This window comes from Ostrea edulis, chromosome 6 (genome assembly GCF_947568905.1).
Source record: "Ostrea edulis chromosome 6, xbOstEdul1.1, whole genome shotgun sequence".
Lineage (NCBI taxonomy): Eukaryota > Metazoa > Mollusca > Bivalvia > Ostreida > Ostreidae > Ostrea > Ostrea edulis.
In genome coordinates, this window is record NC_079169.1 from 63,616,393 (window position 1) to 63,688,481 (window position 72,089).

A 72,089-nucleotide genomic window follows, 5' to 3' on the forward strand; every position below is an offset into this window, starting at 1 on the left:
GACCAGGTCTTCCAACAGTCGGTTGGAATTCCCATGGGCACGAATTGTGCTCCTTTGTTAGCTGACCTGTTTCTATATTCATATGGAGCAGAATTTATTCAAAAACTTCTACATGAGAAGAAAAAATCTCTCGCTGTGGCCTTCAATTCGACATTTCGAAGACGTTTTGTCTATTAACAATAATAACTTTCATTTATATGTCGATTTGATATATCCCTGTGAGCTCGAAATAAAGGACACCACAGAGTCGTCCACTTCTGCTTCATACCTAGATATTTTATTGTAAGTAGACATTAACGGCAAACTGACAACTCAACTGTATGACAAACGGGATGATTTCAGCTTCTCCATCGTCAACTTCCCATATTTGTGTAGCAATATTCCATTATCACCTGCATATGGTGCTTATATCTCTCAACTGATTCGATATGCAAGAGCTTGTTCTGCGTATAGTCAGTTTTTAAATCGAGGTAAGCTACTGACAAACAAGTTGATGGTACAGGGGTTTCAACAGTCTCGATTGAAGTCAGCATTTCGCAAATTATGGTCGTTATAACTATCCAGTTCGTCAATACAACCTATCATTGGGTCAAATGCTGTTTGACGTGTTTCATGCCGATTGTTAAGCCGTTTTTGGCACACTGATTTCGACTGCGGATAACTCCGTTTACCTGATCGGGATATAGGGCTCACGGCGGGTGTGACCGGTCGACAGGGGATGCTTACTCCTCCTAGGCACCTGATCTCACCTCTGGTGTGTCCAGAGGTCCGTGTTTGCCCAACTATCTATTTTGTATTGCTTGTAAGTGTTATGAGATTGATCACTGTTCGTTATCTTCACCTTTCATTCATTCATTGATTGAATATTGTTTAGCGCCCCTCTCGAGAATCTTTCAATCATATGGGAACGTCACCATTGCCGGTGAAGGGCAGCAAGATTTAGACCTATGCTCTGCGCTTATTGCGATTGAGCAAGAAGGGATCTTTATCGTGCCACAACTGCTGTGACACGGGGCCTCAGTTTTTGCGGTCTAGTCCGAAGGACCTTTTCATGTGTTTACTATTACCTGATAACAACGAAAATACAAATGAATGTATATAGTAAGTGTATACTGGGCATCTATTGGATCCGGAAATCCGTGTATCTAGAAGAAGAAAAGGTTAACCTAAACATCAAGTAAGATAGGTATGTGCATACCCCTTTCTAATGACTTTACAATTATCTATAATAAAGAAAATCAACTCATAATCAACTCATGCCAATCAATATGAATTTTGCAAGATAATCACATTATAGATTTTCAGAACCGTTTTTGTGTTACTGAGTATAAACTAATCATATACGACAGAGACGAGAAAAAGATAAATCATGACGAATGCAAACGTCAATGACAGTCAGTAGCCCGGTTAATTAATTATTTATCTGTATCTTTCACATAACACAATCCAGGAACTTGGGTATCGAGAAAAAATATTTAGCGATGTCTATTATTTTTATTTAGAATGAAGTGTATTGCATGCGAAGGGTCTAACTCATTATCAAGGATTCCTAGCTTTCAATTCCATTGGGACACTACAATGACTTTGGACTGACAGGAGAACATTCGGACTCGAAACCGCTCATCCACAAGAAGAAAAGTGCATAAATTTAAGTTGGCGATTATTAGAAAGGGAGAGGAATTATATCACGCAGATACGAAATACATTCCTTGCATATTTCCATGATGGATACGAACAGAATTACGATATAAATTTTATTCAAAGTTTGTCAAGTTTCCGATGCACTAGTAACTCAACTTTTTTGCAACTTATCTCAGAATCTGTTAATTATGTGTCCACCTCGCCACACTGTTCAATTCACAATATTTTTATTGATTTTTTTCCCCCTGTGTCCATTTTTTATCCGGGCTCCTTACTATCATTTACTTTTACATTCGTTTTGTTTGATCTCTTTTCTGTATATGTATGATTAGTTTACGCTCGGTACCAGAAAAGTAACACGTTTGCATATGATTAGTTTACACTCGGAACCAGTAACACGTTTACATATGATTAGTTTACACTCTGCACCAGAAAAGACCCACGTTTACATACGATTAGTTTACACTCGGTACCAGTAACACGTTTACATACGATTAGTTTACACACGGTACCAGAAAAGACCCACGTTTACAGCACTCTAGCTGCTGAACTGAAACTCTCTAGAATTTTTTTTGGATGGACCAGGGTGCTACAAATGCATCTATTATAAAGACGGGTTAAGAAGTGTTAAAAAAATGAAAATTCACAGCTTTTGTTGTTATGTTTCCAGTCCTTTGTTTACCAGGAAAACCCCAAAACACAGCCAAAAACCGTGAAACGCAGCCGAAAATCGTGAAACAAAGCCAAAAACCGCGAAACACAGCAGAAATCCCCTAAACACAGCAGAAAACTGCGAAACACAGCAGAAAACCTCGAAACACAGCACATACAACCGAACACACACACAAAAAGATGATACTTATACACTGTATATAATTTATATACCAAAAAATCGTAATATAATTTATACATAATTATACAAAAGAGATTTTTCTGTGAATAATTCAATGTATTTTGATAACATTTCGAACTTATTTTATAATAATAATTTGATAAGGTACTGAAATGTTTATGTACAGCCACCGCCGAGCACTTGTTATTCACCGCCGAACATCTGTACAGTACCGCCGAACACTTAAAAATTGAAGTAAATCTGATCTATGGACATAAAGGTGTATATTTTAATTCTTACAATAGATATCAGCATTGTTGGGAACTCCAGCGGTCCGTGTTTGCCCAACTCTTTATTTTGTATTGCCTATAGGAGTTATGAGATTGATCACTGTTCGGTATCTTCACCTTTCACACAATTATTTATGGTATGTCAGGAGTAACCTGTTCATAAGAAAACATTTGAAATGAGTACAAATGTACTGGAAATAACACCAAAATATATGACCTTTTTATTCGCTCACCCAACAATTGATATCAGAAATCAAGTCGCCTTACACGAGAAAAAAGCATGTAAACTTCCTTTTGTCCAAATTAGATCAATTTATGATTGATTGAGTGATTGTATCATGTTTAACGTCCCTCTTGAGAATTTTTAACTCACATGGAAACGTCAGCAATACCGGTGAAGGGCTTCAAATTTAGACCTATGCTCGGCGTTTACGGCCATTGAGCAGTGAGGGTTCTTTAGCGTGTCACACCTACTGTGACACGGGACATCCGTTTATAAGGTCATCTACGAGGACCTGTGACTTTCACACCTGATGCCGAGCGTTCCACGATGGAACTGTCACTACTTGTTTTAACGACTTAGGTCTATCGCGGCCGGGATTCGAACCCCGACTTTCCGTATGCGGGGCGAACACTCGACCTCTAGAGCCACCGGCAGATCAATTTATATATGGTGCTTCGATATATTTTTTTTTCAACTGCACACGTTGGATCAGCATTGCATAATTAATTGCATTGTGTACGAATTCAGAATGATTTAGATATTGTATTGGTTACAATACATACATTTCAGAGAACTATTGATAAACGTGAATCAATATACATGTATACAAAACACCAACAATAACATGTTCAATACTATTTCAACTACTTTTTTTCTTTTCTTGTGCTCTCTCTCTCTCTCCAAACAATACTAAGTTACAGACGCATGTAGAATTCATGACATCACTAACATAGAACAATTGATTAAAAGTTACATATAAAGAAGTATAAATAGCAAGGGTCAAATAACCAAAGTCATCGTCGCACGCTCGTTCTCTCGTCATTTCTCTGGACGGGTTTTGGGCCTTGGATTTAGCTTTATTGATAACTGAATATTGTCCATTTGATGATGTCACCATTTGAGCCTTTCTTTTTTACGTTGGTCTTTCATGAATTTGACGAAGATCCTTACATCTCCAAATCTGATCTGAAACAAAGAAATATCTATCAGATGGCGAAAGGCAATAATCTCCGTAGCCGCGGAGACTACCTCTCAAACGAAGAGATTGTCACACAGTTATGTAGCTTGTTTTCAATTAAATCTGACGTGAATTGTGGCTTCCAGTTCACGACTACTTTCAACACATGATTTATACTTTTGGTGTTGTTGTTTATCCATAATTTTTGTTCCATTTCGATTTCAAACGCGGTTTCACTTGTTTATCGAAGTATTTTGCCAGGGTCGTCTTTTAATGTTCTTGTAACCCATGTAGGTTGGACTATAACTCTTGGGTTGGTTTGTTGATATTTGCATATTTAAATATAAATCTAAACCTGCAACATACATACACATTTGAATATAACATTTACCCTAAGTGTAATTCACTAAGTACAATATCATAACTTTACAGCATAACATCTAAAGTATAATATTACTAATACTTAAATTCACGCATAATTAATATACGTAAAAATATGCTTACCAGTCTATAGTCAATGTAATAAATCTGATGGATATATAATGTATTACTTTATACTGTTTGCACCTTGACGGTCGAGCAGAGAATGACTGGATATTATAGAATAGCATCCGTGTGCGATTTAGTGAATACAGCTCACTCTCTATCTCTCTCATACATCTCTCTCTCTCTCTCTCTCAATCACCTGACATACAAACCAGAAACTAAGATAGACATTACCAAACAAAATAAGATCCTGGTCACATACTTGCCTTTTCTTCAAAGGGAATGGTGTTTTTCTAAAAATAAAATAATTATCGTTTATTTTTAATCGTGCGTTTCGGACTCGATATTTCATCAGAAGTCGCACGTGGTGATGTCACAATAAGGATAACTTTAATATATACACAGACACTTGAGGCATGATGGATCATGCAACACAACCCCCTAACCTTCTACACACCTTTTTAACTTATGCATTGTAAATATAATATTCATGAACTATACATGTATAACCTTAAGATGTAATAAATCACGTTTTCAGCGATTGTAAGAAGAAATATCATCACTGATAACGAGATTTGCTAAACTTTTAGCGATTTTTCGCATTTGAGAAGCAATAGATTATGTTTGACGGTTGATTATAGCCGATAAATGGACTGTATTTCCAGTTCACCATGACGATGAGAGAGGTAAGACCTTGACAGTTGCTTCTAAACGGTAGCGGTCTAATTATCCTAATATATCCAACTTTTCGCTGAAATTTTCAAGCGATGCAGCTGGTAAAAAAGAAAACCAAGATGGCGGCGTGATATATCTTGTGTTTACAGGAAGACAATGTTTTTTATCATAGATATTTAAAACGTCGAGTGCCTGTGAAAAATCATAATTTTCTTAACAAAATATAACATAGCAAGTAGATTTTGTCTTTATACATGCATTAATTAATATCACTGCATATTAATTTATATCAATAAAAATATTATGTTATTCAATTTTTTTACACAATCTATTAAAATTTCCTGTGCCACAACACTAATAATATAGAGTGCATACATTCAGCAATTAGCGCATTCTATATAATTCGAAACTTTTCAAACAGAAAGCATTGTGAACATCAAATACACTGTATTAAAAAAATAAATTACAATTAAACGCATACGGTGAAAAAACTACACTAACCAGTATGTCTACGTTTTAATGAGGAATTTCTAGCACGTATATAAGATAATACTTGATCACGGATATTCTCCACATCATGCTTATATCTGTCTTCAGTAAAGAATGGAGGTCTAGGTAGTTAAACCCTGAACTGTCCTCGTTTCAAAGGACAGCCGACACGTTTTAAAAGGACACTGCCATCAAGGGGCAAAAGGATGCTTATCTTTTCGGTCTTCATAAAAGTTCGCGATCAGAGAAAGCTGATAATAATCTAGTCAAAATGGATGAATAGAAATGACAAATGCAGCGAAGTTGTATGATTTTTTAAAAGACAAACTTGAAACATTGTGTTGTGTTCTACACGATTATATACTTTTAAAGAAAGTTTTCCTGATTATATATTTTTAAAGAAAGTTTTCCTGATTTGATATCTAGCATTCTAATTTTTGAAAGAAATATAACGATATATGATGCAGTGACCAGTCGGTATTCATTGAACAAAATTTCCAAATTACTCACAGCACTCAATTACTAGTATTAAATGTCACTAGTCCGTTAACGGATCAAATAATTTTTTATTTTTTTTGTTTCTTACTTTTGTTCTTTTCTTTTTCAAGGAGGGTGGGTAGGGTGAAAAACTCATTATGTATGTAGCTGCTCGCTAATACCTCAGTCAACGCTGAGTTGCAAGACTATTGTAAACCGTTCATTAAATCCTTAAAAGGCCACCAATGATATTTTACACAAAATTAATGGGGATTTAAAATAATATATGCAGCTAAGATTTTTCTGAAAATCGGGCAAATACATTAATTTCATCAAAATCAAAATTTCGAGAATTAATTTACAAGCTCTTCTTAAAATATTCTGCACCATAAATTGATTAAGTTTATGCTGCGTTCACATGGATGCGCATCAAAATTTCCGTGTTCACGATTTAATTCGCATTAACTTACGTTTAATTAAATTCTTCGTGTGAACGAGGCAGTAGGTAAATTAGTTTGTATAAACGTTAGAAAGTGTTTTACAAGGATATTGTAATTGCGACACTATGACAACAATATCTATGGGCAGAGAATGGAACGAGTAAATTATCAAATGGCGATCACATTTGCACAAGAAAAGGGAGAGAGCAGAAACAATAGCTGAAGAACAGAAAAAGAGGTTGCCATTGTAACTTTATCTTTTCAATGTTGTTTCCAGGGGGATGAAAACCTCCTATTAATTGGATAGGCTTGTAAAATAATTTCTAATGGTGAATACCAGAGAAGAAATAATAGGATTTGAAAGGTTATTTCTTTTTCACTATTTCATTTTGTCATTTTTCAATTTTCTTTATATTTGTGAAACAACATACTGTCACAATTGGTGGGAGAGGGGGTGTCAGAAAATGACAACTCCTGGAAAAGGGGTAGTATACACAAGCGCTTGCTTAAATAGTACGTTTTTACGATTTTAAAATACGTACATGCCTACACCATGTACATGTACAGTGTAAGTATATATGTATAACTTATGAAGTATATGAAACGGTGGAACATAAGGATGACTTCCCGTTTTCAATAAAAATTTCTGCTGCCCTCATTCATAATACAATAAGTCTTTTGAATTTACAAAATGCCGATCATCCCCATAATGTCAACTAAGCATACAGTATTGTATGTTCCGTTCCATTCTACGTTTTAGCAACACCCGATGATTGTTTACAAACTTCCAAACCACGCGATCTCTTTCAACCCACGCGGATTACATATCATACGCTACGCGTTTCAAAACGTGTCACAAAACATTTGTTTGCTATTGCAGCACAAGATTATTGTAAGTATTTTACATTCAGATATATCGGCGATGTATTATCTATTAACAATAATAATTTTCATTCATATGTCGATTCAATATATCCCAGTGAACTTGAAATAAAAGACACCACAGAGTCGTCCACTTCTGCTTCATAATTAGATATTTTATTAAAAGTAGATATTAATGGCAAACTAACAACTTAACTTTATGACAAACGGGATGATTTCAACTTCTCCATCGTCAACTTCCAATATCTATGTAGCAATATTCCATTATCACCTGCATATGGTGTTTACATCTCTCAACTGATTCGATTCGCAAGAGCTTGTTCTGCGTATGGTCAGTTTTTAAATCGAGGCAGGCTACTAACAAACAAGTTGATGGTGCAGGGGTTCCAACAGTCGCGTTTAAAATCAGCATTTCGCAAATTCCATGGTCGTTATAACGATCTCGTTTGCCAATAAAACCTATCATTGGGTCAAATGCTGTCTGACGTGTTTCATGCCCATTGTTAAGCCGTTCTTGGCACACTGATTTTGACTATGGATAACTCCGTTTAAATGATTAAGATGTAGGGCTCACGGCGAGTGTGATCGGTCGACAGGGGATGTTTACTCCTCCTTGGCACCTGATCCCACCTCTGGTATATCCAGGGGTCCGTGTTTGCCCAACTCTCTGTTTTGTATTGCTTATTGGAGTTATGAGAATGCTCACTGTTCGTTATCTTCGCCTTTCATATGATACTGAGTCGGTATTTTGATAGAAGTGCAATACGGGACTTTCGAGATACGGATACACTCTGACTTTTATCGCGCGTTGAATGTAATTTGTAGGGCATGTCACTTCCGGGTTACAATAACAACCATGTAAACAAGTATGGAATACTTCAATTGCTATCAAATTACTGTATTAAAAGACAATTTTTCAAAGAAAGGAATCATTACAACCATTTATAAGAAAATGCATTTGATTAAATTATGTGTGTTGGCGATGAAAACAAAATCTAGGGAATATCTTGAGGATATCAGTAAAACTTCAAGTCTACCACCCAAGGATACGCTTTTAAATGCGCCTTTTTCCTTCAACCTAATTTACAACCAGTTACTAAGTACCAATAGTGACTTGAATAGTCATCGTGGGACTGCGCATACATGTAGCTCTTTACGAACCGTCTGCTAGCGATACACCAGTTATATCGATGTCAACTTTGCCCTATAATTGCTTAATACATGTATCACATGACCGCGTTGTATAAACGTCAAGTCTAATAGGTCGTTCCGGCACATCCCGAAAGTTCCGTATTGTATGAGAAGGACATTTTTAATGTCTACCCAGAGTTATTGTTCCTTACACTATATGTTTTGAATACTTTATAAATTTGCCGATAGGTGTCGTTGATTGGAAGACGTTTGAGTACCCTCCTAATAATCGCTGGCGCATGCGCGCTCTGCGATTAAAATTTCATTTCCAATTTTTATGGGCTGGCCAAGCAAGTACATGTAATTTCTAGCTGAGATTCCGATGATATTTTGTCGAACATATATTACAATCTGATGGTTTCGATATTTATTTTGTTGTGTTGTCAGGATTTTAAAATAAATGTCATAGAAATGCTTTGTTTTACTTGTAGTCTAGGTAAGGTATTTGCGGAATCGTAACTTTTTTTTTTATTGCGAACGTAATATCAATTGGCGGAAAGGCCTTTATGGAAAATTTGATCACCTACCAACCCGCATTTATATCCCGATATATATTTTTAAATGATACCTTATTACTTATATTTACATTTTTGACTGAAAACCATTGCTGAATTGTGTTGACAATATGTTTCCATAGATTTCACATTGTTGACCTGCATAACGCTTCTTTGGAAATGACGATTGATTGAATAGATATTGCTTGACGTCCCTCTAGAGAATATATCATTCATATGGAGACGTCACCACTGCCGGTGAAGGGCTGCTAAATTTAGGCCTATGCTCGGCGCTTACGGCCTTTGAGCAGGGAGGGATCTGTATTGTGATGTAAACCTGCTGTGGGGACTCGGTTTTTGAGGTCTCACAAAGTTCCATCAAATGAAGAACTGTTTTAATTATTAAGACGTTGAAAAACAAGTACATGTATATCAACAAGGACATAATAATACATTAACTCAGGAGTATATAATTGAAAGTTCTTCCTTATGTCTAAATTGATAATTTTGGGAAAATTGGGGGAAAACGTACTGCAAAAGGGAGAGGGGTGCGCAACGATACAGTTTTGATACGCCCTTTCACTTTTGAAAGTTGAAGACGCAGTTGTTGAAGACCGTCTTTGAAAGATATTCTGTAGACATTATGGAGTTAACAGATCACTGAGGTGGAGGAACATGAAGAACAGGGCGGTAGTCGTTAGATGTAGGCAATTCATTTATAGACAGGACAGAGGACGCAGATGAATCTCCGGAAAGAACTGACATCACAGAGAATGTGGAAGTGCACGAAAGTAAGGGACGGTTTTGATTGGTATTTGTAATTGTTGACAAATATGAGCTCACTGAACGCTTCTGTTGACTCGATAAATCTGTAATAGGTTTTCAATGACGCCTCGCTTCGATGCCCCGACATAAACATGATTTTGGCGTGCTTGGAGTATCATCACCTCATGGCTGATGTGGCACGGAGGTAGTGCGGTGTGTAAGTCTTCATGCACTTTGACGACTTACAAATATCGGCCATAAATCCTGTGAGTGACCTTTTTGCTAAAATTTAATTTCATCGCCTAGCAGTAGGTACAATTCCGCATCACCAATGACCAGCAGATGAGATTTTAGACATACAATAGTAAGACATTGTTTTACAGAAATGTTTTTATTATTGATGGAAGTCCACTGCTTGGAATAATAATAAAATCATAAATACATTTTGTGATGTTGATTTCATCTAGTGATAGACTTCTGTAGTAAGCGAGAGCGATTGCTAGGGGTGTATTGACTTAGTAAAAGTAGTACCTGTAACCTACTTTTTTAGTAAATGTTCATACGCACAGCCGTGACCTCGTAAAGGTATTTATACAGTGATAAAAACGTATTGTTCGCAATCGTGTTATATAGGAGAAAACAGTTGAAAATGTAAATATTATTCGTATAAAGATTTGTATGGCATCTAAGTTATATATATGGGTTTGACGCAGGGTCTGGATCGATAATCGAACCCGGGCATCTCGGTTGTGAAGCGAACACCCTAATTATCTACTAGGTTACCGAGACAGAAAAGCTAGCTAGTGTTTGATATACAGTATCAATTGTGTACTAAGACTTCTTGTAAATTCCCTCCTTTGCGATGACGAAATTGGTAAAACAACAACAAACACAGGTCGCCCACTCTTTCGTGTCGCCGTGTGTACTTTATAAGGTGGCTCACTACACCCAGAAATAGTGTTCTCTATACGACTCTTGAGAAAAAATAGGAAATTAACTTGAAAACTTTTTAATCCGATGGAATTAAATAACTTCTATAGCTTGATAAAAAGCACAATCATGATATTATGCCTCCATTAATATCCAATATTAATACACCTTTAGAATATTGGATGGTATACGAGACAAATAGTCACATCAATGTAGTGTATAGAACGGAAAACCAAGCAAAAATGTTAATTTCTAGAGTTTGTGAATCGAGGTTTATTAATGACTCATCATGATCGTGCGTATACATGCTTCGTCTATAAATGTCGTACATTCTAGATGAATTAGAGGGCAGTGGCTAGGGCCCAATGCAATGCATATAATTTGCTTCAAATTGCTCCAAGCAATATCGATATCCAATTAATGTGGTGGAATTAACTGACTTTTTTCAGGAGAGAACCTGATGTAACAGAATGGACTTCTTTAGGGGAAACAACCACTGTCTTGAAGACACAGTTTGCGAAGAAGAGATTTAAATCTATTTTATAAAAATATTATGAATCATCGTATAAATATAGGATCTCCCATGATTTGTGGTTTGACATGATTTATATTCAACGAGTTGTGGGTTTTCTATCTCCGAGATCCCGTGGGGATCCGAATTAGAATAGGTCTATCAGTACTCCCTTGCTTGTTGTAAGAGGCGACTAAATGGGGAGGTCCTTCGGAGAAGACCGCAAAAACCGAGGTCCCGTGTCACAGCAGGTGTGACATGATAAAGATCCCTCCCTGCTCAATGGCCATAAGCGCCGAGGATAGGCCTACATTTTGCAGCCCTTCACTGGCAATGGTGACGTCTCCATGTGAGTGAAATATTTTCGAGAGGGACGTTAAACAATATTCAAAGGCTCGGGGATAGAAAACACACAACAGTTGGATAATAATCATATCAACCATAAACCATGGGAGTTCCTTTTTAATCACATGTTAACCCCCCCCCCCCCCCCCCTTCCTGTTATTCATATGCCTTACTGTATTGTTGGGAACTTTGCTTCCTGACATTTTGTAAACAAACTACGTAAACTGACGTTTGTTTGTGACGTCACAAACGGCGTAGGAAAACGTAGTGTAATGATTTTTTAAAGAGACACTACAGCTCATTTTGCGCAAAAATTCTAAAATGACAATTTTCCCAGTGCTTTCTCAATTTTTGTTACATTGGTGAATGTATGAACTTTGCGAAAATAACTTATCTAAAGTTTAAAATTCTAGTTTTAACGTAAAAATTAATACTTTTTGATGACCTATACAAAAATATCGAGTCTCCTTCTCTCGGTCGTCATACGCATGCGCATAGAGGTAAACAAAGCAGCATGTCGTCCAATCAAAGAAAATGTAGTGGATAGATCAAGAAGTTCGACAGATTCTGCGAGAAAAGAGGTAAAACTAGAATGGGATAAAACTCATACGTGAACTGAAATTTACTTAGGGATCAGTATGACCGGTGTACGTTGGAAAACGAAGAGCTACATGTAGGAGAAACGCACGTAGGACTCATTGGCGAATCTAAGGTTTCCGAAGGAGGGATGTGAAAGTCAAATATTAGCCAAAGTATTCAGTCATTTTGGGTGCCAAATCTGGAGTTTTACTCCCAATTTGTCGCGAAAAAAGGGAAGGGGGTGTTGGTTCCCTCTAAATCTAGCCGCGAAGACACTGCTTCAAACTGCCTGTCAAAAGTAAGTGCTATTGTTAACTGAAGACGACACGTGTTAGTTGTAAACATCGGTCAATAGGAACATGGAAGGGTTTCTGTTAAAATTATGATTTGTAATTACTTAACTATAAGAAGCAGGGAGTAATTTCATACTTGAAAGGTGAGAGTGAACCCCCTTTAGTGGTATTTAAATAATTTTTTACACAACACCTTTGCTGTCATTCAAAACCACGTGATGTAAATAAGCATTCAAAAGTCCGAGTCGGCATGAAGAAACCTTTGAATTCCGGATGATCATAATGCATCCAAATTGTTCAAAATTGTCAGTATCGATATGAATTTTTTCAATATGTGTTTTAAAAAACACTTCATTAAAATGTGGAAAATGAGCTATAGTGTCTCTTTAAACAATTATGTAATGGATGATATCCACTGGATAAAGAAAGGAGTAAACTAATCAAGGTTGAGATTCGGCTCGGCTGAATATTTGGACTGACGCCATCACCGAATCTCGGAGCAGTCCTTCATAATTCATGTCTGGATTTACTTTCAGCTTCAGCCGTTTCTAGCAATTAATGTGCACTTAGGTGACACTGCTGTTCGCTTCAAATGTTAATAAAACTAACTCTATATCACTATTAATGCTATATTACTTACCGTCTAAATATGTAAATTCCATAAAATAAACCATCACTATTTTTTCCGTTCAAATGAAGGCTTCTATAGCGCAATATTTTATCTCCCAAAATTGAAGAGTTCCTATACTTTGTTTTTTGAATTAGCGAAATGCAAGTAGGTGTGTAGAGATACGATGTATCAGTAACTAGATAAAGCAGACAATAGGAACTCTTCAATTCCAGGAGATAAAATATTGTGCCATGGAAATCTTCATTTGAACGGAAAATGTAGTGCCTGTTTTCATTTAGGGATTTTTATACCTAAACGGTAAGTAATACAGCATTGATAGTGATAAAGAGTTAGTTTAACTGTCAAATTACTTATTTGAAGCGAACAGCAGTGTCACCTAAGTGCACTTTAATTGCTAGAACTGGTCGAAGCTGAAAGTAAATTTCCAGACATGAATTATGAAGGACTACTCCGAGATTCGGTTAAGGCGTCAGTCCAAATATTCAGCCAAGCCGAAACTCAGTCGGGATTAGGAGTAAACATGTGATAATAAAGTATATTTCTAAACTAAATTTGATTTAAATTGAATTTATCTAAATTAAGTAAAATTAGACCAGAAATCTATTGTTTTTATATTGAAAAAAAAAATATGATTTTTTTTTTAATATAGAACAGCGATATTTTTTCGGAAGATTCTGCAAGTTTCGTGTTGCTTTTGTTTCACGAAATATTGTCCCTGTCTCAAACACGTGCACGTCAGGCATTGTTAATTTGCATATCAAAAGTAAACCTTATGAATAGCCGCAAGTGTGCATTAAAACATGGCGTGTGTTTCCTTAAAAGATAACCATGTAAGATAGTATCTTAAATCCATTTACATAAATCTACACTGCAAAAGTAAATTCCTTGATTTTGAATATGGAAATGAATAGACCTTGAAGGTAAAACTAAAGTTTTGCTATATTAGAGATGAACAACAATAGAATCTCAAATTACAAGATTATCTTCCGAGACGAATCCCGAGCTTTGAAATGTGGTACGGTAAATTCTGGTGGACATACAGCGCCTTACGTAAGTCAAGTATTTATAATCACCCTGTGGTTCCGTTGATTTATTTCGTTATATCCGTAGTTTGGTATATCCTAATCACGATTTATATTTTACAATTTAAAACGAAGGGCAGCTTACGGAAAAATCTCTGTTTATCAAATAAGATTGATCGAACTATATAAATATCACGAATGCTAAATTTTAGTTTTGAGGCCGCAAAGTGACAGAAACCGCGAAAGCTTCCAGCTTTGTAATACAGGTCGGGTCGACTTTAAGTTACCAAATACTTTTTCTATCAATAGTAAAGAACTGAAAACCTACATATGTACGTGTTAACATTAGATACATGATTGATTGAAATAAATAGTGGTTTTATGTTCCACATTTGAAACTTGCTTAGGAGACGTTGCTTTGTTTTTGCATGAGGCAGGCAAACCCCCACACCAACTGAATTGACATATATATAGGGTCAAGAGAATAACAAATATTGGACACATCAGTTTTGTATCATATATTATGCAAGCTGACGCCCTATTCCCGGAAGATATGAAAGACTAATAATGATAATCAAGGCATGTTACTTCGTGCGTATATATTTATTGAATAGATACATTATACCACCGACAGACTAACAACTCAACTTTATGAGAAACGGATGATTTTAGCTTCTCCATTATCAACTTCCGATATTTATTTAGCAATACTCCATTATCACCTGTATATGGTGTTTATATCTCTTAACTGAATCAATACGCAAGGGCATGTTTTGCGTATAATCAGTTTTTTAAATCGAGACAGGCTACTGACAAACAAGTAAATGTTACAGAGGCTTCAACAGTCTCGTTTAAAGTCAGCATATCGCAATTCTATGGTCGTTAAAACGATCTAATTTGCCAATGCAACCTGTCATTTGGTCAAATGCTGTCTGACATGTTTCATACCCATTGTTAGGCTGTTATTGGCACACTGATTCTGACTACGGATTGCTCCGTTTGCCTGATTAAGATGTAGGGCTCACGGCGAGTGTGAACGGTCGAAAGTGGAAGCTTACGTCTCCTATGCATCTGATCCCACCTCTGATGTATCCAGGGATCCGTGTTGGCCCATCTCTCTATTTTGTATTCCTTAGAGAAATTATGAGATTGATCACTGTTTGTTTTATTTACCTTTTTCATGTAAAATGCCACATAAATAGTTGTCTACCCTGAAATAGAATTGGGTATCCTTTTGGTTTGAAATATTCCCAGTTCGGGGTTTCCTGTTTCTATGTCCATTTCCCTGTAGCACATCAAGCTGACACTTGATATTTCCATGTGGGTAACACTAGATTATGTTTTTATTTTGATCGATTTCGACCTTTCCAACAAGAGTTTTGCCCCTCTAATTTAAAATTGATGTGATATGGATGATACAGTACCCGCAACGTTATTCTTGACATTCCTATCGTGCGTGTATCCTACCCTATCGTGTATCAGGTTTTCCGTTTTCTATCGTGTTTTGCGTTTATCAGGTATATCGTGTTTTGCGTGTATCAGGTTTTCCGTTTATCGTGTAGCTTCGGAAACTATCGGGATCGTATATTAAATCTAATGAAAAAGTACGATACTTTCCGAAAGCTTTATTCGTTTTGTTAAAGAAGCTATTTTTAGGAATCGAGGAAAGACAGTATGTTTGAAGGAGAACATAAAGCTGTCGATTTTAAGGCAGAAAAAGAGCTATATGTCTGTCCAGAGAGGGTGAAAATTTATCACAATTTCATTCTAAGTAGTCTGGAAAGTAGGCAGTGGTTTGCTGAGCAAACCGAGGACAGTAAAACTGAAAATTCCTTCATCTGGAGTTCATAAACATTTCCTTGTCTAAAAACAATTATTTGTAATTAACACTGACAGAGAAATAGGAAGTTCCGATCTGAAAGGAAAAATCAGTAAATTACATTGTTTATTACATATATTTTAATAATGGTTCTTTTTCTTCCGATTTTTTTCACCTGTATTCAACTCATATACCAACTACTGAACTTGTGCGCGTTCTTATCTATCTGATTTTGTGTATCACCCGTGTTTTGACAGTAAACATTCTCAGGGACATTGTATTTCACACATTTAGAAGATTAAATTTTAAAAGAGTGCAAGGGTATTACATCTCCCAAAATTCTGCTCATTTGGGCACGATTCAGCTGTCATCGTTGGCTTTTTTTATTTGTACATGTGCACATGTACCAATCAATAGTCGTACGTGTAGATACTGGAAATTTATGCTGATTTTGATGATTATTTGAATTTTTTACATGCTAAACACAAACATTTTAAAGCGTTTCTAAATTGCGAATTTAAATCAAGCCGGGTTTCGTATATGTTTTTTAATAGTTTATTTATTTTTTGTTAACAATTAAATATCAATTCATATAAATATGTTCCAATTACTTATGACTATCAATTATCACTCAAAGTGTAGAAATATCTGACATGTGAGCATATGGTGTAGTGCAGTGGATTGTTTTTAAAGCGGTCATTATGAAAATAATTGTAGTTGTTGAATGAGCGGTGAACTCAGAGCTTGATGCAAAATAACCCCCCTCCTCGCTACACACAAAATATTACTTGGTTTTATTTGATATCCAAGATAATAGACATTAGAATAAGAGAGCTATTGAAGCATGTTATCACTACATTATATTACATTTTGTTAATTCCCTGTTTAATTGCTAAACGCTCGGCATCAAGTGTGAATGTCACAGGTCCTCGGAGATGATCTTAAAAACAGACGTCCCGTGTCACAGTAGGTGTGGCACGTTAAAAAAACCTCACTGCTCAATGGCCGTAATTGCCGAGCATAGGCCCAAATTTCATATATTAAACATTAGGTGACAATATACGTTTAAGAATCATTGGCTGAGAAAATTCATATAGATATCAAATAATGAATTCAATACCGTATATAGTTTAGTTTTCGGATTTTAGCTGTAATGACGTTAAAAAAAACATAAATAGAATTAAAAAAAATTAAAAAATAAACGTACAACCGTGGATAAATAAATTATACGTTTTAGGTATATATTGAATATTGAAATCCTTCAATATTATTATCAACATAATGTAATTATTTTGTACGTATCAAACTTTCGTTCTGTCTAAATTGTTTCTAAATTTACAACATTTCTATCAGGTTTTCCGTTTATCGTGAAGATCGTTTATCGTGTTTTGCGTTTATCAGGTCTATCGTGAAGATCGTTTATCAGGTTTTGCGTTTATCAGGTTTACCGTGTATCCTATCGTATCGTGCGTGTATCCTATCCTATCGTGCGTGTATCCTATCCTATCGTGTTCTATCGTTTATCATGTTAAGAATAACGTTGCGGGTACTGTACATAATTTGTACGTCTAACCCCCTTACAATTTTGAAGTGAGGACCTTGTCACACAGAGTGTTTGTATGGGTACTGGAAATGTGCACGTGGCAAGGATTTTGATTTTCTTCTATTTATGGGGACAATACACATTGCTGAACTTAGTCAGTTTTGAGGAAATTTAGTAAATCAGAAGTGATAAAAGAATTAGATAGGTTACATGAGGAATATGTTTTGGTTCCAGCTGACAAAGCTAGTAACAACATTGTCTTTGTTTGTAAGGCTCATTATTACAACTGTATTTTAAACGAACTTGGCATTAATTCCACTTTTGGTAATCATACTTATACTCCAACTGCCCTTTCAAAAGATGAAATTCTTCAAAACCATGCTTCAGTTTTAGAAACATTTAATATTCCAGTCAATGGGTCGAATGAATATGAGTTACCGTATCTATACTGGATTCCTAAACTACATAAAAACCCTTTCAAACAAAGATACATAGCTGGATCCAGTAAGTGCTCTACCAAGCCCCTATCTTTGCTTCTCACGAAAATGTTAACAGCTGTGAAGGAGAAACTTCAAACTTACTGTGCGACTACATATGCCAGAAGTGGTGTTAATCAAATGTGGATTCTAAGAAATTCTAAAGAACTTTTAGTAAACTTGAAATCGCAGAATTTTCCCCAAATCAATAACATTAAAGCTGTATGACCCGATGTTCATGTATTATTTTTGTACATAATTACTTTAAAGCAGATTAATTACTTTATAAAGTTATTAACTTCCCCTTAATTACATGCTTGAAAACATCTGCATGTAAAAGAAAACAGTGCGAAAATTATTTAGAAAGTAAATATAGTGGCTACATATATAAATCATCCCATAATAGACGTCTATAAATAGACCCACGCGCGTCAGGGGAATCCCAACATGATGTATTAACTCATACGCAAATGTTTAGTTTTAAGGCTGAAAGAGCGTAAAACAACGAATTACTAAGAGGTATTTGAAATTTTTATTTCTATTAAACTTATGGTACGGTACTGTTATAACAAAATACACAGCTTTACACATATAAGACCACCGATGATCTGAAAGTTTGAACTGGTCACGTGACTGTCACTTGAAATGGCAGAGTGACACGGTTATTTGTAAACATCGATTTAAAATCAAATTATTTGGGTTAAAACAGGTGAAATAATTCATGATATGTCGTACAGTCTCATAACTACATACGTGCGATGATTTAATAGCGTTTTTACGAGATGGAAAAAAATATTGTAATTCGGACCATACAGCTTTAAAACCTATGACTTTTCAACACTATACACGACCATTCCTCACGATAAATTAAAGACTAGACTTTTTGACATCATAGACAGTTGCTTCTTCAACAAAAACGGAAATATTCATATCTAGTGATCAGTCATTCAAAAAACATACTTTGTTAAATACCACTCTGATTCCACGCACAAGTACTCTGAAGTTGAAATAAAAAATATGCTAGAGTTCCTCATTGACAATATCTTCGTGGTCTTTGGTGATCAGGTCTTCCAATAGTCTGTTGGAATTCCCATGGGCACGAATTGTGCTCCTTTGTTAGCTGATCTGTTTTTATATTTATATTAAGCAGAATTTATTCAAAAACTTCTACGTGAGAAGAAAAAATTTCTCGCTGTGGCCTTCAATTCGACTTTCAGATATATAGATGACGTTTGGTCTATTAACAATGATAGCTTTCATTCACATGTCGATTTGATATATCCCTGTGAGCTCGAAATAAAGGACACCACAGAGTCGTCCACTTCTGCTTCATACTTAGATATTTTATTGATAGTAGACATTAACGGCAAACTGACAACTCAACTGTATGACAAACGGGATGATTTCAGCTTCTCCATCGTCAACTTCCCATATTTATGTAGCAATATTCCATTATCACCTGCATATGGTGTTTACATATTTCAACTGATTCGATATGCAAGAGCTTGTTCTGCGTATAGTCAGTTTTTTAATCGAGGTAAGCTACTGACAAACAAGTTGATGGTACATGGATTTAAACAGTCTCGATTGAAGTCAGCATTTTGCAAATTCTATGGTCGTTATAACGATCTACTTCGTCAGTACAACCTCACATTGGGTGAAATGCTGTCTGACGTGTTTCATACCGATTGTTAAGCCGTTCTTGGCACACTGATTTTGACTGCGGATAACTCCGTTTACCTGATCAGGATATAGGGCTCACGGCGGGTGTGACCGGTCAACAGGGGATGCTTACTCCTCCTAGGCACCTGATCCCACCTCTGGTGTGTCCAGGGGTCCGTGTTTGCCCAACTATCTATTTTGTATTGCTTATATGAGTTATGAGATTGATCACTGTTCGTTATCTTCACTTTGCATAAAGCGAGTGCATGGTTTGTCATTTAATTCCACTCACAATTTCAAAGCTAGGGCCTTTGTAAACAACTTGAAAATGTACGTATTGGAAGGATGTTGATTCTTAGCAATTTTCTTTAATATTTGAAATATCTATATATTGTTGATTGTTAAATGTTCACAGAAATGTGTCTCGTGATAACTTTAAAGAATATAAAAGTTATCCATGCATCTCTGAACCTAAAAATATCCTTTCTTCGAACTCAAATTACTGAATTTATGTGTGCCAAAGAACGAACGTTTATAAACTCTGTGTAATTTTCGTGAATGTTTACAGAAACGGTCAACCCGTGTTCCATTCAAGTTCTGTATCTATACAATGAAACATATTGTCGGATGGTCAGTTCATTGAATTTAAAAGTGAAGTGATTTTAAAGCATTACGAAAAAGTTTGACAATGTACTTACCGCCTTGCCTCGTCCCGACACACAGTAATCACTACTACATCACCGGAAGTCATAGCAGTGATCGCAGTTCCATTATTACTTAATCGACAGTAATCATTTCCCCGCCTGGGCTTGTCAGGGGTGTAATATGCTGTGTCATATTTTCAAACAGGTCTAATATTCCCGGACGTGTGTTATAAAAACGATGAAGTAGGATGTTACAACAAAGAAGAACCGTTTGCCCATTTTGATATTCTACCAAATTCCCCCGGACCTTTGGGAATGGACGTGAAGTTCAAACTGTACACACGAGTAAACGACAAGGTTCCGGAACTGCTGAACAACGTCCTTTTGGATGCTAAATGGATTCCAAAGAATTATAATCCAATAAAGAAAACAGCATTTCTTATCCACGGTTTTAATGATAACGGGAACAATCCTTGGATGTTAGAAATGAAGGATAGCATTTTACAAAAGGTATGGCATCGATATGTTTTAGCATCAAAAGATTATCGAACAATATGACGTCATTTAATAGACGAGATAGAAAAGAATGACATAGGTTATAATGAGGAATATGTTTGGGTTCAAGCTGACAAACCTTGTAATAACATTCCCATTGTTTTATAAGGCTCATTATCACACTGTATCTCAAATGAATTTGGCATTAATTCCACATTTGGTAATCGTACTTATAATCCAACTGCCCTTTCAAAAGATAAATGAAACGTTCTTCTTTCCCTCTTGAACGGTGAACGAACACAGAACGCGAACAGAGCGCAAAGTGAACTGTGAGCGCAAGATGATCTACTTATTTGGAATGTTTCGATTTTTTCCCTTGAATTGTACTTATTTCATAATCAGATGATTAATGCACGCAGCAATCATACAGAAACAAAAGCAAATTACCTATATACATTATGTACAGTTTTCCATGTACAGATACATGTATACATATGTAAACAATGCATTTTTAGGTCAGTTGAGTAAACTCAGGTGACCTATTGCAATTCGCTGTCGTCTGTCGTGCGTTAACAATTGAACATTTTTATGCTCCCCCCTTTTTCAAAGAAGAGGGGTAATCTTATGAAAACCAGATCATAAGATCCGCTCACTATTGTAGAGATCTAAGTGAGCGGATCTTAGGATCTGGTTTTAATCAGATTGAGAAGAGGGCATATTGCTTCGCACCTGTCGGTCCGTAGACCAGATGTAGGCTCAATATCTTAAGAACCATTCACTTCATCGTAATGATATTTCATATGTGGGTTGGTTACGAGTAGAAGAGAATCCCTATTGATTTTCAGGTCAAACGGTCAAGGTTCAATCTACTCAAGACAGGAAGACTGTCTGCTCAATATCTTGAGAACCCTTTGCTTGACAGACATCAAACTTGGTACACTGGTACATTGTATATCTCAAGGAGTAGATGACCCCTATTGATTTTGAGGTCACATAATCAAAGGCCAAGGGTCAAACTGGACATAGGAATATACTGACCACTCAATGTCTGGAGAACCATTTGTTTGACACACATAGAACTTGGTACGATGTTAAATCTTCAGGAGAAAATGACCCTTCTTGATTTTGAGGTCACATGGTCAAAGCGAACATAGGAATACACTGTCCGCTCAATATCTTGAGAACCCTTTGCTTGACAGAAATCAAACTTGGTACACTGGTATATCTTATAGAGTAGATGACCCTTATTGATTTTGATTGATTGGATATTGTTTAACGTCCCTCTCGAGAATCTTTCACCCATGGAGACGTCTATTGATTTTGAAGTCACCAGGTCGAAGGTTAAGGGTTAAACCGGCCATAGGAAGATATTGTCTCTTGTAATTTAAGAATCATTTGCTTGATTGACACCAAACTTTGTACACTGGTTCAGCATAATGAGTATTGTATATAGTATTAACGTCCCTCTCGAGAATATTTCACTTATATGGAGACGTCACCATTGCCGGTGAAAGGCTGCAAAATGTAGGTCTATGCTCGATGCTTACGGCCTTTGAGCAGGGAGGGATCTTTATCGTGCCACACCTGCTGTGACACGGGACCTCGGTTTATGCAGTCTCATCCGAACAGAGGTGGAATCAGGTGCCAAGGAGTAAGCATCCTCTGTCGTTAAATCCGTAGTCAGATTTAGTTTGCGAAGAACGGCCTAACAATTGGTATGAAACACGTCAGACAGCAGGCTGTAGTCAGTAGGCTGTCCCGATTTGAAAACTGATCAAACGCAGAACAAGCTCTTGTGTATCGAATCAGTTGAGAGATATGAACACCATATGCAGGTTATAATGGAATATTCCTCAATAAATATGGGAAGTTGGCGATGGAGAAGCAGACATCATCCCGTTTGTCATTAAGTTGAGTCGTTAATTTGCCGTTAATATTCATTTAATAAAATATCTAAGTACGAAGTAGATGTGACGGATTCTGTTGTCTTTTATCTGACTTCAGACAAGGCAATAACCACTATAATAATTTTGGGTCCACCTTGAAACCAAACCTTTTCTCCCTTCTAAATATCCATTAGTTTCAATTTAGTATCAATAGTATTAAAGCTGTTTTTAAACACATAAGTTTGGCCCTGCCCTGGAGCAGAACCTCTAATCCAGGGATCATGAAATTCATAGGTATGGTAGCTATTGAAGCATTTCTTTTCTACATCACTATGCATTTAGTTTATTGCAATCGGTTGTCGTCCGTCGTGCGTTAACAATTGAACATTTTACTACCAGTCCAATTCTTTTCAAAATTTGTATGAAGCATCGTTGGGACAAGGGGGACCTAAATTGTAAATTTCAGGTCTCCAGCACCTCTGGGGCCTTAGGGGTGGGGCAAATACTGCCCAATATAGACAAATTTTCAAAATTCTTCTCACGAACCGCACATGTGTAAGAAAAACTAAATGCATGGTGATGGAGAACAGGAAGGCCTCTACCAAAATTGTAAATTTCATAATCCCCGGGGTAGGGGTTCTGACCCCAGGGCGGGGCCAAACTTGGTATATAGTGTTTAAGTGTAAAACACTTAAATAACATCTTCTTTAGTGCTGTTGATACTATATTGAAACTAAATAGATATTTAGAAAGAGCAGGTAGTCCTTTACCAAACTTGTAAATTTGATGATGCCAGGGGTAGGGGTTTTGGTATCAGGGTGGGGCCAAAATGGTCAGTTATTAAATGTGTTAACAATAGACATTTTTAACTTCATCATTCCAATTCTTTTCATGTTTGGTATGAAGCATCTTTGGAACAAGGGGGACATAAATTGTGAATTTTAAGATTCCAGCACTCCTGGGGCCTTAGGGGCGGGGCAAAAACTACCCAATATAGACCAATTTTCAAAAATCTTCTTCTCAAGAACCACACACGTGTAAGAAAAACTAAATGCATGGTGATGGAGAGCAGGAAGGACTCAGACTACCAAAATTGTAAGATTCATGATCCCCGGGGTAGAGGTTCTGACCCCAGGGCGGGGCCAAACTTGTTATGTAGTGTTTATGTGTAAAACGCTTAAATAACATTTTCTTTAGTGGTATTGATACTAAACTGAAACTAAATGGATAGAGCAGGTAGTCTTTTACCACAATTGTAAATTTGATGATCCCCAGAGTAAGGGTTCTGACCCCAGGGTGGGGCCAAACTTAGTATATAGTATTTATGTGTAACTTTGCTGATACTTTAATCTAAATGCAAACGTGGTGTTTTAATGTTAATACACCTATTATTTAAAGCTTTTCATCAGTGTATGCACTTTTGAGGGCAGTGAAGTTTTAAGTGACACTTTTTCACTAGTATTCAGGTGACCGATAAGGCCTGTGGGCCTCTTGTTTAATAAATGTCCTAACTATGAGCGAGTCGAAACCTAAAATATTGTTTGGGTAATGATTTTTGTGTATTGTGCCAATAGCCATTGAGAATTGGGGGGGGGGGGTATGAGGTGTTTGAATGGTTTACTATGTTATAAGTGTTCAGTTTCGAGCGCACGTTCTAACTGAGCAAGTCAAATTCGCACGGTGGACGCTAAGCTGATGGAATTAAAAATCAAACTATCTCGGAGGAAGTAGAAATGGCTGTTTCCAGCTGACAACAGTCGGGTCTGTTGAATAATTTACAAACTATGATAGACTTAAAAATTTCCAATAAAATATTCAACAAATTTCGAGTTCCCAAATTAACAGAATTGAGGAGAATCTCAACGAACACTACGTTTTCCGCAGAAAGAGCAAGAAAAATCAGTACAAGCACAAGGCGTCTGTTCTATCGAAGCTAAATGAAGGAAACGAGCACTTGAACTCAGTCACCGAAAAAAACATCGAGTCGGCCAAGACGAAATCATCCCAGAAGGTATAGATTTATTTAAAAACAGGCAGAAAGTTATAAAACTGGCGGATCATCCCATTCAGTTAGAATGGAAAGTGGTTAAGGAATATGAAACAACCCCAATCGCGGATAATTCAAATGACGAAAAGATATTTATGCCAGCCTGCCCTCATACAAATACGCAACTCATAATAAAGGTAAAATTGGTCATTTATTATTTGAATAAATGACAAAAGGCAAATGCAACATATATACAATATATAAACATGTAGAACAAAATTGCTCCAAATGTAAAATGACGAAAAGATATATCGAGCGCAAATGAGACCAGAGAGGAGGGCCAAAGAAAACCGGCATTTCAAGAGAAGAAATAGCAGATTCCCTCCGTACTTCACGAAGCCAGTGCCAGAAACAGTTTCTCGCATGGAGACATGAGAAAACGGCGGCAACCAGATCGGCCAGATGTTATGCCAAGGGGCATTGGAGTCATGACTGCACAAGGAAAGATTAATAATAAGATAAGTCAGAATATTACCATACTGTAAGTCCTAGAATATTTGAATGCATATGAAAGAAATTCAAATGGTGTAAATTTTTTTTTTTTTGGTTGTTCCTAGTCCACTTGGTCATTTAAGGTCACAAGTGAATGAATGGGAAAAAATGGACGGAATCTGATAATTCACGTAATTTTTTAAATATAATAATAGATAAAATTTATTAGCGCCTTACATGTATATAAAACAATTTACTCTAAGGCGCTTTACAAGGGTAGTGGTGAGGAATGCAACAATAAAAAATAAAACACACACAGAATTAAATGAAATTGAATGATAGTATGACATAAAATCTTACATCTATAAAATCATCAAAATAAAACATTATTATTAAGATCGATAGTTAAAGGTTTTTTTTTAAAGTACTCTAAAATGTTACGTTAAATGCTAAAATACTATTGGCATAAATGTTCTAGGGAAAAAGTAATAAATACACATAAAAACAGAATTACAGATTACACATTAAAAGCAAGACGAGATAGGTAGGTCTTTAAATTTCTTTTAAAACGGTCGAGTTTCTGTACATTTCTAAGTCCACATGGCAGACCGTTCCAGAGTGTCGCTGCCGCCATGCCAAACCCCCTCTCTCCATAAATATAAGTTTTCTAAGTCCAAGGGCAATAACTTAGTAGAAAATCAGCGGTCGGATACGAAACTTGATCCGTAACAAACATGCTATGGCAAAGCAATATACCAAATATCAAATGAATATCTGCAAAAACAGAAGGGGAAAAGTGTGTAAAACTGATAATTCAGTCTATTTTTCTAAGTCCAAGGGTCATAACTTAGTGAAATATCAACAGACGAAAACCAAATTCGAACTTGATCTGTAACTTGTTATGGCAAAGCAATGTACCAAATGTCAAATAAATATCCGCAAAAACAGAGAGAGAAAAGTGCGGAAAACTGATTTGCAGGACTTACGGACAGACAGACGGACGGAGTGCAAACATAAAGCCCCCTCCCACTTCGTCCGTAGGGGGACTAATAAGAGATGCGTTACACAAGTAAAACATAAGACAAAAAATAATCAATCCTTTAACGATAGCCCGAAACAGAAATGGTAAGCCACGCCTACCTAGTCCTCGTCTGTAGACACATAATTCCACATTGCACACATTTATTTTTAGGTATGAGGACGCTTCTATTGCAAAAGAAATGCTGAGAAAGAGGGATTTAATTTTCACTATTCGGTTTAAATCTACTTACCATCATATTGAAATTTTCAAGATCACAGACATTTTCTTGGTTTTGCATGGGAAATTGAAGGTAAACTTCATTATTGCGTTTTTAACACTTTACCTTTCGGTATATCTACCGCTGGTTACACATCTACAAAAACTCTAGAGAACCTATAAAGTTTTTAAGAGTAAATGGTATCAAATTCATCACCTTTCTGGATGACGGTATTTTAGATAATCCAAAATGGGTACTAAGCATTTACATTCAACAACATTTCCAAAAACTTGGATGATTGATTGCAGATAACGAATGTGAATGGTTTCCCACTCAAAAGACAATATACAGTGTAGGACAACTCAACATTATGACAAACGGGGTGATTTCAGCTTCTCTATTGTCAACTTCCAATATTTATTTGTAGGAATATCCCATTATCACCTGCATATGATGATTCGATACGCAAGAGCTTGTTCTGCATATGATCAGTTTTTAAATCAAGGCAGGCTACTGACAAACAAGTTGAGGTTACAGGGGATTCATTAGTCTCGTTTAAACTCAGCATTTCGTAAATTCCATGGTCGTTATAATGATCTCGTTTGCCAATATAACCTATCATTGGATCAATTGCTGTCTGACGTGTTTCATACCGACTGTTAGGCCGTTCAAGGCACACTGATTCTGACTACGGATTACTCCGTTTACCTGGTCAAGACATAGGGGTCAAGGCGGATGTGACCTGTCGACAGTGGATGCTTACTTCTCCTTGGTACCTGATCCTACCTCTGGTATATCCAGGAGTCCGTGTTTTGTCTTATGAGATTGATCACTGTTCATCTTCACCTTTCATGGATAGGGTTATATATTATTAGGGGATATGAAAAGGGGGAAATCTATATCACAGAAGACGGGATTTAAAACTTCTTTTAACATTTTTCATGCTAAAGGTCCGAAAACAAAAACTATTACATGTATTTACTTTCATGTTAAGGTATATTGATCCTCATGTGATGTCATACATTTTTGTAAACATCTTTATCAAATCAAACTTTGGGCATGATAGAAATATGTCTTTTAGAAGAATTTTTTTCAACCGGATAAACTAAAAAATTTAGTAAACTGTTGATAGAGAAAGAGATTATATTTTCCATAGATAATCCATTACATATACATTGTGATTTTAAAAATGTTGTCAAGGGCAATAACTCCTATGCTGGTATTTCCTCTATTGTATGTTTGCTATACAATAATTTCCCTAATATCCAGAATGAATTTATACATATTCATAATTAGCAGTTTTTGAAAATACTGTTAGATCAAATACAAGGTACATATATGATTGTATGATGAACAAAGCTGGTTGAAATTCAAAAGTAAAGGTTTCTGTGAATACTTTGTAAGAAATCGAATTTTGGCTGGAAAACAGTAAGTTTTTAAACAAAGCTGTTTATTTTATTGACAATTGTTTTGGCATCAGATGTACATGTATGCACTTTGCATTTATTCTGTGATACCTCTGATGTAGGCTATGAGAGTTTTATTGAATGTTTGACAGAGGATGACGAGAAATTTTGCATCGGAAGTGTGTTTGGTAATTGGACAAAACACGAAAGTCAACAGGGTTCAACATGGCGAGAGTTAGAAGCCGTTTGCAGGGTTAAGAATACATGCAGCAATATTGTACATATAAGCTATGAAACATTAAAATAATTTCAAACAAAAATGTAGTAGAAAACCTCGTTTGCAAAACACTTAGATCAGTCCTATTTGGAAATAAAAAAGCTGATCGTTTGAGTCGTTTACCAGATATGAATGATTGGTTGATAGACGATGAACTTATGGAGTTTATACACTATTGACAGATGTGCTATGCATTACAACACAACTGTATTAGCATTTAAAATTGTATTTTGAAAATTATTAATGTTCGCTTTGAAATATGATATTTAAAAGCACAGGTGTCATGAGCAACCAAACTGATTTTACACGTGTTTTTAATTTAAGGATTAAATTTCTAGTCGCATGTACACAGGACAGTGGTGTTCCGTTGAATATCAGCTTTGGAAGTCTCAGTGTACACATGTCAAAATAGCGTCTGCATTCCAAGAGTGAAAATAGTAATAAAACCTATTCCAACAGCTTTCAGCGTTGGATGATATTCATCTTCGACCATGGACATAGTGAGCTTCCGGCAAAAACAAAGCATGTTGCGTTATATATAACCCACTTATTGGATCGGTGCGTCTTATTCTACAATCTAATCTACGATTAAATGGATGCATAACATATGTGGCTTAGAAGACCCTTTTGTGAAATAATTCCAAGATTCTGCTAAAAGATTAACTGCAAAACTGGTTTGTAGATTGATTGATTGATTTCATATTGTTTAACGTCTCTCTTGAGATTTTATCACCCATATGGAGACGTCACTATTGCCGGTGAAGAGCTGCAAAATTTAGGCCTATGCTCGTCGCTTACGGCTTTGAGTAGGGATGGATCTTCATCGTGTCATACCTGCTGTGACACGGGACCTCGGGTTTAGCGGTCTCATCCGAAGGACTGCCCCATTTAGTCGCCTCTTACGACAAGCAAGGGGTACTGAAAACCTACTCTAACCCGACCCCCACGGGAACCGGTTTGTAGAAAGTACCCAGTTGACAGGGAGATGCTGCAGAGTATATGTGCAGTACATAATGATTTTATTAATATTAGCAGAGGTGAGTAAGATCATTGAAATGTAAAATTATTTTAATGGAAGATGAATATTTTTAAATGATAGTTGAACAGAGTGAAAACGACCAGCTAAGAGAAGGACACGAAGTGTTGATAGCTAGACTTTGGTAATTAAATATGAAAAACAAAATTTGGATGAAAATCGTGAATAAGCCCCTCTAAGGTATATTGTTCCTCGTTTAAATCTGGGTATTCAGTCACTCGGGTCAGACGGAGCTCATGAAAGATGTATACAAAGGCATAGTCGTTAGAAGTACATGTATATCAAAGATTCAATTGTTAAAAAGGCTTCAAATATCTAAGAAATTAGGTTTATAAAACATTTTCTTCATATACTACTAATCAGTGAAGTGTGAGCTTTTAATTGCTTACGACAGTATAGCGAGAAATAGTTACGTGTAAACTAAATACATGACTCGAAATCTAAAGTATTGTTTAGGGTAATGATCCCACCTCTGATATATCCAGGGGTCCGTGTTTGCCCAACTCTCTATTTTATATTGCTTATAGGAGTTGTGAGATTGATCACTGTTCGTTATCTTTGCCTTTCATTGCTGTGATCTGGGTAATTGTCATTAAAAATGTGTTTTGGGGTTATGACGTGTTTGAATGGTTTACTATGTTTCAAGTGATCAGTTTCTAGCGCACGTTCTAACCGAGCAAGTCAAATTTTTGCATATATTTTAATTACTGGCAATTTCACATATTACCAATAGGATTGGTGAAAATGAGTCCGCCATTCTACTTGTTTACTTCACATTGCTGCGGAATTACAGTTTCCATAGTTATTCATCACGCAAAACAAACCGTAGTTTCCATGGGCGGCGAGGAAAAAGTAGTTATTTTCACACTGCATTGTACTGCTTTTATTTACTTTGACAGTCAAATAAAGTCTAGCGTCATCCTACAATGCGCTGAAATGCAAACATTGTTTTGTTATTATATAATCAGTGAAGTGAAGTGTGGACTAATCATTTCCATCTCTATATCAATTCGATATATCACAGTGAACTCGAAATTAAAGACACCACAGAGTCTTCCATATCTACTTCTTACTTAGATATTTTATTGATTATAATATGCTAACGGCAAACTAAAACTCAACATTATGACAAACGGTAGGATTTCAGCTTCTCCATCATCAATTTCCTGTACTTATGTAGCAATATTCCATTATCACCTATATATGGTGTTTATAAAGTATGTACACAAGAGCTTGTTCTGCGTATGATCAGTTTTTTTAAATCGAGGTAATCTACTGACAAACAAGTTGATGTTACATGGGATTTCAACAGTTTTTTACATTTTCGACATCTTCTCCAGAACCACCGTTCCAATTATAGCCAAACTTGGCCAAAACATCCTTAGGTGAAGGGCTTTCAAGTTAGTTCAAATGAAGGGTCATGCCCCCTTCAAAGGGGAGATAATCATATCAAGAGGCCCACAGGCCTTATCGGTCACCTGAATACTAGTGAAAAAGCATCACTACTTCCATGGGCTATGACATCCAGAAAAATATTCCTGTTCTGAATATCTAAGCTAAATTCTAATGTTCAGCAACAGTATAAAACAAGATGTGTTCTTAAAACTTCACTGCCCTCAAAAGTGCATACACTGATGAAAGGCTTTAAATAATAAGTGTATTAACATTAAAACACCAAAAGATATGACTAATTTGGACTAATCCTAAAGTCATAACCCTGGGTTGTGAAATTCACCATTTTATGTACATCCTTTTCTGCTACCCCTAAGTATGCGTTTATATTCTATACAGCATCCGCAAACTTACACATAAATACTATATACTAAGTTTGGCCCCACCCTGGGGTCAAAACCCTTACTCTGGGGGAAATCAAATTTTCAAGTTTGGTAAAAGACTACATGCTCTATCCATTTAGTTTCAATTTAGTATCAAAAGCACTAAAGAAAATGTTATTTAAGTGTTTTACACATAAACACTATATAACAAATTTGGCCCTGCCTGGGTTCAGAACCCCTACACCGGGGATCATGAAATTTACAATTTTGGTAGAGGCTTTCCTGCTCTACATTACTATGCATTTAGTTTTTCTTACCTGTGTGTGGTTCTTGAGAAGAAGATTTTTGAAAATTAGTCATTTTGGGGCAGTTTTTGCCCTGCCCCTAAGGCCCCAGGAGTGCAGGAATCCTCAAATTTACAATTTATGTTCCCTTTGTTCCAAATATGTTTCATACCAAATTTGAAAAGAATTGGAATGATAGTTATCAAGAAGAAGTTAAAAATGTCTATTATTCACACACTTAATAACTCACCATTTTGGCCCCACCCCGATATCAAAACCCCTACCCCCGGAATAATCAAATTTACAATTTTGGTTAAGGACTATCTGTTCTTTCTAAATATCTATTTACTTTCAATTTAGTATTAATAGCATTAAAGAAGATGTTATTTAAGTGTTTTACACATAAACACTATATAACAAGTTTGGCCCCGCCCTGGGGTCAGAACCCCCACCCCGGAGATCATGAAATTTATAATTTTGGTAGAGGCCTTCCTGTTCTACATCACTATGCATTTAGTTTTTCTTACATGTGTGTGGTTCTTGAGAAGAATAATTTTGAAAGTTGGTCAATTTTGGGCAGTTTTCGCCCCACCCTTAGGACCCCAGAGGTGTTGGAGTCCTGAAATTTACAACTGATGTCCCCCTTGTCCCAATGATGCTTCATACCAAATCTGAAGAGAATTGGACTGGTAGTTATTAAGAAGTTAAAAATGTTCAATTGTTAACGCACGACTGACGACGGACGAAAACCAATTGCAATAGGTCACCTGAGTTTACTCAGGTGACCTAAAAATGCAAAAATAGGGTGGGGTCATTTAAAAATCTCCTTCTTAAGAACCACTGGGTCAGAAGAGCTGAAATACATGAAAGCTGCCTGACATATTGCAGATTCAAGTTTGTTCAAACCATGGCCCCCGGGAGTTGGATGGGGCCACAATAGGGGATCACAGTTTAACATAGAAATATATAGGGGACATCGTCTCAAGAACCACTGAGCCAGAAAAGCTGAGATTTACAAGAAAGCTTCCTGACATAGTGCAGATTCAAGTTTGTTCAAATCATGGCCCCTGGGGTAGGATGGGGCCACAATAGGGAATCAAAGTTTTACATACAAAAACATATGTATATAGGGAAAATCTTCTCAAGAACCACTAAGCCAGAAAAGCTGATATTTACTGACATAGTGCAGATTCAAGTTTGTTAAAATCATGGCCCCAGGGGTAGAATTGGGCCACAATAGGGGAACAAAGTTTTACATTCAAATATATAGGGAAGATCTTCTCAAAAACTACTGGGCCAGGAAAGTGGAAATTTACATGAAAGCTTCCTGACATAGTGCAGATTCAAGTTTGTTAAACTCAGGACCCCTGGGGTTAAGATATGGCGACAATAGAGGATCAATGTTTTACATAATGAATAAATAGGGAACAAAATTTAAAAATTCTCCTGAAGAACCATTAGTCAAAGAAGGTTAAATTTGCACGAAAATTTGGTAAAATAACAAAAATTTACATACAAATATGTAAGGAAAATCATTAAAAATCTTCTGAAAAATCACTGGACCAGAAACGTTTACATTTACATGAAAGCTTCCCGACATAGTCCAGATTCAATTTCGAAAAAAAAATCATGGCCCCGGGAGTAGGTTGGGGCCACAATGGGGATCTACATTCGAATATATAGGAAAAATCTTTAAATATGAGTCAAGGTGACTCAGGTGAGTGATGTGGCCCATGGGCCTCTTGTTTTATATTATAAAATATTTTGCTATTAATTTTTGATATTGGTTTTCACACAGGAGGATATCAACGTAGTGATCGTTGACTGGGGAATTGGGGCCAAGAGCATAAACTATATGATTCCTGCCTCTAACACACGGACGGTAGGAACCTACTTAGGTCGCCTGGTGTCTATACTAGTACCTGATTTATCTATGGTCCATATCATCGGACACAGTCTTGGGGCACATGTAGCGGGATTTGCCGGGGCTTGGACCGAAGGGAAAATAATGCGCATTACGGGTAAAGCTTTAGTTTGTTGTTTAGAATGCTACCGAGTACGTTCTAATTGTCCTTGATTTTTTTTATATGGTATGCTTTCATACAGATTGGTCGCTTGGCTCAATGGTTAAACAGGGGCGGAACCAGGAATTGCAGTTACGGGGGGGGGGCGCCACTTTATGAGGCAAGGGATCTGGGGGCCGCTTGAGGCCCCCAGTGGGTCCCGGGCAAAACCCTGGTGGGGGCCCAGGGGGCGAAGCTCCTGGATTTTATAAGGCTTAAAATATGTCTCCTATTTAGTCATTTGCACTGTTTTCTATCATTTTTAATAAGGTGAAATTAATAACGCAAATTTTAAGGGTGTTTAAAAAAATTAAGTTCTCCCAATAAAGTAATTCAAGAAATCAAAAGATTTTGCCATTCTTTCTTCAGGAGTGGAAGAAATTATTGCTTTCTTTTTTTTATCGTTTAGTACATTTTTCTGAACAAGACACCACAATTTACCTTAAATTTGAAATTCTTAAGGGGGCGCCCCCCTTAAATCCGCCACTGTTAAAGTGTTAGCTTCGCGAGCGGGATGTCATGGATTCGAGACTAGCTCATACATTGTCCGCGTCTAATCTAAAAACGTAAACACGTATACAAAAAAAAGAAAAAGAAGTAGTGTCTACACCTTTGGCAAACCCTTCAAGTTGGTATTCGAAATGAGTCATGGATCTTTCGCAATGAGACTCTAAAATTGGCACGATGAATAGTTCCTCACTGCTAGGACCTCCCGAGTGTCGGGTGTATTGAGGCATTTCACATACAGCTGAGGACGTCTCAGTGCGAGTGAAATCCTCGTAGAGACGTCAAACAAACATAATGCTTTTCCATACAAGTTGTCTCTAACATATTGCTTTCCAGATGCAAGGTGAAGATACGAACAGTGATTAATAGATAGTTGGGCAGACACAGACCCCTGGACACACCAGAGGTGGGATATATATGAAAAGTGAAAATAACGATTAATTGATCGATTGTTTTGCTGTTTTCTGCCACACTCAGCAATTTTTCAGTTATCTTGTGGTGCCCAGTTTTTTATTGGTGGAAGAGAACCCAGATAAAATGGGAAGAGACCACCGACCTTCAGAAAGTAAACTGGGAAACTTTCTCACTTACCGGCGCGAGCGGGATTCGAACCTGCGCCGACCAGAGGTGAGAGGTCGTGTGATTTTGAGCGCGATACTCTAACCAAGCTGATAACTCATATAAGCCATATAAAATAGAGAGTTTGGCAAACACGGACCCCTAGATATACCAGAGGTGGGATCAGGCGTCTAGGAGGAGTAAGTATTCCCTGTCGACCGATCAGACCCGCCGTGAGGTAAACGGAGTTATCCGTAGTCAAAATAAGCGTGCCAAGAACGGCATAACAATCGGTCAACAGCGTCAGACAGCATTGTACCTAATGAAAGGTTGTATTGGCAAACTATATCGTTATAACAACCATATAATTTGCGAAATGTTCACTTTAAATGAGACCCCTGCACCATCAACTAGACTCGACTTTACTCTGATTCCGCGCACAAGTACTCTGCATTTGAAATATAAAAAAAAATATGCTGGACTTCCTCACTGACAATATCTTCATAGTCTTTGGTGATCGGGTCTTCCAACTGTCTGTTGGAATTCCAATGGACATGAATTGTGATCCTTTGTTAGCTGACCTGTTTTTATATTCATATGAAGCAGAAATAATTCAAAAACTTCTACGTGAGATGAAATAATCTCTTGCCGTAGCCTTCAATTTGACATTTAGATATATCGACGACGTATTGTCTATTAACAATAATGATTTTCATTCATATGTTGATTCAATATATCCCTGGGAATTCGAAATAAAAGACACCACAGAGTCGTCCACTTCTGCTTCATACTTAAATAATTTATTGAAAGTAGATATTAATGACAAACTCACAAGTCATTGACAACTTGATGTTAAACAGTATGATTGCAGTTTCTCCATCAACTTCCCATATTTATGTAGCAATATTCCATTATCTCTCAACTGATTCGATTCGCAAGAGCTTGATCTGCATATGGTCAATTTTTAAATTGAGGCAGCATACTGATTGATTGATTGAATCTTGCTTAACGTCTCGCTCGAGAATATTTCACCCATATGGAGACGTCACCAAAACGGGTCATCCGTTTTTAAGGTCATCTCCGAGGACCCGTGACATTCACACCAGATGCCGAGCGTTTGGCGCTGGAACTGCCACTACCTGTTTTAACGACTTAGGTCTGTCGCGGCCGGGATTCAAACCCGGCCTTCCGCATGCGTGGCGAACGCTCTAACCTCTCGGCGACAAACAAGTCGATCGATAGTGCAGGGGTTTCAACAGTATCGTTTAAATTCAGCATTTCGCAAATTCTATGGTCGTTATAACAATCTAGGTTGTCATTACAACCTATCATTGGGTCAAAGGCTGTTTGATGTGTTACATACCGATTGTTAGACCCTTTTTGGCACACTAATTTTGACTACGGATAACTCCGTTTACCTGATCAAGATTTAGGGCTCACGGCGGGTGTGACCGGTCGACAGGGGATGCTTACTCCACCTAGGTACCTGATCCCACCTCTGGTATCTCCAGGGGTTCATGTTTGCCCAACTCTATATTTTGTATTGTTTATAGTAAAACCATAATCAATGAATCAATCATGAAACGATATACTGCCACAATCTGGAGTAGAGAGAGAGAGAAGAAAAATGACAAAGCCGGGGAAAAGGATGATACCCACAGGCGCTTGCTTGATATTTTTATTTAGACTTACTATGCAAAATATTAAGCAAGCGCCTGTTGGTACATTCATCCCCAAAATCCACCGTTTTAACATACATATGCAAGGTGAAGATAACGAACAGTGATCAATCTCATAACTCCTATGCATTAGTATGAGGTATTGATATGAAATGGTGGATCCTGAGGATGACTTCCTGTCTCTCTGTAATTTCTGCTTCCCTTGTTCACAATAAGCCTTTTGATTTTACAAAATCCTGACCTCATAACATTATTGCATAAACTATTTTCCGTTCCGTGTTTTGTTCCGCGTTTTAGGAACGCCCTATCACACCTGCCGTGACACGAGGCTTCGGTTTTTGGCAGTCTCGTCCGAAGGACTGCCCCATTTAGTCGCCTCTTACGACAAGCAAGTGGTACTGAGGACCTACTTTAACCCGGATACCCGAAGCGCCATCTGTATTTTGCACATTTTCATCAATATTAAATGAATCATACCACACTCCATACTGAATGCTAAATATATGTATTATAACGTTCATGAACAATGCAAGTACATTTGGTATACACTGTATTATGTGTAAATATATGTGCACGTTAAAGACGTTTTGCCACGAGAGGAGGGACCTAAACCCTGAGTGTTCTTTCCATTCTGCTCGCTTACACTTCTCTCAAGCCATAAATTGGCTGAAATATTGCCAAAACGGTGTAAAACCTTAATCAATCAATCAACCTCTCTCAATGGTGTCAATGCTGATGCTTGTAAAACGCCTTGAAAACTTTTATACAAACATTCAATCTGATGTCGCGACATGGCCATTAGAGGAGCGGATTGAAGATCTGGTTTTAATCAGATTGACAAACATTCAACTTATCCTAATCCATTTAGGGAGCAAAATTTTAAAATAAAATTGTTTTACCACTCAAACAAATTTCTCAAAGTTTTATTTCAATCAAAATAAAGCACATTTGTCATATTTTTTGTGTTACTTTTACTTCATTAATCAAGCTAATTCACGCATTTCCGTTCTGCTTTTTAGCAACACCCCACATAAAGTACATATAACAAACTGTCTCTGGACGATATCCTTATTTTGTGATTTAGGACTGAAACTTGGCAAGAATAGATTTTTCTCTATTTTGTATTGCTTACAGGAGTTATGAGATTGATCACTGTTTGTTATCTTCGCCTTTCATTAGTGTACGGAAAAATGTGTTCCCTTTTCAACGGTACAAACCAAATAACTTGAAGCGTGGTCCATAAATTGTTTCAGTGATTCAATTATACATGTACACGTATGTATATACATGACAAGTTTAGCTTTTGAAAAAAGCTTAGAGAGTCAGCCACTGGATTTTTATCCCTGATGGAATGTATTTCAGAATTAGCAAACGTTATTATTTTTTTTATGCTTTTAAATCTAGAATACACCAATTTTTCGCTGCAAATGTACATATGAACGTAAAGATAAAACTAATATTACTCAACGAAATAGTTTCAGGGGCCAAGCATCATATACAGGGATCTTATTTACATTTATATGCTTCGCTGCGTAAAACACAGGCAAGAACTGCGAACCAGTAAAAATTGACCAGTTTACTTAAGAACCTACAACACTGCCAGTTTACGTTGAAGGTTTCTATACAATTACTTTTCCATTTAGTAAAATGTTCTTATTTCTTCTGATATAACAGATATGATTATGGTGTAAAGAATAAATTTTAATCGTAAAATCAATAAAACGGAATTCTTTAATTTGTAACGAAGTTCTTAGGAATGACGTACTTAAAGATTACCTTCAAAGTGGGAACCAGTTTTTAATTTAAACCAGTTTTGTTTTTTATTGAGCGAGGAAAGTAATGTGTCCGTTTTGTAAGACTTTCTTATTTTAACTGAAAATACTGATATCTGTTGTAGACAAAATATTTTATATTTGCAAATCAATGCACACAGATCACAGAATTCTTTTTTACTGTTACGAAGTGATCAAGAATGACCTACTTCAAGATCACCTCAATGCCCACAATTCCAAAGAGCGCAAGCGCATTTGAAGTTCTTCGTATGATAACTAGTCATCCCGAGGGCTGACTAATTATTGTACCACTGATAGATAGTGTTAACAAAAAGAGGTGCGTTTTACAAAAGAACATACGACCAACTTTACATACAGAATTTTTTTTATTTATTGTAAGATCATTCACTTCAATGTAAAAATAGTTTTTTAGATATGAAGCTGAAAAGTACGTCTCAGGAACGTTTTAATTCATTCATACATACTAATAACTGTGTGAATACAATTTAAGTCTTGCTACTTTGTCGTAAGTTGTTTTGTAAAATGGGCCTCGACACCATTGGAGATTAACAAGGTAATTTTGTGGAGGAGCAGATCTATTAGATATATGATTAATACTTGTAATGAAAAAAAGACTCATAATGAAGTTATTAGACGTAGTCCAGTAGATCATATAAGGTCATTGGCTTCATCAACGGTAATTCATGAGAAACATACAACCGGGAAAGTCCGCTGATTAAGTATCCATGTAAATCAATAGGGTCTGTTCACATCATGATATTTGTTTTTAATTAACATCAAATCACACCAACTTTTCTTAAAAGAAAAGTCTCACGAAGATTCACAAAATGGTTTCAATGTTGATGAGTGAATGCTTTTAACAGGTCTAGATCCTGCTGGACCACTGTTCGATAAATACGACCCCTTGGCTCGACTGGATGCTGATGACGCTGTGTTTGTTGACGTCGTTCACACCGACACAGAAGGAGTGTTCAATTTGGGTACGTTTAGGTGGAAGAAAAGTATTCTAATGTCCGCAATTTTACTGTTTTCTAGCATTTTACGATATTTGTACATAGCATTTTCTATAATGAGGACATGGAATCGATAATGGAGCTCAAGCAGATTCATGGTTTGTAAGACGGGAGTCATAACCGGCCAGACTTACAGAAGATGATGTACTGTTTGATTTGATGTTATAAATTACAAGGACAGCATGCTATCAAGACAAGAAATAGGGTTTATTGAGAGTCTTTCCAATAAGACAACAGCCAACTTTATGTGAACAGTATTGATGTAATCATCAAATATGTTCATTTCGTCAAATGCATCAGCTTCAATCACATTATCTTAATAAAAGTTGTTATGGGCCAAATCACTCCAATGCTGAAGGAATCTATAACAAACAAATATCTTTACACTTTAGAGAATAGAAATAGACAATTAAATGTAATGATTTCTCGAAAAATATTATCATACGAAAATACGTTCTTATATAATTGATCTTGAAATAAAGAAATTTGTAAACCATTTCACATCAAGTGAATGTAGTTTTTTTTTTTATTACAATGTTCTTTATGACTAATGTTTTTATGATTCCGATCGGGCTTGATTCAAATTAGAGAAATCGTAATATTTCTGAATTTTGACCATTTCATTTCAATTTCTTTTTAAAATATATTTCTCTGATTTGTCTTTTCTAATTGACATGTTGTTTGAAGAATTTATTTGTAGATTTAAAAAATATTAGCAAATAACGTTTTCAATTTTACCAAATATTTTTTTTATTTTAAAAAAAAATCGAACGTCTATCTGAGTCGTTTAGGCATATTTTCTTAGATATTCATAGTATGCATCAATTCACAGGGAAATTTAATTTGGACTGTAGAATAAATAGGGGTGCCGGTAGGAACAATATTGCTTTTGGAATACTCTCATAATGCTTATTTTTAAAGGTTTTCCCATCACGTCGATCTTGCATTGAATTGGAAAACCCACTAAAACACTGCTGCATATAAGACACATGTAGGACACCACAAAGACCCGGCGATTTGCTTCTTTTTTGTAAGAGTGATATTGAGAAAAATCAAAATGCATACGGTAGGATTTTCCATAGCTCAAGATCGAGTCCACACATAATTGTACTTCAAAAATATCAGCCTCTAATGGCAAAACTCTTGTAGGAGAATAGTAAGAATTTTTAATACTATGCAAACCCCATCATTATTCCATGGAAGAAAAACAAACTAGGATTATTTATTCCTTTAAATGATTCCTTGTTTGATATAGAATAATATTTACATTCCACTGTGTTCCCTTTGATGTTGTAATAATAGCCATTTCCTCATGAACGCGTTGCAGTTGTAACCAATGTGTACATGAACCATAATAAATCTAGTATGTCTATTTCACCGGCTGGGAAGTTCGACAGAAATAAAGTAGAATGTAAATTATAAGAAATATATTTCATTTTTAAAAATACATATGGGTATGAAATTTATTTAAAAAATAAATCACTATTAAGCAAAGGACATTGGTTTGGTAGTATAAATTGAATGTATACAATCTCTAATTACAACCTAGCAGATGATTATGGTACATAATAAGACAATCAAAATGTTAATTAGAAATATTCATGATGGGTTAATATCTCCATAGAATGGTGATTAGGGGGGTTAATTTCCAGTTTGCTTACATCATAGATACCCCCCGCCCCACAAATAATTTAATTATATAACAATGAGAAACATATTCTTTTACTCGTAACATAATGATATTTACATTTATTAAGGATATAACACTGGTGTAAATTAAGAATAATGATAAGAATATAACCGATATCTGCTTTTAGTAAGAAGGCAGGGATAAACATAAGACGAAAAAGGATAATGTTGAAATAGAAAAAAAAAATCATAATCATTATGCATTTACACCTTACTGTGCAAAAACCAATTTACATTATTTCGTTTATTATTCATCTGCCAGTCAAAGCCTTTACAACCTTAAAACGGTTCAAAAAGGCTGCATTCTATAGCCCACGACATTCGACTTCACGAAACAGTCTTCCTACTTAACCTTTGCGTTGCGTTACGAGATCTTGCGCAAATATACATTTCTGGTTCTCCTCCCAAGCAGTCAAAGATAGATACAAAATCGTTACCAAAATCTGCTGCAAGTCAGTTATATTCATGGAGTCCCTAATGGTAGAGATTACGCCCAAACTGGAAAGTATTATGGCATAGTCTGAGATATTGTATAGTTAAGCATGATGATGGTTATTTTGTCCCGTGTCTGAGGACAGGCAGAGATTGACCAATCAGATTCTAACAATTAAAATTCCGGCCATGCGGTGCGTCACTCTGCCTCTTCTCCCACCTACAGCTTTGGAGGACGGACGTTTTTTCAAGTTTGTGAGTTACCTCCTTCCGCCCCTCCTCCGCCAATTTTTGTTGTTATTTGAAATTTGTAAAGCGTTTTCAGACCCATTTTCATAATTTTTCGGTTAAGTCTAAGTTTTAATTACTGGAAATTTGGATTATCTCCCTTTACAAAATTGGTTTATTTTTCATATTTACATTTTGTGTCTGTTAAAATTATATGACATTGTTAATAATACTTTTGAGAATTTCAAACAAATTATTAAACGTCACAAAGGTGGCAACACACGACAAACTGTTCTTCAGGCTTTTTATTCATTAGAGGAGGATAAGATATGGTGATTTTATTGATGAGAGGATTTTGGAAAGAAAGAAGCAAATTAATGAGTTACTGGGCAATAAAAAGACTTATTGCATTAATATAAAGTATTTTAGCGTAAATTCTCCAAACAATTTTGACAGTGGACCAACTGGATCAGTAAACGTTGACCTTGAAAGATCAGGTTCATTACAAATGACAGAATTTGGCAAAACCTTATGACACGTAGAAGCATGAAACCTTCACTAATGAATTCACAGTTGATAGATATTTGTTTTAACGAAAAGTATTCTAGGAGTCCCTGGAACAGTTATTCCATCTGAAAATCTGGAGTGCCTGTGTTTAAATTAATATTTTAGTTGCGTAACACCATATTTAGTTAGTTGGGTGCAGCGTTTTATTAAGTGAGGATTTTTTTTAAAGTGTTCGCTAACAATTAGCTTACTAGTTACTGTTGAAATTTGTTGTGTACTGTTTTATGAATAGGTCTTGGGATGAACAAACGCTGTGGTGATATCGACTTTTTCCCCAATGGCGGAGAGATACAGCCTGGGTGTAATCAGTCTGTCTTGAAAATCGCCGATAGCATTGCGAGATTGCAGGTAGAAGGTATGTCAATACACCACAATGACATACAACAGTCCCTCATTTACATACATATATATGCATGCATGTACACTAAGGAAAATTGTATACCACTGGCGCATACATAAAGGAAGAAATGAAGAGAATGCTGCCCAGACTAATGTCAATATGTATTTACATTTCTATTTTTTTTATTTATTTTTTTTGCAGTTGTGAACAATGCGCGTTAGAATCCATATACATGTAGTAGTTCGTCAATTTTCACAGCTGGGAACTCCGACAGAATTGAATGTAGAATGATTATATAAGAAATTAATTGAGATGTTTCACGCCAGCATATTTTTCATGCAGCACGTTTACAAGCGTTTCATGACGTACATGTATACCGTCCCCTCATGCATTTTCAAAATGAAGCTTATTTCTTAAATGACTACAAATTAATTGTAAATTAATATGCCCATACTTTTATTTCGGGTTGAATATTGTTTGTAAAAGAAACAAACCTCAATATTTCGGAAACATGGCGTCGAAACATATGTTGAAAGATTAAAAACCTCCATGAAACTTTCAGTATGATTATCATATATATGTACATGTATCTTAAATGCACTTCGGAATCATGATGACGAATCTGGTTCATTTGAAGTAAATTCTTACACCGCGATTTTTATCTCTTATTTGTATCTATTTGAGTTTGTCCACCCCGTTTGTCTGTCTGTAACGCTGGGGTTTCAGAATTCAACTTCATACGAAGAATTTCTTTAATACCACCTGCAATTGTTGGGTCAAATGCTGTATGTTTCATACCAATTAAGGCCGTTCTTTACACACTGATTTTGACTACTGATTAGTCCGTTTATCCGATCTAGATATAGGGTTCACGGCGGATATGACCGGTCGACAGAGGATGCTTACTCCTAGGCACATGATGCCACCTCTGGTTTCTTTATAGGAGTCATGAGCTTGATCACTGTTCGTTAGCTTCACATTCTAATTGAACATGCATCAAGATGTTTGCATATGAATACTATGATTATCAAATATTATCTTTACAAGTCAAGGGTTATTGATTCGTTATCAATTACCCTTGACTTGTGAAGATGATTTATAGCTAGATTTTATTTCATTTGGATTTTGAGAGCTGATTTGAAAGACAGGTTTTCTTCAACTGTTTCTTTTTTTATATATAGTGTAAATCAAATAAATAGAATTTTAAGCGGGTGGCATAAAGAAACTTATCTCGCTTGTTTACTCAAATTTCAGTTATTTCAAATATTTGGCCAACAAACAATACATGTATCTTTATATTTTTTCAGAATTACATAAACTCTTTCCCTGCAGTCACGAACGTTCCATTCAACTCTACACTGAATCAATTTTATCCGATTGTAAGTTTTTATTCTGTTCGTGCAAAAAGAAGGCGTTCCTCAAAGACCGTTGCAGCAAAGATAACTGTACTGGTATGGGATATGATGTCGACACAATGTTTCATGGAGAGTTTTACGGATATACCCATTCGCAGACTCCGTACTGTATCACAGAATCCATGGAAACAACACCATCTACACCAACATTGGAGGTTATGTACAACACAACTGCAGAACAAGAACCAACGGAAATGCAGTTCAACGCGACACTATCTCTTAATGGGAACGTCACTGAAAACACTTTCACTGAACGCAATACAACATTTGGAAGTAATCTAACAATTACAAATAACTAATTATAATTTTGGACTCTCTTTTTACTTCATTATTTTTTGTTCAATGGATGGAAAAAAAATTCCATGAATCACAAAATATTAAAAACATTTCGAGTTGTTTCAGAATATGAGATTATATAAATGTATACTATTTGAATACATGGGTCACTGAGTTACAAGTATCATCAAGGTTGGTTTTTTACGTTTCGTCGAAAAAATTTCACTCGTATTGAGACGTCACCAGAAGGTGACGTACCACAAATTTAGACCTATGCTTAGCACTTCGGGTCGTAGCAAGGAGGGTTCTTTAACGTGCTAACTCCTGCCGCGACAACATGACCTCCGTTTTTAAGGCCATACAAGACCCGTGATTCTCACTTCTAAACGCTCGTTTGGCGAAGGAGCAATCACTACCTATTTTTAAGTCTTAGGTTTGACCTGACCATGGCATGAGTCGGGCTCCAATTCACGACCTCGCGTTTACGAAGCGAACGCTTAACCACTGAACCGGTAGTAAACCTGTCGTAAGAGCGTACGTTCTGTAATCGTGCGGTTTTGATTTTGAGCTCCGCTAGTACATCGCGTGCATCAAACTTAGGATATAAATCACTGACTGCTCCCTAGCGAAAAGAAGTGAGTTGCGGGTATTTCATTTGAAATCTTCAAAATTGAGGTTCCGTATCACGACAGGTGTTGGATATCCAACTCTATTATGTATTCCTTTTGGGAGTTCTGGGGTTGACGCTTCATGTTTTCATACAGAATAATATTATAAATGTTGGTACCTTTCCTTACTGCATATATGTACTTCAATTGCACTATCTACATGTAGATTGATTGATTGATTGCATCTTTTTTAACGAGATTCGAACCCCGACCTTCCGCATGCGGGGCGAACGCTCTTCCTCTAGACCACCACGGCGTTCACCGTGTACAATGCCACATGCGGGACCGTGATCGGTGTAGCGCGGGGATGTGAATTTTTTCAGTATCACATCTCGGTAAGAAAAAGTGGAAACAAAATAGGGCTAACTAAACACGGTAGAAGGCCTGTAGTTGCCAAAAGAACCATAAGCACAAAGAAGGTTCTTTATTGCATATTCTTCTCATGTGATGGTATAGCCGTACAAGTTACAGCATGCGGAAGGTCGGGGTTCGAATCTCGTTAAACAAGATGCAATCGATCAATCTACATGTAGATAGTGCAATTGAAGTACATGTATGCAATAAGGAAAGGTGCCAACATTTATAATATTATTCTGTATGAAAACATGAAGCGTCAACCCCAGAACTCCCAAAAGGAATACATACTGACCTGTAACTTGTACGGCTATACCATCACATGAGAAGAATATGCAATAAAGAACCTTCTTTGTGCTTATGGTCCTTTTGGCAACTACAGGCCTTCTACCGTGTTTAGTTAGCCCTATTTTGTTTCCACTTTTTCTTACTGGTTCGAGATAGTGAACCCATGTTTCGTCACCAGTAACAATTGTCTTTGATTGAATTTGGGAAACATTTTGAGCAATTGCTTGGCGGTTTACAAGTACTCATACCCGTTTTTGGTCATCTGTCAATATATGCGGTATCCATCTGGCAGAAATCTTTCGTACTTTCAAAATATGCTTCAAAATGATATGAACCCGCGATAGCGATATGCCAACAGCTTTGGCAATATTACGAATCGTGTATCTGATATCACTTTCAATTATTTCCTTGACTTTTGAGACATTTGCTTTGCCTGTCACAGTCACAGGTCGGTCAGATTTTGCTGGATCTTTGACGGACTCTGTGCCAGTCAGAAATTTCTTTCTCCACCTACGAACTGTCTCATAAGATACCTTATCAGACCCATAAACTTCCCCCAATTCAGTAAAAATCCGCATTACCGAATGACTGAGTTTTGTGCGAACTTTTATATTAGCTCTAATTTCTTCAATATTCTCAACCCGTTTCTCAACCATTTTTACAACAGTGGCCAACAACTGACTCTATTGAAATGACTATAAGTTTTAAATTATATTCAAGAGTAGCATCATCCACGAAATCGTGAAAGCGTTATCACGCTGTGGTACAATACACATTACATATCGAACAGCCCTCGTAACATGGTGTCTAAATGGAAAAAAAACATACTGCAGCAATAACTGTAATTTTATTGTAAATCTGTAATTCAACTTTTAAGATATCTTCTGAAGAAATGATTAAAAACTTTTTTTTTCTCTCACCTCTGTCGACGCGGGTTCGAATCCCACTCGCGCCGGTAAGTGAGAAAGTTTCCCAGATTACTTTCGGAAGGTCGGTGGTCTCTTCCCAGGTACATTGTATCTGGGTTCTCTCTTCCACCAATAAAAACTGGGCGCCACCAGATAACTGAAAAATTGTTGAGTGTGGCGGAAAACATCAATCAATCAATATTGCAAACCTTGCAGTCAGCTTGAAGAATTTCAGACACCGTTACTTTCATACTTTTCAGCTTTGATTTATTCCACAAAATTATGACAGATATCACTAGAGAAACAGTCACTCTCTTTACCTTCATAAGAAGACATCTTTACCGCTATGACTTTGTTACTTTAAGATAGCAGTACGATTCTTGTGAAATAGTCATAGCAAAACTATCATGGTATGGATGTAACGCAGACACAATTCTCAGTGGAAAGAAAAACATTTATTTCAATGCAACAACAATACAAAATTTAGATTGTATGAGTGAGTGTGAATGTTTTAAAATTCAAATAACTGTCTTCTCGAGGTATTGGCAAAAGTCAATGTATGCTACCATACGGCTCTCAAGAGAAGTCATCCACAGAGGGCCAAAAAAAATTTGTCTCCTTTCCACTGCATAAATTGGAGAAGGTATTCACCCCACAACCTTCCTTGATCTGAAAAGGAGAGATCATCTATGAAACAACTCTCAATGTGAAAAATAACATCTTTGATAATGATAAAAGGTGTTTTCAATTCAAGCTTTCAATAGAAAAGTATATAAGTACAAAAAATGAAAGAATGAACATGTTAATTTTAGCAAATTAAAAAAAAAAATCTATAAGGGAAACTGCATACAAATTAAAAGACAAAATTAGTCAAAATAAACATAACAATTTTTTTCTTAGTAACTCCATGAAAAATTCAGACTCAAACTGTATATCTTGTATACCTCGGCAACATATAACCGCTTCCTCCGTTTGTCAGAGGCCAAGTGAACATCAACAAAGTGACCCTGCCTTTTTAAGAGAAAAAAGTTTTTACAGCTTGAGAAGATTGAGAGACAACACTTTTCCTGTCACTAAATTTCAAAAACAAATTGGTGTGAAGTGGAAGGCAATTGCATTCCGGTATTTATAAAGACTTTTTCGCATCAGGTAGCTTGTTTCAAACACAAATTTGCCATCGCATCTCATACGAATGTACCTGTATTCTGTTTGCTGACCAGAATGAATTATGAGCTCTGTATCGAAACTTTGTGGAGATGATGCTTGTCCCATGCCCTCAGCAACTAAAACATCCATTTTGTCATCAAACTCTGCAAGAGCTTGTTCTGCGTATAGTCAGTTTTTAAATCGAGGTAAGCTACTGACAAACAAGTTGATGGTACAGGGATTTCAACAGTCTCGATTGAAGTCAGCATTTCGCAAATTCTATGGTCGTTATAACGATCTGGTTTGTCAATACAACCTATCATTGGGTCAAATGCTGTCTGACGTGTTTCATACCGATTGTTAAGCCGTTCTTGACACAATGATTTTGACTACGGATAACTCCGTTTGCCTGATCAGGATATAGTGCTCACGGCGGGTGTGACCGGTCGACAGGGGATGTTTGCTCCTCCTGGGCACCTGATCCCACCTCTGGTGTCCAGGGATCCGTGTTTGCCCAACTATCTATTTTGTATTGTAGCAGGAGTTATGAGATTGATCACTGTTCGTTTATCTTTACATTTCATTTGTTATATAAATTATTTTAGAAAACAATTGAAACAGTTATACAATGGATAAATTATATGTATGAAATGACAAAACTGAAAATCTTGGATTTGTAGGCAAAAAATAGAATTCATATGTTTATCAGGTTTTTATAATTGATAAGTGAATGCATTATTTTACATTAACATACCAAGAATGCCACTCAGATCACTATTAATAACAGGTTCTATGTCTGGATTCAGTCTATCAACTTAAATAAAAAGTCAATAATTAAGTAATGTCCAACCTCACCAGTTGCTCGCCTACTAGTTCAATCACATGAAAGATCTTTCAAATATGAATGAATTTCGTCCAGGAAAATTTCTACAACTGATATTTTAAAAAATATATGTACCGTGTACACTAATGTATACATCTGCAATGGTGTATTGATCAATTTGTTTATCAGAATTGATAAGGAATTTGCTTTGGTTGAAATTATTATTTCTGTATTTAATCAACTCTTCCGCATTTCACAATTGGTTTACTATGTAACACATGAAGTAAAATAACAAATAGGTATCACTTTGTTTTATAGATCTCACCTATGATATCACTTAGGTCACTGGTGTTAACTGAACTCTCAAGGTCATACACCATCTGACCAACTGTGTTATCCTTATGCTGACTAACTGTAAAGAGCAGTGTGAATTATGTTACATGTAAAAATACACCATACAAGATCATGAAATGACACTTATAAGCACTTATGGACAAAGTATCCTACTGGACGTCAAGTAACATATAGTTAAATGTTTGGTTTTGAAGACATTACCACTATAAAGAGTGAATGAGTAATTTTGAATTGTAATATTTTGTCCTGCAGTTTACCTTGTAAACTCTCTGTGTTGTCATGCTTATCTGTGACGTCATCTCGATTTACATTGACCATGACATTATCCCCCTTTTCACACTCTATATTTTCACCCACATTTGTGATTTTAGCCTCATTTTGACCATCTGTAATGTCACCATCTTCAGTTCCAACATCTTCATTCTCTGCTTCTAAAATCAATTATAAACAATATGCATGCTTTACATACACCTACATGTATAAAATAGTTTTATTTTACAGTTCACATATACTTAATGATATGATATAGTTGCTGCAATACATGTTGATTAGTGTGATTTCAAAAAGTAAATACATTGTATATTCAGGGAAAATTCGTTTCACAAACATACCTGTTACAGTTCTATTTGCACCATCCTGTCGAGTCCGTCTTATAAAGGAAATATTTTGAACAACCCAATTTCCTGTCAGCAATTCATTGCTGCATTTCTCCTCACATATACCATTGATACATCTACACACATCATAGAAACAGCTCCTTTCCTTTCATGTTATGACATATGGAGCTACAGGTCTAAGACAATGGGTCATTCATGTGTCCTTCACTGCCTAAATCCTAAGAAATGCTTCTTAAAGTGAAATCCTAACTCTTCTTGGCACAAACCAATGTCTACAAAGTTTATCTTATTTTTGTATTGTGTTGGTGCTCCATCAGAAAACTGTGTGTTTCAATGGCAAGCCCGCGTGACAACAGAAGCTCATTCACCAACTTCGTAAAGTGGTGAACGGCATGATAGTCATGTTTATGATCCTCAGAAACGAAAACGAATGATTCGTGCATTGGTTCTTCACATTCCTGACAACGATAGCAGGCTACAGTCTGCTGTAAGGTGGCTTGATCATAACTCCAATGACCACTTTGAGTTTCTTCCTGTTGTCTGCATATGTACTTTTCGCTAAATTCTTAGCACAGCAACACCCATTTATGTGGAATACTGACTTTTAATGCTTCAAATTGTCTTGATTGCCACTATGCATTGAAGAGGTGCTTAGAAAATTCCTTCATAGAATGAGGCATTGGCTCCGGTTATATAACCATTAGAGGGCGCCACAGTCAAACACGGCCCTGTATCGGAATATCCTCGCGCTTTATCTGTAGTTACCAATCGAAGAAAACGTTAACAATCTGCTGTCAAACATATGCTTGTGAAACATGCCCGGAACGTTCCTTGCTGTTGTGTGCTAAATTGTTGTAATAAGGGTGGTCATGTATTTCCATCAGACTTGTTAAGAAGAAAAACCTGGATTCACGCAATTAAACGTGGTGAAACTCGTTTTCAATGCTGGACTCCGTCAACTTATGTTGTAGTTTGCAGAGCACATTTTAAATCGGACGACTATTTGACTAAATCGCAACATGGCAACTATTACTTATCTTGATTTTTTTGGGTAATATATATGTACAAAATAATGTTGATATATAGTATTTTGTTTAGTAATTATATCATATTTACTGAGAGAGAGAAACGCTAATGGGATCGGCAATTTACTACACTTGCCAAACACTGTCACTTATAGAATCCCCACTGACACTTGCAATTACTGGTCATTTATTACTACTCATTATCCCTTAACACCATAATGAAAAAGTGAAGATAAAGAACAGTGATCAATTTTATAACTCCTATATAGTTAACTTCCCATATTTTAATATGTAGCAATATTCCATTTTCACCTGCATATGGTGTTTATATTGCTCAACTGATTAGATACGCAAATTGTTCTGCTTAAGGTCAGTTTTTTAATCGAAGCAGGCTACTGACAAACAAGTTGATGGTGCAGGGGTTCCAACAGTCTCGTTTAAAGCAGGGCTCGAAATTAACGTAAGTCCGTCAGTCTGTGACTTGTTGATTTCCTGGCGGACTGACTGATATTTGTCCCGATCAGTCCGACCGGACTGGTGATATATTTTTAACTTCATTTGGGAAAACCCACTTTTTTAATTTTAAATGCACGCCTGAGACTCCTCGGTAGTTATCAGGGGATCCTGAAAACTAAATATAGATTTCACATACCTTTTAATGATCTTATCCGAGGTATATCGAATTAGAATCTCATTGAGCCCATTCGGCTAGCCTTGGCTGATTACGATACCCTACATCAAAGTTAGATGTAATAGGCCGAGGTGTGTCGAGTGCGCCGAGCAAGACAAGAAGAATTTAAAATGGCGTCACAATGCACGTTGTGGGAGTTTGTAAGAAGTGAGAAAACAGAAAAAAGAAAAACTTCAAGAGAAAAAAAAGATAGAGATCGTGAGTATGAAAAGAAACGCGCCCGTTCCTTTCAGCCACACTGGAAGGCGGGCAGGGGCTGGTTATTGTATGAAAATGAAGCCATGTTCTGTGCCCTTTGCAGAAAATACTCGCATACCAATTCGGACAAAAACAGTTCTTTTGTGGTAGGGTGCGACAACTTTCGTTTAGAAGCTGTGAAATATCACGAATCTTGTGCATTGCACAAACTTAGTGTGTAAGCAGATAAGGAAAGAAACAAAGCTGGATCATCTCAGGCTCAAAAGACAGTGGAGAAAATGAACGAATCTGTGGTGAACCGCTTAACTATTTTATTCCGAAACGTCCATGCCCTCGTGAAAATGAGACGCCCGTTCACTGATTTTGAATGGATGCTAGAGTTAGACGAACAAAAAGAACTGGATGTTGGCAAAACCTACAGGAATGACAAACAAGCCCAGATATTTTCAGAATTCATCGCCAAACATTCCAGATCAAAAATTGGTGCCTATCTACAGAAGGCACCCTTTTTATCTATCATAACTGACGAACGAGCGTCTCGGGATTCAAGACATGGTTTGCAGGTAAACTGGCAATTGATTTACATTACTTTTCATGAGATAATAATCACATTTGATTTTTGTATTTATAACTTAATTGTAATTTTATTTTACTTAGGCATCACAACTGTAGAAAAGGCAGATGCTGATGGTATACTCGGAACCATAAACAAAGTTTTAGAGTTACTGGATTTATCTGATTACTAAAAAAAACTGGTTGGATTTGGGTCAGATGGTGCTTCCGTTAATACAGGTAAGATCTACTATAACTTGTTTACCGGGCAACAATTTACTTATATTATTTTGTTATATGCAGTGTACTTCCCATTGCTAATTGAATGGCAGTGATATAAATTAACATTTGGTTTATTTTGTCTAGGAAAGAAAAATGGTGTTGTTGCCAAACTTACTACCCAGCAGCCAGCTCTTATTGGAATACACTGTCATGCTCATCGGTTGGAGTTGGCATACAAAGAAGCACTATCAAAGTATCCCATTCATGTAAAAATTGAAGAACTCTTGTCAGATCTCTATTACTTCTTAGTACTACAAAAATAGTCCTTTGAATAGAGCAGACTTGAAAAGATCATGTGATGTTCTGCAGACTAAGCAGATAATTCCTACAAGAATAGGAGTTAACAGGCCCCCATTGGCTCCGGGCCCTTAACAACCTATGGAATGTTTATCCTGCCATAGTCAGTAACTTACAAACAGTTATGTATTATTTTTTAATCTATGAAACCTTGCATATGATTGAATAGAAACAATTTTGTCATTATTTTATTTATTGAATTTATGTCTTATGATGTTTCATAATGATGCTAAATTTAAATTTAAAGCTCACAAACACAACACAAACTATTACAAGGAAAAATGAAGCAGTAGGAAAAGCAGGTGGTCTTCTGAAGATGTTACTTGACTACAACTTGCAGCATTTTGCTCACTTCATCACTGACGTACAAATGTAATAGAGGTCCTGTCCAAGTTGTCTCTATTCTTACAAGAGGAGCAAGTTACTTTCATTCATATGTCGATTCGATATATCCCTGTGAACTCTAAATAAAAGACACCACCGAGTCGTCCACTTCTGCTTCATACTTAGATATTTTATTGAAAGTAGATATTTAACGGCAAACTAACAACTCAACTTTATGATAAATGGGATGATTTCAGTTTCTCCATCGTCAACTTCTCATATTTATGTAGGAATATCCCATTATCACCTGCATATGGTGTTTATATCTCTTAACTGATACGATACGTAAGAGCTTGTTCTGCGTATGATCAGTTTTTAAACCGAGGCAAGCTACTGACAAACAAGTTGAAGGTACAGGCGTTTCAACAGTCTCGTTTAAAGTCAGGATTTCGCAAATTCTATGGTCGTTATAACAATATAGTTTGCCAATACAACCTAGCATTGAGTCAAATACTGTCTGACTTGTTTCATACTGATTGTTAGGCCGTTCTTGGCCCACTAATTTTGACTATGGATAATTCCGTTTACCTGATCAAGATATAGGGCTGACAGCGGCTGTGACTGGTCAACAGGGGATGCTTACTCCTCCTAGGCACCTGATCCCACCTCTGGTATATCCAGGGATCCGTGTTTGCCCAACTCTCTTTGTATTGCGTACAGGAGTTATGTTCATTATCTTCACCTTTCTTGTAGCTTCACACGGTATGTATAAAAACAGGATGTGTGCAACATGAGTTTCACCGACATTTTATGAGTACGCATGTAATGACGAAAATATTAATACAGCTACAACATCCCTGTACTCCACAACTGACCAATATAACGCTTCTCATCAAATTTAACCATGGTATCTACATTATAATCTGACATATTTGACAATATATCAAATAAAATGCAAATGACATACAAGCTACTTAATCATAATCTTCACAGGAAATAAAGCTTGTATCCTATTCAATAAAATGATCGATATGTACACGTACTGCTCAATTGATATAAATTCATGCATGCCACAAAACAAAACTTACAAATGATTTTAAAAAAATTATATTTCACATATATACATGTTTCAATGATCACAACCCCCTTGGCGCGCAGAAGATCGTTTCCCTGATTTTCGAAAAAGAGTAGACTCACTGTGGTCTGTCAGGGAAACCAAACATATTTCAATTAGTTAACCGCCTTAGAATGGCTGAAATATTGCCAAAACGGCGTAAAACCGTAATCAATTAATCATACGAAAACTCCTTCCAAAAACAAGTACGTGTATTGTCATCAGCATATTTGTATAAGACTTATTTCGCGATAAAAAGAAAAATGTCATATACAAATATATTAGAAACCAATAGTCATGAAATTGAGGTAAATCCTCTTGAGTTACATGTAGCTCCATCCTCATGTGTCTTGTCAATGTCAATGGTTCAAAATAGTCGTAGATTGCGATAAACGGGTGCAGGTATATGTTTATGTTTACATTCTGTTGTATATAACACTATCAAGTAAACAATAGGTTTATGATTTCATGAATATGTAGTGAAACTGGGTATCTAAATTGTAATGGGCGAATTGCCAGGGCGTCCTCTCCCTTTTCACCGGAAGCAGGAACCTCGAATCTCTCTTCGAATAGACAAGGTCGTGTTTTGGCTGCCCAGAGCATTTTTGTCATTATCACTGTGTTTCTTTCGTGTTTTATAATATATTCGTTTATTCCTTAAGTGAGCAGGTTCATAATGTTGTTTTTCGACCAGAGGATCACTTTAAATCACTTCTTGCTGGCCACTGTGACGTCACACAAGCTAGTTTTCGGTTTCGGTCGTAGGTTAGTCATATTTTACCATTAAAATTGTATGGTCCGAATTGAGACATTTTTTTTCACCTTGTAAAACCGCTGTTAAATCATCGCACGTACGTATTTATGAGGTTGTACGACATGTTGTACATTATTTCACCAGTTTTAACCAGGAATACTTAATTTCAAATTGGTGTTTACTAACACCCATGACTCGGCTATTTCAAGTGACAGTCACATGTGCAGTTTAAATGTGCAGAACATCGGTGTTTTGTTACAACAGTACCGTGCCCTAAATTTAAGAGAAATATAAATATCAAATACCTCTTCGTTGTTTTACGCTCTTTTAGTCTTAAAATTAGACAGCTGCGTCTGAGTTGATACATCATGTTGGCATTCCCCTGAAGGGAGTGGGGTTATTTATAGACTCCTAACAATGTATAAATTATGCGTACCACACTATATTTACTTTTTTGATAATCTTCTCGCTGTTTTCTTTTACATGCAAATGTTTTCAAACATGTAATTAAGGGAAAGTTAATAACTTTAAACACTAATTAATCTGCTTTAAAAGAATTATGTACAAATATAATACATGAACATCCGATCATACAGCTTTAATCGATAAAGAATTATTCATAAGACATACAAAAATTTATGAGGTAATGTAAATATAAGTAATAACTTTCTAGTTTGAGAGGGAATCGAGTTGATAAAGCGATTGGCCCACATGGAATTTATATGCATAAATGCCTTCATCAGCGTTTATGCCAATTACCATGTGATCCAAACACTTAAACTCATAACCCATCCAAACACGAGTCATTCCTTATATGTACCGTGATACATTACGTTTATTTTGTGTGTGGTTTATCGGTATAACATTTCACCCTTAGTAAATACTAAATCTCACTTTGAGTGTGCTTCTTGTTCCACACTGAAAGTACTCAACAAGACACGGACAACATGCAGACTTTATAACTTTATAGGCAATGTAGAAGGGGATTGCTAATATTAGTGTAATTACTGGAAGTCTTCACCAGATACTGAGATAAAGTTTTATATATTTGAATATTTAGATGTCTTCTATTTCACCTGTGAATCGTGGTTCGTCAACCAAAACCCTAGGCACATTTTCGGTACTTGGTGGCTGCATTAAAACGTCTAACGCATTTCTGCTAGGCCTAGTTTCAACTTGAACTGCTGGTGACAAGTCCGTTACAGTGGCGTTTAATTTCAAATTTTAGTCAAAGTCCGTGAAGACACTTTCATCTTACGGACAAACATGATCTTATGTAACTGTTGCTATATTAACGCATGATGAATCACATAAAAAGTGTATTTATACAAAACAACTTACAGAAAAAGATACAAAATTTGGTCTACACAGACATACCAATTCATAAATATATATATAATGATCATAGCTTTAGTGCACCCACCAAGTAATCTAACTGTATATTTGAACAAAATCAACAATGCTTAGTGGATCCATCAAAATATTCATCCATCATTATATAACATTTTCATAAGTTTGGTGCATCCACTAAATTGATACAAACTATTCATGGCTTTATACAAACAAAATTCACCACACTAGGTGGATCCACCAATTCATCAAAATCCATTTTTAACATGTAATATTTCCATAGCTTTGGTGTTCTCACCAATTTTAAACACAGAAAATTCAATTGTATGCATAAACAAAAACTACAAAACTTGGTTGACCCACCAATAAATAAAAGATCCATCCTTCAATATATGAATTATCAGTAGCTTTGGTGTGTCCACCAATTTTATACAAATCATTTATCTGTAGATATCAACAAAATTCTAAATACTTGGTGAACCCACTAATTTTGTAAAACTTCATTCTTAGATATGCATGTATAACATTTTCACAGTTTTGGTACTCACCAAGATTTAAAAGAATCAAAACTCTAAGAAAGTGCAGGGTATGGTGGATCCACGAAAAATTGTAAAAAGTTGAATTTGTGATTAATGAAAGGTGAAGATAACGAACAGTGATAAATTTCATACCACCTATAAGCATTACAAAATAGATTTAAAACCTGACTATACGCAGAACAAACTCTTGCGTATCGAATCAGTTGAGATATAAACATCATATGCAGGTGATAATGGAATATTACTTCAAGAATATGGGAAGTTGACGGTGGAGAAGCTGAAATAATTCCGTTTACCATAAAGTTGAATTGTTAGTTTGCCGTTAATATTTATTTTCAATAAAATATTTAAATATGAATACCTAAACGTTGTATTGAAGGCCACAGCACTCTTTTCTTTCGAAAGCTTCTATCATTTTTCTCATAAGTCTTTTCCTCATTTCTAACAAATCCTTGTTCGTTGCTTCTTTTGTTTGTTGTCAGCTTTCCAGTACCGCGACGTATGCTCCTAATCTGAATACTTTTTTCACCTGATTTATGTATCCACCTTAATTAATTCAATTAATGGCCTCTCCTTTCCGGCATTTTGTTGCGGAATCGTCTGTTGGATTCCCTCATTTCTTTGTCTTTATTATAACTACTTTCACCGTCTGTTGTTTCTCGATGATCTTTTGTTTCTATCTTTTCCCGGAAGGACTAGAGGGATTGGGTGTGACTTCTACGGTTTGATGCGACTTTTTGTGATACAAAAACGATCCATTCTATTAGCAATTTAATTTTCCCGGGTTTTGTTTGGTTTGGTTTTTATGCAGGGTTCACGGCGGATGTGACAGGTCGATAGGGGATGCTTACTCCTCCTAGGCACCTGATCCCCCAACCTCTGGTGTGTCCAGGGGTCCGTGTTTGCCCAACTATCTATTTTGTATTGGTTATAGGAGTTATGAGATTGATCACTGTTCGTTATCTTTACTTTTCATACGATAGGTACTGTTTTCCTGTTATCGTGAATATTAGTTTGTGTGCTATATTTTCGTTTATATATTATATATTTATATATCTCTATCTCTCTCTCACACACTATCTCTCTCACACACACTCGTGTGAGAAAGGGACAGTGAGAGAGAGAGAGAGAGAGAGAGTCAGTGTGTGTATGAGAGATTGAGTGAGAGTGTGTTTGTGAGATAGAGAAATAGAGTTAATGTGTGTGTGAGTGAGAGAAAGAGTGAGTGAGAGTAAGAGAGAGAGTTAATGAGAGAGTGTGTGTGTGTGTGTGTGTGTGAATGAGAGAAAGAAAAGAGAGCAAGTCAGTGTGAGGGAGAGAGACAGAGTGAGAGGTGGAGTGTGTGTGTGAGAGAGAGAGAGGGAGGAGTAGAGTGAGTGAGAGTAATAGGGAGAGTTAGTGAAAGAGTGAGTGAGAGTAATAAGGAGAGTTAGTGAAAGAGTGAGTGAGAGTAATAAGGAGAGTTAGTGAAAGAGCGAGTGAGAGTAATAGGGAGAGTTAGTGAAAGAGTGAGTGAGAGTAATAGGGAGAGTTAGTGAAAGAGTGAGTGAGAGTAATAGGGAGAGTTAGTGAAAGAGTGAGTGAGAGGGTACCGGTGTGTGAGAGGTGAAGAGTGAATGAAAGGGAGTTAGAGAGAATGAGTGGGGAAGAGCGTCCTATGTACATGTAACGTTTCGTCCGTCAATGACTTGGGTTACAATAATTTTATGCGTGGGTCTCCTGTTTCTGAGATCTACCTTGAATCATTTAAAACCAAACACGAGATGGGCTTAATTAATATAGATAAATTTAATGAAATAATAAATTATGATAATATATATAAAACATCAAATGTGGGAAACCCGAATATTATATAAAGTTAACCGGGTTCAATGGGATACCCGGGTAGATGCAACAGTACAGCCGGATCAAAGACTAATAATCACAAAAGGGTGGCACCAAATCCTAGCCGGGTAATACACTACAATAGTGATAATTGATTAATTACCATCCTCTTGGGCTCTTCAGGCTCCATTCTATAGTGAGAAGTGTATCTTAAGTCTCTCTCTTCTCTTCTGTTCTCTTGGTCTCAAATGCCTGGCTTTTATAGCAAACGGTTGAAGAGGGCCGAATTACAGCACGAGCGACTCTCGTGGTACCGCATGTTTTAGCGCCATATTTGGAGAGATGGGAGATTTATTCAGTTTGGGAATAAGTTGTGTTATGGATATATCATGGGGTATAGGATGGTACAAATGTAAAGGAAACACTTAGGAAATGATGCCAGTGTTATGCCAGGTAAGGATGCCGAGTAAAATCTCTTATTTATTAAGGACTGTTGTTGCCATGTACTTCGCATCGAGGAAATTCGGGTTCCCGTATATAAATCATTACGATATGGATGTACAAAGATTCTTTACATATTTAAGTTGATCAAATGATGATTAAGTTCATCAATACATATCTTATTATTGATAGTTGTACACAATATAATTTTGGACTAGCCGTTACATAGCCCCCTTCTGTGAAAACATTCGTCCCGAATGTTAAGTTATATTGGAACTCTGGGTTTTCAACTTGTAATGGGAAATCACCATTTAAAGAAAACTTACGTCAGTTATGAGTTCAACAATACTTTACTCTGGGGGTAACAATATTTAACAATCTATATGATATCAACTATAACAATTCGATTATAACAAAGTATAATACATACCAATACTGTATCACAGTACAGCTATTAATGGATATAAAAATCAAATTAACAAATTTTCAAATCTGTACAATATCTACAATAACAATTCAAACATAACAAAGCATAATGAAAACTACAATGTATCACAGTCCAGCTATTAACGAATTTACAAATATTACACCTGGTTCCATCGTATACAGTTGGTTCAATGTTACTCACAAAAAGCAGAGTTTTGTCTTGATGTGTTGTTCTACTTGCTTGGCGAGGTCGTCTAGTTCCAAAAAGATGCATTCGCTATGTAACTCCTGTAATGCAGGGATTTCTCTGGGAATGGATGATGCGTCAAGGTTACAGTTATTCCTAAGGTAGTTGACAATAGTGTTGTATTGGTTTGGTGATCGGTCCAAGAAGTACTGAAAGGATCCTTGAAGGGCGTTGATATTTGTATCTGTTACTAATGCTGCTAAAATGGATGAAGGGTCAGCTCTGAGAGTGAGTTTCGAAGTCGTAAAAAATGTGCCACCGACATTTAAAGTGATGATTTCTTCCTGTTGCAAAGCAATATTTTTAAGTTTTAGTTGTTTCTTGCATGTGGGAACGTAAAGGAGTTCGCGGTCTGGTATGGAATATTCCTTTGGAGGCTCCGGTTCTTGGTCGATTATTCCTTCAGTGAGGACCGAGACTACATCTTCCATCTTTTCCGAAACAATTGTCGTCTTGTCGTAGATTGATTTAGAAGATGACGATAGAGCTAAGTCATTTCGTAATGTTTCCTGTAGTGAGTCTGGAACATCCTTTGGGTCTGTTTCTCTGCTGAGGTGAGTTGTAGGTACCAGTTTCGGATTTGTAAGAGAGGCAGGAGTCTCAAGTTGTACTTCTTCAGGTCTTTCTTTACTTTTTGCTGGACTTTGGTGTGATAAGGAGGGTTGTATTTGAGGTTGATCCTGATTGTTTGCATAATTTGGTACTTGGACATTTATATCCATTAGAGAAGGTATTGAATGTAGGTTGTTAGATTTCTGGTACGTAGTGTATCTTTGTCTTTTCTTTGGGATATGGTGGGGGTTGATCAGGATGGTTCTTTTCGCTGATGTTTGGATTCTAGGGTTTGGGATGATTGGCTTCAGTACTGGGATGCAAAATTTGGTTCTGGATTTTTGGAAGTTTTCAAATTCGGATGCTTCCTCACCTGTGAAGGTCTGGGTTGCTCTTTTAACAATACTCATCGAGTAGTCCCGACATCCGTGCTTGGCGTCTCTTCTGTTGAAGACCATCCCACAGGATGAACATTTGTGTCCAAAACCCGAATGGGCAGCTGTCATGTGACGCTCGCAATGGCAAGGTAAGCTAAACTCCGCATCGCATATACCACATTTATATCTCTGCATCTGTAATCAGGAATTGTTTTCTTTAAGATTTGAGGGAGTACAAATCTTATTGATTCGATAAAACAATTAATAGGTAATGAAATGCAATCATCAATCAGCAGTAGGGGAGGGAGTTTGGAATTAGGTTTTAGTAAGTTGTGGTGAACTACTCTGGATTTTTGTTTTGGGGTTTTCTGTATTTTATAAATAACATCATTAATTCTTTTAATGATGTTGTAGGGACCTGTCCAGGGTCTACATAGCTTTTTACCATGTTTTTCGTACTTAGGTGAATAGAACCACACAGCATTTCCTGGTTCATATCAATTTTGGTAAACCTTTTTACTGTATTCCTTAATCATATGATTGGATGATAATTGCAATTTCTTTCTTGCAAAATTATGAATAGTTTCTAATTTATTGACTAAATGATAGGAATATTCTGCTTTGATCATTTGGGTTTCTATTATAGGTTTTGGAGATCCAAGAACAAGATCAATGGGTAGGTTTATGGGTCTGCCAAACACCATTTCACAGGGACTAACTCCTGTAGACTCATGAACAGAGGATCTATATGGCATCATGAGTAAAGGTAAGTATTCATCCCAATCTTGTTGGGTTTCTCCATTTACAAATGCTGATAGCATATTCTCTATTGTGCGGTTGGCACGTTCAATCATTCCATCCGATTGCGGTCTGTATGGGGTAGTCTTACTTTTTTCAATGCCTAGAATTTTGCATAATTCTTGGAAAATGTTAGATTCGAATGACCTTCCTTGATCGGAATGTATTTCCATTGGGACGCCAAAAATGGCAATTATTCTTTCGATTAGTACCTGGGCTATTGTTTTGGCCTTCTGGTTTTTGATAGGAAAAGCATCTACCCACTTAGTGAAATAGTCACCCACTACTAAGATATAAGAATTCTTTTTCTTTGTAAGGGGAAGTGGCCCCATTATATCTAAAGCCATTTTTTCCATGGGTGCTCCTACAATGTATTTTTGAAGGGGGGCATTAGGTAATTTGTGGGGTGGTTTTCTCGACTTACAAATATCACATTGCTTACAGAAGTGTTTTTTTTACATCTTCTGACATGTGATGCCAAAAGTATCGGTCTCTGATTTTGGATAGAGTCTTTCAAATACCTAGATGACCACCAGCTATGCCGTCATGGAGTTGGGAGAAAACTAGTGGCTTTAGGGAATAGGGTAAGACTATTTGGAGTTTTGGTTGGTCGTCTTCCCATTTGTGGTAGAGGATATTTTGTATTATCTTTAGAGAATCATAACGGATCCAATAGTATTTATAGGCTTCACTGAGACTGGAGATTTGTTCCCATCTTGGCCTTTCCTCAGATTTCACCCATTCTTTTATGGTACTTATTAGAGGATCTTCATCCTGGGCTTGTTCAATATTCAGAGGGGTATTAGACAAGGTAGGGTTTACTATTGTGGTTTCACTGCTGGGAGCTGAGTGTTTGGATCTTGCTGTGACAGAAAATACGGGTAATGTTTTTAACTGAGCAAATCGTTCTTCTGCTTTATGACAGTGATTGCAGCTTACAGGGCAAGGTCTCCGAGACAGAGCATCTGCATTATTATGTATACGCCCTGCTCTGTGCTCTATAGTGAAATCATATTGGGACAAAAATTCGAACCATCTAGCAATTTGACTCTCTGAGTTTTTAAAGTTCAGAAGCCATGTTAAAGACCCGTGATCTGTTCTAACTTTTTTGATAGACTTTACAATAGCTAAGAGTTCACGGCGGGTGACACAATACCGTCTCTCAGATGCACTAAAAGTTTTACTATAGTAACTGATAACTTTCTCGACCCCATCTTGTTCTTGGGATAATACTGCTCCTAGACCATTATTAGAAGCATCAGTATCTAAGATAAACAGACCTTCATTTACTGGGTATGAAAGTATCGGGGAGGTAGTGAGGGCTCGTTTGAGTTTATCAAATGCTTCTTGACAATCTATGTCCCAAAGGAACTCTTGGTTAGATTCTGTTAATTTGTAAAGGGGTTTGGCAATGTCAGCAAATTTGTGGACAAATTTCCTATAATAAGAACATAGTCCTAGGAAACTTCTGATATCTTTGATGGAGTTGGGGACTGGCCAATTTTGAACTGCCTCTATTTTCTCCGGATCTGTGGATATCCCATTTTCATTAACTACATGTCCCAAAAAGGAAACATGTTTTTGCAATACCTTACATTTCTTGGGGTTCATTTTGAGGTTGGCAGTTTTTAATCTTTCAAAAACTTGTTCCAGATTCTGTATATGTTCATCAAATGTTTTTGATAAGATGATTATATCATCTAGATATACCATACATATCTTCCAAGAAAGGTTTAAAAGGACTTTCTCCATTAGTCGTTCGAATGTGGCGCCTGCATTACACAGACCAAAGGGCATGTTTAGAAATTGCCAGTGACCGCCACCGGGTATTGAGAAAGCTGTTTTGGGTTTGTCATGGGGATCCATTCTAACTTGCCAATATCCACTCTTCAGGTCTATGGTGGAAAACCACTTTGACCCTGAAAGAGCATCAAGGGTCGTATCTATGCGGGGAATAGGGAAGCTATCTTTGATGGTCACATCATTTAGTTTCCTATAATCTATACAAAATCTTATAGATCCGTCTTTCTTTCTTACTAATACAATTGGAGAGCTCCAAGGACTGTTGGATGTTTCTATAACACCCTTATCCAACATATCTTTTATTTCTTTTTCAACCTCCTCCATTTTAGCTAATGGGATTCTTCTGGGAGGTTGTTTGATAGGTGGGGCATGGCTGGTATTAATTTTGTGTTCTACTAAATTTGTGAGGCCTTTGTCAGTTGAGGAGGCTGAGAAGCTATCTTGATACTTTAATAACAGTGATTTAAGTTTTTGATTTTGTTCTGTGGTCAAATCTTTAGGACCATTTTCTAAAATACACTGTAAATGGGCAGGTAGGGCTGTTGGGTTTCCAACATGTATAGCGTTGAGAGCAAGACTTTTTAATGGGGTCTCTGGGCTCTCTAATATTTCAGCAGTTTCAATAGTGGCAATTTGGGTATTTTTGTAAAGCTTTACGCTTTCGTTATTCACATTTAGGTAGTGTACAGAGATTTCATTCCCTTGTACTTTAACCAAGGTTTGTGGTATCAAAATTTCATGTTTTTCCACAAATTTTCCTAGGGGTTCTAATATCCCAGCTTTTAATTCAAGTGAGGGATTCATGACCCTAGCTGGGGCTATGTATTCACAATGGGGAGGAATTACAATATCCTCTGCAAGACTTATCTTGCAACAAGACATAGTACTTGATTTGCTAAAGCAAGGTATTTCTAAGCCCTGAACCTTTAACATCATTTTGTTCAAGTTTATGTCACATGAGTTTTTACTTAATTAAGAAATCTAATCCTAAAATACAGGATGTTTTGATTTCGGCCACTATAACTGTTTGGGGAATTTCTATATCTTTAAATGATAACTTCATGTTGCATTGTCCTCGGACTGATATTTTCATCTCCGCTTGCTAAAACAAGCTTGACTGAAATTGGGGCAATTTGGGGCAATTGATCAGTTTCCATCAAACTCTCAAAGAATTTTGTGCTAACTATAGTAACACTAGCACCTGTATCTACCAGCATATTAGCTTCAATGTTCTCAATTAAGCCTTGTACATAAATTCCATCATTATATCCCACTATAATTTCTTTGGATTGATTGATGTTAGGACAGGGGCTGGTTTTCCTATCTTCATTTTCAGGTTTGTTTTCATTAATAACTAAATCATTTTTCCTAACATCATGTGGGGGTATCTTTCTTTTTATTGGGAATTGTTGGGGCCTGCCCCTTGTGTCTGTCGACTTCCGACCTCTGAATTCGACATTGGGTAGTTTCCCTGTCTATTAGGTTGGGAGTGACTTGACATGGGCATGTTAGAGTTTCCGGGGTAATTCCAGTTCTTCTTGTCATTTGGTTTGGGGAATTGCTTTTGCTGTAAACCAAACCGGGAATCGGGGGGCACAACTCTTTGTGATTCAGAGTGTTGGTATCTCAAATTTGAGTTTGGGCTTTGATTTTGACATTGCATTTGAGGTTGGGGCAGATAGCAAGGATTTGGGTTCTGATTGTTCAAAACTATTGCTTTGATAGCATGCAATTTTTCCCTGAGGCTTTGGAAATTATTTTCATTTGGGTATGTTATTTGGAGGGATGGAGATCTTTGGGCATCTGCCATTCTGTGGGTTTCTTGGCGAATAGCAAAGATCTCTGCTTCATTAATGTCCCTTGGTCTTGCTTCTCTTAATCGGAGACGCATATCAGGGTCAGGTAGGGCATCTATAAATTGATCTATAGAGAGAATATTTAGCATGCTTTGGTCAGTAGTTGGGTATGCTAAACGGGTCAGTTTCTTTATAGATTGGGCCAATTCTGATATTGTTTCCCCATTTCCTCTAACCTTATTTTTGAGTTGGGCTCTGAACAGCTCTGCTCTTTCCAAAGATCCAAAACGTCTGTTCAGGATATCTACTAATGATCTATAATCGGCCCTCTGAAGGTCATTTAATTCAGTTAGTAAAGCTCGGGCATTTCCCGAGAGACTACTGGCTAGGTACAAGGATTTTGTCTTATAATCCCAGCCATGCAGAGTCACTAGAATTTCAAAATGAGCAAGGAAATCATTAAAATCTTCTGTGCCGTCAAAATCTTTTAACTTGACTGGCATATGAAATTTGTGTATTGATTGGGCAGGAGGAAAACAATTTTCATTCCCGTTTAAAGGATGGAAAAACTCAAAGGGTTGGTCATGGGTCATCATCATTCGTGGGCCTTCACCGGCACCATATGGGACATTGAAAGGACCATTTGACCCATTTCTGTTTGTTTGGGTGTTGGGTGTACATATGGGGTTACTTAGGTTGTGATGATTGCTTTCCTTCCCATGGAACAAACTTTTAACCTCTACAAATTCTTTTTGTAGGGTTTCATTTTGTTTTTCCATATTTTGAATTTTGATTTTCAATTCACTGTTGTCTTGATCAAATTTAGATTTCATGTCATGTAACATTGATAAAATAATATCAAATTGATCGTTGATTACAGGTGGCGTTGGATTTGATGCCATGGGGACAGAGGAATGATTTGGGCTTTCCGAGCTGACTGACGGGTTCCCCGAAATATTGGGTGAAGAGGGGCGTGATTTAAAAGTGATCTCAAAACTTTCATTAGATTCCATGATGAGAATTTGGAGAAATTATTTTTGTGGTCAATAAAATTAATTATATAAAAAATAATTTGTTGATTTGGGAATTTATTTTTACAAATAAAAAATATGCAGGTAAACAGAAACAAGATTATCAATGGGTATCCTACTTCTGACACCAAATTGTAACGTTTCGTCCGTCAATGACTTGGGTTACAATAATTTTATGCGTGGGTCTCCTGTTTCTGAGATCTACCTTGAATCATTTAAAACCAAACACGAGATGGGCTTAATTAATATAGATAAATTTAATGAAATAATAAATTATGATAATATATATAAAACATCAAATGTGGGAAACCCGAATATTATATAAAGTTAACCGGGTTCAATGGGATACCCGGGTAGATGCAACAGTACAGCCGGATCAAAGACTAATAATCACAAAAGGGTGGCACCAAATCCTAGCCGGGTAATACACTACAATAGTGATAATTGATTAATTACCATCCTCTTGGGCTCTTCAGGCTCCATTCTATAGTGAGAAGTGTATCTTAAGTCTCTCTCTTCTCTTCTGTTCTCTTGGTCTCAAATGCCTGGCTTTTATAGCAAACGGTTGAAGAGGGCCGAATTACAGCACGAGCGACTCTCGTGGTACCGCATGTTTTAGCGCCATATTTGGAGAGATGGGAGATTTATTCAGTTTGGGAATAAGTTGTGTTATGGATATATCATGGGGTATAGGATGGTACAAATGTAAAGGAAACACTTAGGAAATGATGCCAGTGTTATGCCAGGTAAGGATGCCGAGTAAAATCTCTTATTTATTAAGGACTGTTGTTGCCATGTACTTCGCATCGAGGAAATTCGGGTTCCCGTATATAAATCATTACGATATGAATGTACAAAGATTCTTTACATATTTAAGTTGATCAAATGATGATTAAGTTCATCAATACATATCTTATTATTGATAGTTGTACACAATCTAATTTTGGACTAGCCGTTACATACAATATCATTTCACAGAAGGAAAGGAAATTGGTCATTGATTGATTGATTGATTGTATATTGTTTAATGTCCCTCTCGAAAATATTTCACTCATATGACGTCACCACTGCCGGCGAGGGCTACAAATTTAGGCCTATGCTCGGCGCTTATAGCCATTGAGCAGGGAGGGATCTTTATTGTTCCACATCTGCTGTGACACGGGACCTGTTTTTGCGGTCTCATCCGAAGGACCGCCCCCATTTAGTCGCCTCTTACGACAAGCAAGGGGTTACTGGGGACCTATTCTAACCCGGATCGCCACGTCATTGATATACATATAAGTGTAAGCTTACAAGCATTAGAAGATTCCAGCTATTATAAAAGTGATTGACAAGATATTGGAAATGGACAGCTTATACATGTAAATGAATTAATCGTAAAAAAAATAAAAAAATAATTATATTAGTTTGAACTTTACTTGCAGGGAATACAGACTTTGTATGTTAGAATTATTTTGTCTGCAAAATTCGTCCCCGAAAATTCAGAAACATGTGCTTTCGGTCAGAGCAGAAATGAATTCATTTTTTGAAGTACATCTACGTGTACATGTAGATTGAATGCAAATGTGGGTTTCCTTCTTAAAATTTCATCCTGCAGACTCATTAGAAAAAAACCTCTAGAACTATGCAGCTTTGCTTTTATTGATATCTAAATCAATATATGAATCCGGATATGATTTATGTAATGTTTTTTTTCGTCACCATATAGATATTGATGCTACTAATCAAAATATAAAATTTGTATACCTTTGTCAGTTTGCCTTTTGCAAATAACCCTTATGCATAATGGTATACCGACATTGCATCATATCAAATAAAACCTCAACACGAATTTAAATGATTCATAAATACTGATATCGAATAAATTTGAAATCTCGACGTACAGTGGTATGTCTATTTTCAGTATATATCTACGAAATGAAAATATTTATGCATAAATTACACTCAAGCCTGAAAGTAATCATTATGGCATGTTACAGAAACGTTAAAACACATAATATGCTATAGTGCTGCAATGCATACATGCGATTTTTCTGAATGCATGCATTTATACATGAATATTTGTGAATGAAGTTCCTACGCTTAAAATAATCTTGGTCTTCATGCATTTTGTTTTGTGATTTGGTTTACTGTTGCTTACACTGTGTAAATGAAGGAAAACTTGGTAAGGGGTGCAATTCTACATCATACATGTGTAGCAACGTAAATTGTAACAACCTGGCAAGTATTGTCATTTTTCAAAGGGCCAACCGGAAAAAATCAGGAATTGGTATCTTCAAAAATGTTTGCCATTCAAAATGAAATTTTTAATTTAAAAAAAAAAGATGAACAACAATAAAACGAAACAAAAAAAACAACAACAAAAAAACAAACCAAGATATCGATCTTTCGTCCGATGTTCAGTCCTAATTCGTGGGAGGGGAGGGTGTGAGTGAAAGAGCATTTTATTTTGAATGCCTCAATACCCCCACACTTCATTTTCTTCAATCGTTGGAGGTTGGGGTGGGATGTGGTGGTTAGTCCTCTACTATTAGTGCCTCATAAGTTTGTGGTTGTTTTTTTTTTGTTTTTTTTTACACAATCTTCATTTTCTTAATTGAAGATATCATATCATAAATTTCAAGCTGGGGTCACCCAAAATATCTCTTATTTGCATTACCAAATAAGAAATAAAGAAATTGTTAATAAAGGTGGGAAATAGGCACCCTTGTCCCCTCCCCTTGATTCTAAGTGCCTGATAACGACGCAGAATTATGATAAACTCAATTATCACAGTTTGCATTAGTACAATTTCCGTCGAGTTTAATTAACGCAGAATGTAATAACGTAAAATGTCATAGATATACAATATCTATTGAGCGCCAAATTAACATAAACTGAAGTAATTGAAGATAATAATAGTTTATTACATCTTGCGTCGTTATTACATTTTGTGTTGCTACATGCCCTTCTTTTGAAATGACATAACTATTTTTACTAAGAAATATTTTTTATTAAGTGGTAGAATACAGTAAAAGAAATCCATACACATTGAATATGAAATGTTTTATCGATTATATATTTCGAATTGCAATGCCAATTTGTATGAAATATACAGTCAAGCACTTATGCAGTTAGGCATGATGTATTTCTGGATAAAAAGTTTGAATTATAAGATGGACTAGCTTATTTATGTTGGGAGACCATTATTTTGAATTCTATTCCATATTCTACATAGGCCTATACATGTACATCGTGGTAGTTATGTTCAGAGGGGACTTCTCGTCCCTAGATAAAGGACAAAACAAAAATCCTCTATTGAAAAGTGAGAAGTGAATAACATATCAGCCAACCAGGCCGTCGTTTAAATCTCTCTCTCTAACCAATCCCATACACTCGTACAATGTTGTATATGCAAATTATATGATCATGCGCAATTTATGTACGTTAATGATTTCCCGATTTACAAATCTGCAACACTCTGGCCAGTAAATCATACGGTATAAGGATTCATGCACAATTCGGTGTAAATATTCTACCATGATACTTTCCCTGATTGGAGATTGCTTATCCGCACGGACTAAGTGTGTCGCGGTCTGTACAACAAGTGACAACGTGTTTATGTGGAATACAAATGGAGTTTGTCGTTTTAACCGATTTTCGGTTTTATATTTCTTTTTAGAAGCAACGAGTTTTTAATGATTATCCCATGTCCTAGAGTAATTGAAAATAGCCGGATTTTCCCTGATTTTTAAGTAAGGTTCTACATTGATTATCAAATCAGGGTTTTCTCCCGAACAGGACGTTTTATTGTGTTTTGTTTTTTATGGTTAAACGTAATTTCTTGTTCGCAAAATGGTTTAAATATTTCCAACATTGCATTGGTGTAGGACTTTACCGAACTGTTGACGCCGTCAGGTGATTCGTCGATAGTCTCCAAGGAAAATTTTAAATTTGGCGCACAATGGTTCGTTTGGTTTCCTAATTTCCTCTACTGAATTAATATCCCATGATACTTTTATTGTTTTCAAAGACTGGGTGCCAGACCAAGATATTGGTGCATCTGTTCGTTCGTGGTTCTAAATCAGCCATGGTTACATAAGTAAGCGGAGAATAGTAGACTCCTGATAGTCTCGCTGTACATTGTTTCTGAACCATGCATTAGGGTGGAAACAAAACCAGCTGGAGATTGATAGCAAAACCAGCCATGTCTGTAGGAAACGGCCTTGTCGGTCTGTAGTAGACTTCCCAGTCCGTTACCAAGTTTTTATCACAGATTGGACTCTCGAACCTTAACCCCCCTACCATTGCAACAGGCCATACAGAAACTTTCGTGGTGAAACGCATCTCTTAAAACAGTTCTATGCTGTACGTGTTGTCATCATCAGCAAAATACACCACACCCTTGTCCTTGTGAGGATCGAGCGATGCTCGTATCCATGACAAGCCAGCATTTCTCTGGAGGACTCCTCTTGGCTTCAGCCAGTCAGGATCTGAGCTTTTTAATTTAATTTGCTGTGGGGTAGCAACATGTATATGTGTGTAAGGAATTTGGTACTTTGCCAGGAAGTGTCGCACTTTGTCTGTCTTTTTGTCTGAGTCTTCTATTATTATCCAGTGAATTTTAGGCACGTGAAGAAAGGTGTAGTACAGACGTGTCAACTCTGCCTTATGTTCGATCCGATCATAGGTGGGGGTGATTAAATAAATGGTGGGGAGTGATGTGTTGAATGGTTTCTGAAATGACTTGACCATTCTACATTTGAGTTGTGTCAAGCGAAAAGGGACCTTCGTGACATGCTTATAATAACGTCACAATCGATCCTAAAAGTAACGTTGTTACAGCCGACAGTTACCGAAAAAAAAAAATCTGAACGCGATCGCGAAAAAAGAAAAATTTTTAGCAGAGAAAATACCATGCAGCAAACGCCATGGATAGGAAGGTAATGTATTATATTTAGCTTAATAACACCTAATTAGTCATTTAAATTGTGTTTCACATGTGTCCCCAAAATTATCCGTTTTCTGCATGGAAGGTAGCATTTACCTAGTCTGGCTAAATGATTCTTACGTAACAAGGAGTCTACAGTAAGCAGCTTGTGTGTATAGGCCTATAAGTGACATGATGCAAATAATAAATCTGATGTAAACAATGTACAAACCACAGTCCGTGACGATGGAAAGGAAACTAAAAGTACTTGCAATAGGCCTAGTCTTGTATTAATGTTTACAAACAGACGATATTATGTGCACCGACGCGATGTCGGCGCGGCACCGAACATTGCGTTGATGATAAAAGATGTAGAGCAAGTGTAAGAACGGGAAAACATGCATAAAAATGGATTGACTTATAGAAGTATTGAATAAAAAGTTTATCAATCAAAAGATTTGACCAGTTAAATCCTTTATCTATTCTTCTTTTCCTAATATATTTCATCTTATTTTCTCTGCGGCGGTCACAAAGTCAACTCGGTTGTGAGGTAGCGTTCTCGACTGCCAAGCGGGCGGTCCGGGTTCAATTCTCTTAGCGACTGCGCAATTTTTTTTTAAATTTTTTTTTTTTGGAGTGCAATTTTTTTCTAATAATTTATCTTTTTAAGTTCACTCATTATTTTATTTTTCAAAGGTAATATAAACATTATTAGATGTAGTCTTAAGGCCGAAAAAAAATAAAATATATATATAGAGGTCTATAGGGCCTATATGTTGGTTTCCACTTTCATCTCAAAATTTTTAAGGGTCGGTAGGTATGCAGTGGTTTTTTAATTTTTTATTTTATAGGTTGAATAAATTTCTAATGATTTAGTATTCTACTATGCATAAAATAAAGTGATTATTTAGTAATCAAATAAAATTTATATGATGAATCAATACATTTCTTCACTTTCCTGTAAACAAATACTGTTTCTGTGTTTTGGAATCTGTCTAGTATTAGTGCATAATAAATATAACTTGATAAATAAGTCAATAAATAAACTCTTGTTGTAGTGGTGACATTTGCAAAATCTGTGAGAATGGGGAAAAAAATGTGTTAGGGTCGGCAGAAATTTTTAGGGTAGGTAGGGAAAGTGGAAGCCAACATATATATATTTTTTGGCCTAAGCATTATTTATAGTATCAATTTTCAGAGGATGTTACTCTATCAAATGAATTATTTTTTCACATAATTTAAACAATGATTTCTTTTGAATTGATTTTACATACACTTCAAAATTGCTGTAGTTAAAGCCATTCACAATTTAAAAATCCAAATATATATATTTTAAATGTTATTACTAAATATATGGTGTTGCCAAAAGAAAGCTGATTTTTATAACCCTGAAATAGGCCTACTCTAAAATCAACATAAAACAAAAGTAAAAGAATTAGATGAACAAATACACGCATTAGATTGGCATTTTTTTAACAATCCAATATATCCTAATCACTCTACACATTAATTTTGTATTGACACACACCCAGTAAATAATAATAATAAAAAATACAGTATGGGGCTGTTGTCTTTTTTTGTTTTGTTTTTATTAATAACAATATTTATTCGCCATCCATACCTATCCATTTCAAAGGGTCGAAGACATTACCAGTGTTGATGTGTGATTTCCTATATATTTAATGTTATATACCTGTGGCAGGGAAAATATTCATTATAACATGTTATTTATAGATAGATCATTAAAATTTTGAAAATGAAACGAAATTATTTGTTGCTCCAATATTGAGGATTTAATTTTGATTAGATAGTTCCAGCATTATATCAGCTGGCAAATATGCTCCGACCTGGAAATGTATTATTTCAA

General features: G+C 36.4%; 1 protein-coding gene and 1 pseudogene across 1 annotated transcript; one reads left to right on the forward strand and one right to left on the reverse strand.

The window, feature by feature from the left end:
- The first annotated feature begins 14,106 nt into the window (after positions 1 to 14,106).
- Positions 14,107 to 43,915, forward strand: LOC125647305 (pancreatic triacylglycerol lipase-like). The gene is made up of 6 exons (XM_048873988.2): positions 14,107 to 14,182; positions 20,504 to 20,808; positions 32,973 to 33,195; positions 38,638 to 38,754; positions 41,936 to 42,058; positions 43,351 to 43,915. Exons 1-6 carry the CDS (start codon positions 14,143 to 14,145, stop codon positions 43,755 to 43,757), a joined length of 1,215 nt encoding a protein of 404 aa, XP_048729945.2. The 5' UTR covers positions 14,107 to 14,142; the 3' UTR covers positions 43,758 to 43,915.
- A 25,293-nt stretch (positions 43,916 to 69,208) lies between these two features.
- On the reverse strand, positions 69,209 to 70,057 carry LOC125647306 (galactosylgalactosylxylosylprotein 3-beta-glucuronosyltransferase 1-like; annotated as a pseudogene).
- Positions 70,058 to 72,089: the final 2,032 nt, after the last annotated feature.

Excerpts from the sequence above, each read along its gene's own strand:
- LOC125647305 (XM_048873988.2), top strand. The coding sequence starts at position 14,143 with ATGTGGTACGGTAAATTCTGGTGGACATACAGCGCCTTAC. Across the intron at positions 14,183-20,503 it reads GTGGACATACAGCGCCTTAC|GTCTAATATTCCCGGACGTG; the intron begins GTAAGTCAAGTA and ends ATTTTCAAACAG. Across the intron at positions 38,755-41,935 it reads AGAAGGAGTGTTCAATTTGG|GTCTTGGGATGAACAAACGC; the intron begins GTACGTTTAGGT and ends TTTTATGAATAG.